The following is a 72,089-nucleotide window of genomic DNA, read 5'->3' as shown; positions in this document are numbered from 1 at the left end:
AGAATGATATATATTATTCAATGACATTATTATCCATGACCAACCTGACATATATATGCTTGCTCAGCACTCAAAAGCAAAAGTATTAGTTTGATATAAGTGGATTCACTTTTTGAAAATGCTGAAATTTAGCCAACTGTGAAACATAATTTAAAGTTTCAAGTTCATCTATGTTTTGCTTCAAGATATGCAGTATGAGACTTATAAGCAAATCCAAACAAGGGAGATTTAATAGTGAGAAATTCTTGTATAAGACAAGAAAGAAAAAAAATTACTTTGTTATCTCCTGTTGAAAGCACAACAGCCTTGTCATTACTATCCTTAACAATAAATGGAAAGTCATATGATGATGCTTAGGGTGAGCTCACTCTCCAACAGGTCCCTATGGAAATACAAGGTCCCAGCAGAAAACATCAAGAAATTCAGAAAGTCTCCCTGGTAACAAAGCCAAAAAAGCCCAAGATAGCAATTGTTATAAATAAGGGAGATTTAAAATGCTCTTGGCTTTTCCTGAAGTAATCAGAAAGGAAAAAAGGAGGATTCTGGGGGGAAAGGGAATTTTCCCACTTAGTATTTTATATTGTTTCCATAAAGGACTTTGCATTTCAAGGCTAGGAATCATGTTTTCTACACTGTTGAGATTATCATCATCCTCCTTTTCTTCTTTGGTCAGATCTGATTGACTACTCAGTTTTTATTACAACAACATGGACCCTCCTGAGTATTCCAGACTAGACCTGTGATTTCATTATGTTAAGGAATCCCCTACAAGGAAGTGCCCTTTGCTAACATCTGTTCTGAAACCTGAAATGAGAAATTTAAAGACTTTTGTTGAGTTTTGTTAACTCATAACCAATAAATAACAGAGGTAAGATTTGAACCAATATCTTGGTGTCTCTTGAGTTTAGTTTTCTAGACACTCTGCTATGTTGCTCTTAAGTCTTCATGGAATATTTTCCTCAAAATTTTACACTCAATATTTTATATAAAAATTATGATTAAAAAAGGAAAGGGAAACTAGGCATAGATGAAAAAAGAGAAAAATTATGAACTCAATGAGCTTAGAAAAATATGGATAGAATTGCATGTGAAGAGCAAATAAACAGAACCAAGAGAATGTTATATACAATAACAGCAATATTGTTTTCCCCTTTTATTCTCTCTTTTTTATTTTAATAGCTTTTTTCCCCAAATACATACAAAGATAGTTTTCAGTATTCACCTTTGCAAAACCTTGTGTTCCATTTTTTTCCTTCCTCCCTTTCACCCCCTCCCATTGACCACAAGCAATCCAAAATAGGTTGAACATGTGCAATACTTGCAAATTTTTCCATATTTGTCATGCTGCACACGAAAAATTAGAATAAAGGAGAGGAAAACACAAGAAAAAAAACAACCACACACACAAAAAAGATGAAAATGCTATATTGTTTGAATCCTTACAAAGTGCTAAATCAGTTGCCTAATTTAGCATGGTACTTAGCAGATTCTCTAGCTCACTAAAGTATTTAAGTAACTCATTGGAGTTCACACTTTTGGGAGATTCACAAGTCAGTATTCAGTATGAGATACACAAGTCAGAAACCCACAATCCCACTCTCCCGGAGGAGGAGTCAACCTTTTACACTGAGCATAAAAAGAGCTTTAGTGAATCAGTCAGAGTCAGTTCAGAAGAAGCCCACTCTCGGAGGTGGCACCAGATTCATTCACTTCATCTCACACTACCTTGGTGGCTGGCCTCCTGCATTTCCCCCACTGAGACCAAGGCTGGTCTGAAAGCTTTTCTCCAGAAAGCTGCCCAACCTCAGGCAAGGAGACAAGACTCAGAAAGAGAAAAGAAATATTTGGATTTTATCAGCTGGTTGTATTTGAGGTGATTATTACTCTGAACTGAAACCTAAGGTTGCCTCCAGAAAACCTCCCCGAGACACCTGCTCCCAAAGAGAACCATTATATTATATTAAAGAAGAGAATCCCACACTATACTTTGATCCACATTCACTCTCCATAGTTCTTTATCCGGATGTTGATGGCTCTTTTCCAAATCTATTGGAAATGCCTTGAATGACCTCATTGTTGAAAAGAACCAAGTCCATCACAATGGATCATCACATGATCATATTGCTATGTACAATATTCCCTTTGTTTTACTAACTTCACTTAGCATCAGTTCATGTAAGTCTTTTCAGGCTTTTCAGAAATCAGCCTGTTTGTCATTTCTTATGGAACAATAATATTATTCTATTACCTTCATATATTATAATGTATTCAACCATTTCCCAGTTGATGGGCAGCAGTTTCTACTGCCTTATCACTACAAAAAGGACTGCCACATTTTTGCACATGCAATTCTTTTTCCCTTTTTTCTTATTTCTGGGATATAGACCCAGAAGAGACACTACTGAATCAAAGGGTATGTATAGTTTGATAGCCCTTTGGGCATAGTTTCAAATTGCAATCTAGATTGGTTGGATCAGTTCACAAGTCAACCAACAATGCCAACTGTGTCCCAGTTTTCTCACATCCCCTCTGACATTTTTCCTGTCATCTTGGCCAATCTGAAAGGTGTGAAGTGGTACTTCAGAATTGTCTTAAAAGCAATATTATGTTAAGAATAATTTTTAGTAAATCTCTCATTTTGATTATTATAAATATCCAAATTAACTACAAAAGACAGATAATGGAAGATACTATCTGCATCCAAAGAAAGAACTGATAAAGTATATATACAATGTATGCATATCAGATATATGTATAGAATGATCTTACATATGTGTGTATTTACTTATATTTATATTTATATTTAATGGTAAGTATCTCTAGGGAAGAAAAAAAAAGAAAAAATGAAAGTCCACAATAACTTTATTATATTTTAAAGGAAAAACAAGTTGTACATATCAAATTTGCAGTTTTATGTGCAATAAAAAAAAAATCATACCATTATGGAAGTCCTCACTTTATTCCATAAATTAAAAATAAGATAAATAAAAATTTCAAAAAAAATTACTTCCTCTCAAGTGGTTAACAGAATGGATTAAAAGCCAGAATCCTACAATATGTTGCTTACAGGAAATATACCTGAAGCAGGGAGATACATACAGAGTAAAAGTAAAAGATTGGAGTAGAATCTACTATGCTTCAGGTGAACTCAAAAAAGCAGGGGTAGCCATCCTGATCTCAGATCAAGCAAAAGCAAAAATTAATCTAATTAAAAGAAATAAGGAAGGGCACTATATCTTGCTAAAGGGCAACATAGATAAAGAAGCAATATCAATATTAAACATATATGCACCAAGTGGTGTAGCATCTAAATTCTTAAAAAGAGAAATTAAGAGAGCTGCAAGAAGAAATAGACAGCAAAACTATAATAGTGGGAGATCTCAACCTTACACTCTCAGAATTAGAAATAAATAAGAAAGAAGTCAAAGAGGTAAATAGAATACTAGAAAAGTTAGATATGATAGATCTCTGGAGAAAACTAAATGGAGATAGAAAGGAGTACACTTTCTTTTCAGCAGTTCATGGAACCTATACAAAAATTGATCATATATTAGGACATAAAAACCTCAAACTCAAATGCAGTAAGGCAGAAATAGTAAATGTATCCTTTTCAGACCATGATTCAATGAAAATTACATTCAACAAAAAGCCAGGGGAAAATAGACTAAAAAATAATTGGAAACTAAATAATCTCATACTAAAGAATGATTGGGTGAAACAGCAAATCATAGACATAATTAATAACTTCACCCAAGAAAATGACAATAATGAGATGTCATACCAAAATGTGTGGGATGCAGCCAAAGCGGTAATAAGGGGAAACTTCATATCTCTAGAGGCCTACTTGCATAAAATAGAGAAAGAGAAGGTCAATGAATTGAGCTTGCAACTAAAAATGCTAGAAAAGGAACAAATTAAAAACCCCCAGTCAAACACTAAATTTGAAATTCTAAAAATAAAAGGAGAGATCAATAAAATTGAAAGTAAAAAAAACTATTGAATTAATTAATAAAACTAAGAGTTGGTTCTATGAAGAAACCAACATAATAAACAAACCCTTAGTAAATCTGATTAAAAAAAGGAAAGAGGAAAATCAAATTGTTAGTCTTAAAAATGAAAAGGTAGAACTCACCACTAATGAAGAGGAAATTAGAGCAATAATTAGGAGTAACTTTGCCCAACTTTATGCCAATAAATTTGACAACTTAAATGAAATGGAAGAATACCTTCAAAAATATAGCTTGTCCAGATTAACAGAGGAAGAAAAAGAAATAGAACAAGCTATTAACCAACTCCCTAAGAAAAAATCCCCAGGACCAGATGGATTTACATGTGAATTCTACCAACATTTAAAGAACAATTAACTCCAATGCTATATAAACTATTTGAAAAAATAGGGATTGAAAGAGTCCTACTAAACTCCTTTTACGACACAGACATGGTATTGATATCTAAACCAGGTAAGTTGAAAACAGAGAAAGAAAATTATAGACCACTCTCCCTAATGAATATTGATGCTAAAATCTTAAATAAAATATTAGCAAAAAGATTACAGAAAATCATCCCCAGGATGATACACTATGACCAAGTAGGATTTATACCAGGAAGCAGGTCTGGTTCAATATTAGGAAAACTATTAGCATAATTGACTATATCAATAACCAAACTAACAAAATAATATGATCATCTCAATAGATATAGAAAAAGCAGTTGATAAAATTCAACATCCATTCCTAATAAAAATACTCGAGAGTATAGAAATAAATGGACTTTTCCTTAAAATAGTCAGGAGCATATATTTAAAACCATCAGTAAGCATCATATGCAATGGGGAAAAACTGGAACCTTTCCCAGTAAGATCTGGACTGAAGGAAGGTTGCCCACTATCACCATTATTATTTAATATTGTATTAGAAATGCTAGCCTCGGCAATAAGAGTCGAGAAAGAGATGAAAGGAATTAAAGTAGGCAATGAGGAATCCAAACTATCACGCTTTGCAGATGATATGATGGTATACTTAGAGAACCCCAGAGATTCTACTAAAAAATTATTAGAAATAATTCATAACATTAGCAAAGTTGCAGGATACAAAATAAATCCCCATAAATCCTCAGCATTTTTATACATCATCAACAAAATCCAACAGCAAGAGATACAAAGAGAAATTCCATTCAAAATAACTGTCCACAGCATAAAATATTTAGGAATCTATCTACCAAAGGAAAGTCAGGAATTATATGAGCAAAATTACAAAAAACTTTCCACACAAATAAAGTCAGACTTAAATAAATGGAATAATATTAAGTGCTCTTGGATAGGCCGAGTGAATATAATAAAGATGACAATACTCCCTAAACTAATCTATTTATTTAGTGCTATACCAATCAGACTTCCAAGAAAATATTTTAATGATTTAGAAAAAATAACAACAAAATTTATATGGAAGAACAAAAGATCGAGAATCTCAAGGGAATTAATGGAAAAAAAAAATCAAATGAAGGTGGTCTAGCTATACCTGATCTAAAACTCTATTATAAAGCAGCAGTCACCAAAACCATTTGGTATTGGCTGAGAAATAGACTAGTTGATCAGTGGAATAGGTTAGGTTCACAAGACAAAATAGTCAACTATAGCAATCTAGTGTTTGACAAACTCAAAGATCCTAACTTTTGGGATAAGAATTCATTATTTGACAAAAGCTGCTGGGATAACTGGAAATTAGTATGGCAGAAATTAAGCATGGACCCACACCTAACACTGTATACCAAGATATGATCAAAATGGGTCCATGATTTAGGCATAAAGAACGAGATTATAAATAAATTAGAAAAACTCAGGATAGTTTATCTCTCAGACTTGTGGAGGAGGAAGAAATTTGTGACCAAAGATGAACTAGAGACCATTATTGATCACAAAAGAGAAAATTTTGATTACATCAAATTAAAAAGTCTTTGTACAAACAAAATCAATGCAAACAAGATTAGAAGGGAAGCAACAAACTGGGAAAACATCTTTACAGTTAAAGGTTCTGATAAAGGCCTCATTTCCAAAATATATAGAGAATAGACTCTAATTCATAAGAAATCAAGCCGTTCTCCAACTGATAAATGGTCAAAGGATATGAACAGACAATTTTCAGTTGATGAAATTGAAACTATTTCCACTCATATGAAAGAGTGTTCCAAATCACTATTGATCAGAGAAATGCAAATTAAGACAACTCTGAGATACCACTACACAGTTATCAAACTGTACATACCCTTTGATCCAGCAGTGCTACTACTGGGCTTATACCCCAAAGAGATACTAAAGAAAGGAAAGGGACCTGTATGTGCCAAAATGTTTGTGACAGCCCTGTTTGTAGTGGCTAGAAACTGGAAAATGAGTGGATGCCCATCAATTGGAGAACAGTTGGGTAAATTGTGGTATATGAATGTTATGGAATATTATTGTTCTGTAAGAAATGACCAGCAGGATGAATACAGAGAGGTTTGGAGAGACTTACATGAACTGATGTTAAGTGAAATGAGCAGAACCAGGAGATCATTATATACTTCAACAACGATACTGTATGAGGATGTATTCTGATGGAAGTGGATTTCTTCAACAAAGAGAAGATCTAACTCAGTTTCAATTGATCAATGATGGATAGAAGCAGCTACACCCAAAGAAAGAACACTGAGAAATGAATGTAAATTGCTTGCATTTTTGCTTTTCTTCCCGGGTTATTTCTACCTTCTATATCTAAGATATACTGTGACTTATTTAACATGTGTGCTTGTCATCTGGGGAAGGGGGTAGAGGGAGGGAGGGGAAAAATAGGAACAGAAGTGAGTGCAAGGGATAATGTTGTAAAAAATTACCCTGGCATGGGTTCTGTCAATAAAAAGTTATTTTAAAAAAATAAAAAATAAAATAAATTAAAAAAAAAACCTTCCTCTCCATCTCAAAATATCAAGGTTTTTTGTTTATGAAACACTGTAAATTTGACACTTCAAACACATGGGGCATCCTTACTCTTTAACTGATTTTCCCTTCCCAGGCAAGCACTTTTGATGAAAATTCCTCTCAGAGCAATTTGGAGCTATGCTAAAAGGACTTTAAACTGCACATATTCTTTGATCCAACATTAGGTCTACATCTCAAAGAAATAAAAAATGGAAAAGAAATTCATAATACCTCTTTTTGTAGTAATAAAGAATCAGAAATTGAGGGAATGCTCATCAGTTAAGGAATGACTGAAGAAAAGGTGGTATATGAATGTAATAGAATAATACCATTGTACTCTAGGTAATAATGAGCAGGCAAATTTCACAAAAACCTGGGAAGTTACCTAAACTGATGCTGAGTGAAGAGAGAAGAACCAGTAGAACATTATACAAGAAACAGCAACACTGAACAATGATCAGTTGTTATATTTTTTATATGTCCTCAGTAATGCAATGATAAAGACAATTTCAAAAGCCTGTACCTTAGTGATCCCTCATTGACTAGATTGGAGCTTCTCTCCTATTGTCTTCCAAGCTGGAAGCTCAGGCAGTGATTGAGCATGACAGGTTTTTTGTTGTTGTTATTTTTATTTTGTCTTGAAATGATGAAAATTAATAATAGTCCAAAACTGAGTGCTTACTTTGGAACTGTCATTGCATTGGATTCTTTTAATAATTTATTATTATAATGGAGTCATGATTTCATCCAAGTAAGTGCTCTCTCCAACCAGTACAATTCATAAATGTTTTTGTCCAAATATCTCCCTCCAAACCTTTTGTAAATGAATGAATATAAAAATCAACTAAATGCCAAGCGTTGGAGATGATTTTATAGATCAGCCCTTCTAATAAGGTGAAGGAATGACACATGTAGGAAGAACCAGCTGTAGAATGGATGGCATTGACTGGTCTAGAAAAGACAAAGAGTCAGGACAGATGTCAAAGCTTTTAGAGTGTTCCTTTTTTTTTTATTTAGAAGGGTACATAGCTTAGTCCCTCACTGTTGAAGAAGAAGCTGTAGGGCTCCTTTACTATGATATTCATCAGTTGCTCCAGTAAAAGAATTCTTGGAGATGGGATTCATAGTAAGGCTAGAAAATACACTTTAAAAAACAAAATTGGATCCTGAGAAAGAAGAATTGAATTCTAATGCTAACATTTATTACCTGTTTGACTTTGGATCCACTTAACCTCTCTCAGTTTCAGTTTCTGATTTTCAAATCTGTTTTTATAATTATAATAATAATATTTAGGCAGCTAAAAGATACAGGGGATAAAGCACTGAACCTGTAGTCAAGAAGAACTGAGTCCAAATATGACCTCAGATATTTACTGGCTATGTGACCCTGGGAATGAATGGGCAAGTCACTCAACTTTAGTCTGCCTCAGTTTCCTCAACTGTAAACTCCTCCCAAGGTTTTTGTGAAGTTCAAATGAGAAAATTATAAAAGCATTTAATTGCTAGTTATTTTTACTGCGATAAGTCAAAATATCTACAAATCTAGGGGCAAAAATCAGGGAGATCTTATGTACTGAATGTCAACAGATTGTCAAGCTATTTCAGTGTTTTTTACTAATACTAACTTTTTTTTTTTATACAGCACTTTTATGTTTGCAAAATCCTTCACAAAAATGGAGGTTGCCATTGAGTCTCAAATACTGTACCACTAGAATTTAAGACAAGGCAAGATGAAATGGATACAGAGCTGAAGATGGATTGTAGGTCTCTCATTTAAAGATTCATCTTCTTAAGGGAGGAAAAATTCACCAGAAGGCTGACTCTCAGATGATGATTTTTTTTTCAATAATAACTTATGAAAACCAACTACTCAATAATTTTTTTTGTTTTGATTGGGGAGTGATATGGAGGAATGCCAATTTATCTCAGCATATTAGTAAATAGAAAACCTACATTAACAAAATCATAGCTTTCCCCCTGTTTTGTAACTTGTATTACAGATTAAAGACATCCTCCTGACTTCCCTATTTCTATTAATAATACTATTCTCCCCTATGCTTTAGATTAGAAGTATTAGAATCTTCACTGACTCCTCTTTCTCTATAACTTTCTTCCCCCATTCATGGCAAGCAATCAATTGTTGTGTTGTATTAATTCTACCTCTGTGATAAACTCACCTTTTTATTTCCAGTGGCAATACCTTTGTTATCTCTCACCTGGATTACTGTAATACATTCCTAATTGATCTTCTAGACTCCAGTATTTCTACTGTTGCTCAGTCATTTTTCAATCTTATATGAATCTGTGACTCCATTTGGGGTTATCCTTTCTTTTTTATTGTTATAAGTTTATTTATTTTTACTACACATTGATTCATGAATCATCTTGAGAGAGAAAAATCAGAGCAAAAGGGGAAAACTATGACAGAGATTTAAAAAAAAAAACAGAAAAAAGAAGTGAATATAGCATGTGTTGATTTACATTCAGTCTCCTTAGTTCTTTTTCTGGATGCTTATGGCATTTTCTGTCCAAAATCTATTGGGATTATTTTGGATCACTGAACTACTGAGAAGAACTAAGCCTTTCATAGTTGACCATCATACATTCTTGCTGCTATTGTGTATAATAATACTTCTTTCACTCAGCATCAGTTCATGTAAATCTTTCTGCGCCTTTCTATAATCAACTTGTTTATCTTTTTTTAAAGAACAATATCATTCCATTACTTTCATGTACCACAACTTGTTCAGCCATTCCTCACTGTCCCGTGGGACAATATAGTACCTTGCAAACTTTAATGCTCTCCATAATGCCCAACCATTATTACTAAATAAAGTTCAACTTCCCTTTCTCTTGCATTCAAAGTTTTTCATAATTGGATCCCACCTATTTTTCCAGTTTATCTCCCATTACTTCTTATATTTCAAGCAAATTGGATTATATACTATTTGCTGAGCTTGCCCTGAGTTTTTCTATTACACTCCTATGCTATAGGTTACTTACTCTAGGCTCACTTTCTTTCACCTAGAATTCAGTTCAGTTCAAAATATCACCTTCTATGTAGGAGGTACATCACCAAAGTGTGGTCTTGATGTTATGTCATAGTTGAAGTTCATGTATATGCAAGGCCCTGGACACATGAAAATGAAGCAGCCAACAGTTCTTTAACTCAAAAAGCTTAACTTCTAATAGGACACAAGTTCAAATTAAAACCCACATGAAACTTTTCTTAGTCTCCTCATCTGTAAAATGAAGGTATTGGAAGAGATGGTCTATGAGGTTTCTTACAGTTTGAGAGCTTTGATCAGCTCTTTGACTTCTTCAAACAGCCTTCTTCAAGAAGTCTGTCTTGCACTGATGCACTGTTGGTGGTGTTGTGAACTGATCAAATCATTCTGGAGAGCACTTCAAAACCATGTCCAAAGGGCTATAAAACTGTGTATATCTTTTGATCCAGCAATGCCACAGCTGGGTCTATGTGCCAAAGACATCCCACAGAAAGAGGAAAGGGCCTATTTGTACAAAAACATTCATAGCAGCTCTTTTTGTGATGGTTAAGAATTGGAAATCAAAGGGATGGACATCAACTGGGGAATGACTAAACAAGCTGTAGTATAAAATTATGATGAAATATTATTTTGATGTAAGAAATGACAAGCAGAATGATTTCAGAAAAACCTGGAAAGATTTACATGAACTGATTGCAAAGTGAAGTGAATAGAACTAAGAAAGCATTGTATACATTGTATGATGAAGAACTGTGAATGACTTATTCTGAGCAATATAATGATCCAAGATAACTCCAAAGGATTAATGATGAAGCATACTATCTGCCTCCAGAGAAATAACTGATATTGCTTGATTATAGATTGAAGCATGGTATTTTTCATTTCCATTCCTAATTTTTTTTTACCTGAGTTTTCTTGTACAAAAAGTGACTACTACAGAAATGTTTTACATTACTGCACATGTATACCATCTCGGGGAAGGGAGAGGGGAGGGACAGAGAGAGGGAGTGATAGAATTTTGGAACTCAAAACTTTTTAGAAATATTAAAATTGTTTTAACATGTAATTAAGGAAAAATCAAAATATTATATATAATATGTGTATATACATACACACATATCTATTAGTACATGGCATATGGTAGGTATTTAACAAATGCTAATTGACTCATTTACTGACTAACCCTATGTTAGATCTCATAGTACTTTGTATCTCCTAACATACATTACTTTTGAACTTGTATATGTTTATTAATGCACATGATATCTTCCACAGAAAAGTTTACAAATTCCATAAGAAGAGTATTCCTTATATTCAAAACTCTTCACCACCAAAGAAAGGAAGAAGAAAGAGGGAAGAAAGGAAAGAACTTGGTTGTTGATGATGAAAACAATCTCCATTCACAAAATCCTAAAACACCTGTTCCATAAATCCTTTTCAAACCTCCTGTTGAGTATTCAGGATCTCTCACGAAGAACAGTCAGATCAGAGTTTAAAGCAGGTGTATAGCTCTGTTTACTCATGAAACATTAATAATATAAAGGTTAAGGACCAGTAGAAGAAAACAAAGCTCTTGTTCCTGAGACTCTCATCCAACTACTTACTTAAGTGAAATGGAATTGTCTTAGAACATGATTCTGGCTCTTTTGGTGAAATTCTTTCATATATAGTGGGCACATTATTACTCAAGCATACATAGCATTAGTATTTTTAAAGGCATATTTTAAAAGTCAAATCACTAGAGCATTTAGTTGTAAGAAAACATTTTTCTCCATTGTGAACATAATTTGTTAGGAATTATTGTTCATAGTCTTTCTAGATTCAGAGGGGCATCTCCATCTAAATGAAAGCTATTCTACCTAGTGTACTCTTTGATTTTCAAATTACTTGTTAAGCTTTTGAGGAGGGAAAGTTCTTGTACTTACTAAATGATTTACATGTTTTGTCTGTAAAAAAAAAAAATTAAATTCAACTCTAGACCTTCAAAATGACTATAAAAAACTCCTAATTTTTTTTTTTTTTTTTAGCTATGAGAACGTTTTTAATATTATGGGAAATGTTGATTTGTGAAGTGTGTTCCTAAATGAGGTCAAGCAAAAAACATTAATAGAGGAGAGAGGGAGGAAGAGGGAACGTGTTAATATCTGCTATAAAGTTTGAAATTCTCTGTGTCCTAGTGTCAAAAAGATGCACACTTCCAACGTTGTCTTGGCCTATTTGGGGTAAAAACTAGAAGTATTTTGTTATTGGTGTTTTAATCTGAGGATAATTTTGTTTGTTTTGAAGAAAATTCAACATTGTCAGTGTTTATGTTTGGTTACTCAGGGTAAAAATCACTCTTGCCAATTTTCAAGGAAGAGAAATGCTTTCTCAAGGCCTGGAGCTTCTGGATAAAAGGCTCAAAGCAAACAAGAAGACAATACAAATTTAAATAGCAAGTGCAAATACAAGAAAGTCAAAATTTCAAAAACGAACAAATGAAAACTCTTTTCCCTTGTCCCTCCTTGTCCCTTCCCTTTTCTTTTCTGCCTCCCCTAAAGAATATAGGAGGCGGAGGTGTTCATAAGCTGGAGGAGAAGAGGTCTGGAGAAAGTACGACCAAACTCTTAAGACTGAGGAAAGCATAGGAAAAGGAGGACTTTTAGCTCAGTTTGGTAGGCAAGACCAAATATCGTGTTTATTGAAAGATGCGGAAGGAAGGATGCCAGGGTAGATCCTGAAAAACTTGAGGGGTGGAGATTGCTGGGGAGGGTGGCAGAGAAGAGAGGGATATGAAAAAGGTTAAGTAACTCACGTTTCATGGCTACCGTCATCCTCTGATTCACTATCAGTCCCCCACTCCTCACCGATGTCCGGGAGGGTGAAAAAGAGAGGCTTAGGGCCGGGGCCAGACACTGTCCAACCACTGGAATCTCGCTCTCCTGGGCCAGGCTGGCGCGGAGAGCGAGCCGGACTCGCAGATAAGCCGCTGTTACTACCGCCGGTACCTGTAATGGGTTGCAGGACCACTCCAATTCCTCCCGAGCCCGGGGGCGGCCGCCACAGAGCCACGGGAAGAGAAAGAGCTGGAGAGTTGGACCCGCTGCTGTTGCTGTAGCTGCCGCCGCCACCACTGCCTCGCCGGGCCAGGGTCTGGACAGCAGAATGCAGAAGGGGAAGAGGCAGGGGCTGGGGTTGGAGCTGAGGGAGAAATTGCGGTTGAGGCTGAGACGCAAGCTGGAGCTGAGACTGGCTATGGGATAAGAGCTGAAATGGGGCTTCAGACTGGGATTGGGAAAGAGGCTGGTACTGGGATTGAGGAAGGGGCAGGAATTCGTGATGAGGTTGGGGAAGGGGAAGAGGGAGGGACCGGGATAGAAGATGAAGAGGAGATTGGGTGAGGGGCTGAAACTGGGGCTGTGGCTGGGATTGGGGCAAAGGCTGAAGATGAGACTGAGAAGGAAACTGGGGAAGGGCCTGCGGCTGGGCATGGGACAAAAGTTGAAGATGAGGTTGTGAAGGGGGATGTGAGAGGGGTTGAAGCTGAGGTTGGGACTGGGGCTGGGATGAAGGCTGGGATGGGGATGATAGTAAGGTCTGAGACTGAGACAGGGGATGAGGCAGGGGCAGGGGCAGGGGTTCAAACCTGTCTGTCCTGGGGCTACTGGGCAAGGAGTATGGGGTTCCCGCTATTTCTGTTACTTTTCTCACGGAGGAAACTTTGGGATAGGAGGCGGTAAGGAGAGGATGCAGAGTTTTCGGGGAAGGGAGCGGAACAGAGGGAACCCTAGGGGCAGCTGGGGATCTGGGAGCCACCGTGGGGAAGAGAGTGACGGTCTGAGCAGCATTGAGACCGGTGCTGGCGGTGCTGCCCGCGCTGCCCACGCTAGAGCCGGAGGGACCAGTCGCAGCCACAGCTGAGGCGCTGCAGGTGGAAGCAGAGGCTGCCGAGGAAGCAGAAGCTGCCGGGGAAGCGACCGCCTGTGGCTGCACTGATGCTTTGAAGATTTTGGCAAAGAGAGATCCCAGGTCCAACACTGCGATCTTCATATCTCAGCACTGGCAAACCGTGTTCCGAATAAGTCCAATTAAATCACGGGCACAGAGCCTACCCTTGGCAGTTGAGCTCGATCCACCACCGAAGCGGGGAGGGGATTCTGAGAGATCAGCGACAACCCTAGATAAAAAGGCTGAGTGGACTAGCGACGCCCCAGAGTCAGTGTGTGTTATTTCTCCCGCTCCGAACAAAGTGATGCGTCCTTCTGTGTTCATCAATTCTTCAGATCTTTGCAAAAAATGCCCCCAACTTCAGGACTGACCTACTCCCCAGCTCCTCTTTCTCCAAAAAAAGGAGAAAAGCACGAATGTGAGAAGACGGCTGCACAATCAGGTCCTAGACTCAGCGAAGGAATACTGGCTCGCAGTTAACTGCCTCTCCCTTGCCTCTCCCTTTCTCTCCACAGCAGCAAAGCCTTCCTGGGAGGTGAAAGCTCATAGCCAGAGCTGCAGGAAGTCCAGGCTGCGACGAGAAGGTGCCCAGAGGGACTGGCATTTGCAGTCGCCGGCGTCACCGTCGCTGTTGCCCCGTTCCCTTTGTGGGCCTCCACAGGTGTCACCCAGCAGAGGGAAAAGGAAGGCGGTTGCTAAGCTAAACAAAAACTGAACTCACCGCTAATTAGGCACCAGACCTGAAGTCCACTGTGGATGCAAAGGATTCCCAATTGGATTGGTGTAGTTTAAAAAATAGTAATCAACGTCCCCAGTGTTCTAACACTACTCTAGATAGGAGCCCGATTGGCTGGGTGGGGTGAAGCAGGGAGCTGTAGCTGTCACAGGGCCCAACGTGAAAGCAGAGCAGAGTTTCCGCACTAAGTATTGGATTACCCTGGAAGTATAATGCCAAAGAGGCTGTCTTCTTCCTTGATTCCCAGTTTGGAAAGACCAAACTGATGTGAACAGGTTGTTCTGCAATGAGGTCTTCATAGGGTCTCATCTCTTCTGGATGGGTTGATTCACTCAACTTCCTGGATTCCTTCCTCTTTGTTCAATTCTAGTTTTCTACAACCTCTAGCCTCAGGCGGGTGTTACTGTGCTCTCTTTAGTCGTAATGTTGCAGTACTCTTTCTGAAAGGTCAATAACCCTAAAAGAGTATTGACAGAAGCCTCTCTCAGGTGCTAAATTCTACCTACCGGTAGCAGATGTAAGGGAAAATGTTATTTCATATACAAAGAAGTGGAGGGTTGGGATGGAAGAAAACAATCATGTTCCAGGCACATGGCACAATAGTTCTTGGCTGATGAGTGATAAGTTAAATGAGAAAGGATTTTCAGGGTATAAAGACCATGAGCAAAGGCCCCCAAACTAGAAATTGTAAGGAGAATTTAAGAAACGATGTAGTTGATAAACCTTTGGTAAATCTGATTAGAAAAAGGAGAGAGGGCAATCAAATTAGCAGTCTTTAAAATGAAAAGGGGGAACTTTCCACCAACTAAGAGGAAATTAAAGAAATAATAAGAGGTTACTTTGCCCAACTTTATGCCAATAAATTTGATAACATAAGTGAAATGGATGACTACCTCCAAAAATATAGGCTTCCCAGATTATCAGAGGAGCAAGTAAATTGCTTAAATAGTCCCATTTCAGAAAAAGAAATCCACTCCATAAAAAAATATCCCTGGGACCAGATGGATTTACATGTGAATTCTACCAAACATTCAAGGAACAATTAGCCCCAATGCTTTATAAACTATTTGAAAAAATAGGGAATGAAGGAGTCCTACCAAATTCCTTTTATGACACAGACATGGTACTGATACCTAAACCAGATAGGTTGAAAACAGAGAAAGAAAATTGTAGACCAATCTCCCTAATGTATATTGATGCTAAAATCTTAAATAAGATATTAGCAAAAGGACTACAGAAAATCATCCCCAGGATAATACACCATGATCAAGTAGGATTTATACCAGGAATGCAGGGCTGGTTCAATATTAGGAAACTATTAGCATAATCGACTATATCAATAACCAACCAAACAAAAACCATATGATCATCTCAATAGATGCAGAAAAAGCATTTGATAAAATCCAACATCCATTCCTATTAAAAACTCTTGAGACTATAGGAATAAATGGATTTTTCCTTAAAATAATCAGTAGCATCTATTTAAAACCAGAAGTAAGCATCATATGTAACTGGGACAAACTGCAACCATTCCCAATAAGATCAGGAGTGAAACAAGATTGCCCACTATCACCATTACTATTTAATATTGTATTAGAAATGCTAGCTTTGGCAGTAAGAGTTGAGAAAGAGATTAAAGGAATAAGAATAGGTAATGAGGAAATCAAATTATCACTCTTTGCTGATGATATGATGGTATACTTAGAGAACCCCAGAGACTCTACTAAAAAGTTATTAGAAACAATCCACACCTTTAGCAAAGTAGCAGGATACAAAATAAACCCACATAAGTTATCAGCATTCTTATATATCACTAACAAAACCCAACAATTAGAGTTACTAAGAGAAATTCCATTTAAAGTAACTACTGATTGTATAAAATATTAGGAATCTATCTGTCAAGGGAAAATCAGAAACTTTATGAGCAAAACTACAAAACACTTGTCACACAAATTAAGTCTGATCTAACCAACTGGAAAAATATTAAATGCTCGTGGATTGGGCAAGCAAATATAATAAAGATGACCATACTACCTAAACTAATCTATTTATTTAATGCTATACTAATCAGACTTCCAAAAAACTATTTTGATGACCTAGAAAAAATAACAACAAAGTTCATATGGAAAAACAAAAGGTCAAGAATTCCAAGGGAATTCGTGAAAAAAAAAAATCAAATGAAGGCGGCCTAGCTGTACCAGATCTAAAATTATATTATAAAGCAGCAGTTACTAAAACCATCTGGTATTGGCTAAGAAATAGACTAGTTGATCAATGGAATAGGTTAGGTTCAAAGGACAAAACAGCCAATAACTTTAATAATCTAGTGTTTGACAAACCCAAAGACCCCAGTTTTGGGGATAAGAATGCATTATTTGACAAAAATTGCTGGGAAATTATGGCAGAAACTAGGTATTGACCCACACTTAACACCATACACCAAGATAAGGTCAAAATGGGTTCATGACCTAGGCATAAAGAATGAGATTATAAATAAATTGAAAGAGCATGGGATAGTTTACCTCTCAGACCTGTGGAAGAGGGAGGAATTTATGTCCAAAGAAGAACTAGAGATCACTATTGACCACAAAATAGAAAATTTTGATTATATCAAATTGAAAAGTTTTTGTACAAACAAAACAAATGCAGATAAGATTAGAAGGGAAACAATAAACGGGGAAAACATTTTTACAGCCAAAGGTTCTGATAAAGGCCTCATTTCCAAAATATATAGAGAATTGACTCTAATTTATAAGTTATCCAGCCATTCTCCAATTGATAAATGGTCAAAGAATATGAATGACAATTCTCAGACAAAGAAATTAAAACTATTTCTACCTATATGAAAATATGCTCCAAATCATTATTAATCAGAGAAATGCAAATTAAGACAATTCTGAGATACCACTACACACCTGTCAGATTGGCTAGAATGACAGGGAAAGATAATGTGGAATGTTGGAGGGGATGTGGGAAAACAGGAACACTGAATTGTTGGTGGAATTGTGAACACATCCAGCCATTCTGGAGAGCAATTTGGAACTATGGTCAAAAAGTTATCAAACTGTGCATACCCTTTGATCCAGCAGTGTTTCTACTGGGCTTATACCCCAAAGAGATACTAAAGAAGGGAAAGGGACTTGTATGTGCCAAAATGTTTGTGGCAGCCCTGTTTGTAGTGGCTAAGCATTCAGAAGTTCATACAAATTTGTTACCATTATAGCAGTCCCTGGGAATAGGAGAGGAAAAGAGAACAAGTACAGAAGTAGGTCACAGCAACTATATCAGTTAGAAATGGAATCAGATCAGGATATGATCGACAACATAAGATAGGAGAACTAACCTCCAGGAAACATAAAATCAAAAGTAGTAAAGTAAAAAATGCTCCCTCTTTCTCTCTGATCAATTTATGTATCCAGAGTTAGTTAGAATCAGTCTATCCTAGCTTACTTCTGAATTTTAGATTTCTCCTATATTTTTGGTCTAGTACATAATCACAAATTTGAAGGCATCTCTCATTTGTAACTTCTATTACTGGGAAGGGGATTATGTGCTCACAGTTATCTTGGAACTTTGGACCTGCAACCTTCTCTCTTTCATTAAGATGAGTGGTGCAAAAATATAATCAAAATTTCACAGCTTACACTTTTTGGAACAAAAACCTAACTTAGCAGCTGACAAAAACTAAAAGATGGTAACTATAAAAATATGTTCCCTGATGACTGTTTTCCATTCATGTAATGTCTGGGTTTTAGACACCAGTCATTTTATTAATTTCTATTTCTAACCAACTCTTGGAACTGAAGCATTTCATTTTATAGATTAAAAAAATGAATAACAGGGTAAGTCAGCTTCACAGCTGCTAGTAGAAAAGGTGCTGTGTACTTTCTCACTTAGCTAGGGAGCTTCTGGCAAAGCTTTTATGCTTTCCAATCTTAGGGTCTCATGTTCATAAGAAATTAAGAAAGTAACAATTTTACATCAGTGTCTTTTAGGCCCCAAACTAAGGAGTGTGTATATGGAAAGCTGCATAAACTTTTTCCTAATTAATGTTTCTCACGCCGGTAAAAAAAAATCCAGTACAAAATAGTTTTTAAAAATGACTTGCCTGGCTACCTTTTGTTGCCATATCCAACTCTTTATGGTCCCATTTAGGAATTTCTTGGCAAAGGTATTGAAATGATTTATTGTTTCTTTCTCTGGGTTATTTTTACCAATGAGGAAACTGAAGAAAATAGGGTTAATGACTAACTAGCCCAGGGCCACCAGGTTGAGTTTTGAATTTAAGATTTTCCTGACTCCAGGCCCAGCTCTCTAGCTATCATGTTACTCTCCTATCCCAGCTGCTTTATTTCTATATTTCCAAGGTTAAGCATTTAAAACTGCATGACTGATCAAGAAATTAGACAGGGACAATTTAATAAGCCCTATGTCTTTTTTCTTAACTAACCTTTTAAGTAAATGAATACTTTTCTAATTAATCATTCTTAGAAAGTTAACTTAAATATACTAATGACTGAGTTCTTCAGAGAATTAGCCATTTGGGTTCTGTCCTAAGAAACTCTGATTTGTTCAATAAATCTGAGGCTGTTCAAAAATAGTTTTGTCCCAATTGGCAAGAGTTGAAAAAGTCAAGTATAGTTGCCAAAAAACATAGCTTCAGAGGATTGTCATAGTATATAGAGAGAGATCTCAGGATAAACTGTTAAAAAATGTATTCTATATTTTTACATTATCATTGGCACACTTTAAAAAACTCTATAAGTTCAGTCATTTCAGTTGTATCTATGAGCCCATTTGGAGTTTACTTGGCAAAGCTATTAGAATGGCTTACATTTCTTTTTTTTCTTTTTTTTTTAATAATTTTTTATTGATAGAACACATGCCAGGGTAATTTTTTTACAGCATTATCCCTTGCATTCATTTCTGTTCTGATTTTTCCCCTCCCTCCCTCCACCCCTTCCCCCAAATGGCAAGAGTCCTTTACATGTTGAATGGGTTGCAGTATATCCTAGATACAATATATGTGTGCAGAACCAAACAGTTTTCTTGTTGCACAGGGAGAATTGAATTCAGAAGGTATAAATAACCTGGGAAGAAAAACAAAAATGCAAGCAGTTTATATTCATTTCCAGTGTTCTTTCTCTGGGTGTAGCTGCTTCTGTCCATCTTTGATCAATTAAGGCTTTCTTTATCAGAATACATCCTCAAACAGTATCGTTGTTGAGGTATATAATGATCTCCTGGTTCTGCTCATTTCACTCAGCATCAGTTCATGTAAGTCTCGCCAGTCCTCTCTGTATTCATCCTGCTGGTCGTTCCTTACAGAACAATAATATTCCATAACGTTCATATACCACAATTTACTCAACCATTCTCCAATTGATGGACATTTCTTTCTCCAGCTCCATTTTATACATGAGGAAACGGAATCAAACAGGTTAAATGAATTGCCCACAGTCACACAGCTAGTAAGTAAATCTGAATTCAAATTTTATTTTCTTTCTTTCTTTTTTTTTTTTTTAATAATTATAACTTTTTATTGACAGAACTCATGCCTGGGTAATTTTTTACAACATTATCCCTTGCACGCACTTCTGTTCCGACTTTTACCCTCCCTCCCTCCATCCCCTCCCCCAGATGGCAAGCAGTCCTAGACATGTTAAATAGGTCACAGTATATCCTAAATATAATATATGTGTACAGAACTGAACAGTTCTCTTGTTGCACAGGAAGAGTTGGATTCAGAAGATAAAAATAACCCTGGAAGCAAAATAAAAATGCAGACAGTTTACATTCATTTCCCAGCATTCTTTCTTTGGGTGTAGTTGCTTCTGTCCATCATTGATCAATTGAAACTGAGTTAGATCTTCTCTTTGTTGAAGAAATCCACTTCCATCAGAATACATCCTCATATAGTATCGTTGTTGAAGTATATAATGATCTCCTGGTTCTGCTCATTTCACTTCATGTAAGTCTCTCCAAACCTCTCTGTATTCATCCTGCTGGTCATTTCTTACAGAACAATAATATTCCATAACATTCATATATCACAATTTACCCCACCATTCTCCAATTGATGGGCATCCATTCAATTTCCAGTTTCTAGCCACTACAAAGAGGGCTGTCACAAACATTTTGGCATATACAGGTCCCTTTCCCTTCTTTAGTATTTCTTTGGGATATAAGCCCAGTAGTAGCACTGCTGGATCAAAGGGGCATAATTCCAGTTTGCTCTCCAGAATGGTTGGATTCGTTCACAACTCCAACAACAATGCATCAGTGTCCCAGTTTTCCCTCATCCCCTCCAACATTCATCATTATTTTTTCCTGTCATCTTAGCCAATCTGACAGGTGTGTAGAGGTATCTCAAAGTTGTCTTAATTTGCATTTCTCTGATCAATAGTGATTTGGAACACTCTTTCATATGAGTGGAAATAGTTTCAATTTCATCATCTGAAAATTGTCTGTTTGACCATTTATCAATTGGAGAATGGCTTGATTTCTTATAAATTAGAGTCAATTCTCTATCTATTTTGGAAATGAGGCCTTTATCAGAACCTTTAACTGTGAAGATGTTTTCCTAGTTTGTTGCTTCTCTTCTAATCTTGTTTGCATTAGTTTTGTTTGTACAAAGGCTTTTTAATTTGATATAATCAAAATTTTCTATTTTGTGATCAATAATGATCTCTGGTTCATCTTTGGTCACAAATTTCTTCCTCCTCCACAAGTCTGAGAGGTAAACTATCCTATGTTTCTCTAATTTATTTATAATCTCGTTCTTTATGCTTAAATCATGGACCCATTTTGATCTTATCTTGGTATACGGTGTTAAGTGTGGGTCCTTGCCTAATTTCTGCCATAATAATTTCCAGTTTTCCCAGCAGTTTTTATCAAATAATGAATTCTTATTCCAAAAGTTAGGCTCTTTGGGTTTGTCAAACACTAGATTGCGATAGTTGACTACTTTGCATTGTGAACCCAACCTATTTCACTGATCAACTACAAAGCAAAAATCTTAAAAATAAATGTAAAAGAAAATTTTTTGAATGTAACTTGGATAAAATATTAAATATATAAATGAAAATTTTTAAAAAATCATTCACTTTTGTACTTTGGAAGTTATAAAAGTAATTTTGCATTTTAATTAGTAAAATTCAACTGAATGAGAATGTGAGAAACCAGAATGCAGTGAGTTTAGAAGTGAGAGAAAAGGGAAGAATAAATGGAGGCCACAGTCAATAAAGATTTATTAATTATCTACTGTGGAGCAAGCTCCATAGTAAGCACTGGGAAGATACAAAGAGAGGCCCAAGCCAGGCCCTGGACTGGAGAAGTTCCCAGTCTAAAGGGGGTGACTCCATACAAACAACTTTTTACAAATAAGTAGTTTACCAGAAAAATTGAAAGTAATGAATATGTCTCTTGGGCTTCCTCCAACTATGCAATGAGGGAGAGCATATGCAAGAGCACATTAACAAGGGTCCAATTCTCTTGTGCAGCTTCAGTCTTCCCTACGACAATCTGTTTCCTGTTTCCTTGCCCTTTGCTGATATAGTCCCTTCTTCATTCACAGACTTGGTCCAGGAGCACCAGAAGAGCCTATATCAGAAGGCAGAATCACTTATAGTCAGAGGACCCCTACACTGTATTGCACTCAGGAGGGTATCATTCCTGTCAGGTCAACTGTAATGTTCTCTTGTTTCGATTCTGTTGGGTCTCTGGAAGCAGCCTTCATTTCAGTTCAGTAATCATCACATGAGTAGCCAGGGGTTAAAGTCCAAATTCTTTACTATCTCTTTCAAAGTCTTGTCTCTTTTCCTGCACCCCAGTTAGCTTTCTTAGAGGCCTATTTCTCTCCTTAGTTCTGACAGCTTGAGCTCCTGCCTCTAGTCCTTTGCCTTCTCTGCCTCTGCTACCTTCTGAATCTCCCCGAATCTACCTGGCTGAGGCTTCTAGCTTATATGCTCTACACTGAGTATAAACCAATTATTATATCACCAGGAAATCATTATTTGTTTAAGATTAAATCAATGCTAAATTTAACCACTGTTTCTATCAATTCCACTGACTTTGTACCTTGTAAGAATTCTTTGTTTCAATTTCAGAGCTCTGGCCTATAACATCTCCTGCTTTCTTTTGTTTTAGAACATAGGTGGTCATGACCTCCCTGACTTCTCAAGAAGGTGAGAACTCCCAAAAAGGAGATGATCACACCCTCACTGATGTTTTAGGAAGGGAGATGAAAACACCAAAGGAAATGGGAAATCAAATCAGATTAGCGGGTTTCTGAAGGTGCTCACTTGAAACAGGTATACATAAATCTATCAATATGGGAGGTATTACACATAATTGTATAAATTACATAAGCACATAGTAACACAGGCTAGTAGTGATGTAACAAATAACATGAATCAACATGAGGAATTATACATATCTATAAATCCTAGAAATATTCTAAAACAATCTATCATCCATTACTTCGTGTGTCAGGAATCCAATAATTCCTGCAAGTTTTGAAGTCCTGCAATAGTCTCATCTTGTGTTAAGGAATCCAATGATTCCTGAATATTTTAAAGTTCTGCATCAGTCTTATCATGTCTCAGAGAATCCAATGATTCCTGCTGATTCTCAAGTTCTTTAACAGTCTCATTATCAGCTATGTTCTCTCAGTGTCAGATGTTTTTTAGGTCTTCTCCTTTGTTTCGAGGTTTTTTTCTTTTTTCTGCCTCTCTTTGATGGACAAGGCAAATACGGCTCGTTGGCACCCATCTGATTCCTTCTCCATCTGTAGAAATACAAGCAAACCTTTTCTCCCAACTAGTTAACCTATCTAGTCCCTTCTATTTACCACTTTCTAAAGCTCTTCTCATCACCTGGCAATTACATTGGAGCTGCTCGCACTGGACGCTGCCCTTCTGTTGCATTAAAAAAGCCTGTATTCTCCCCAGTTGTCATTCCTTTCTGCCATTTGATTGCTTTTCTGCTGATTAATCATGTAATCCCTTTCTCCCATCTGATTGATTTTTGGCTGATTGATCATATCAGAGCCCTGAACTTCTAAAGGTGTAACCTCAGCTGCCATCATGCCCCACCTGTCTTTTGATTGAGATCTTGGAGGTGAACTCTGTCTCTCATTTCCCTGGGTCTGAGGCTCAGTGGAAGCCTCGGTTGCATTTTGGACACAGGGTTTTGGGTCTTCTCTCACTCTGTCTTCTTACTCTATCTCTATGCCTACAATGGGCTCTCAGATGCCCTGCTTTAAAACCACATTGAAAGCATTGGCGAGTCTCTCTAGAAGTCCTTGCCAAGAGGGACCCTGTCTTCCCATGTTCATCATAGTCTGGGTATAATAAGCATTTGTGCTCACTGTGGCACAGCATCTTATGATCTCTTCTAAAGGAGCATCTTTGTGTAGTCCCCATATAATTCTTCTGCAAACCTCATTAGCATTTTCCTTAGCCAGTTGTCTTATCATAATTCTTGTAGCTGCATTTTCCCCAATGGTTCTTATGACAGCTGTCTGCAAACATCCCACAAAATCATCAAAAGATTCATTGGGACCTTGCTCTATTTTTGTGAAGGCTTCCCTGTAAGGGTTAAAAAGCCTCTAGAAGCAAGGAATGTGACTCAAGCTTGTGGGAGGACCTGAGGGATGAAAGGTACCAAGGCACAGGTGAGTCCTATATGGAGGTGAGGCATAGTCCCAGGAGGCAGTGTCTGACCCCAGGTATCATGTATCCCTCCTTAGCACCCTCACAGCCTAGTATGTCTCCCTCCCTCTTCTCAGGCCAATCCTGTTATACCAGGTTTCTAGAGGACCTTCTCCTTTCCCCAGATCTTCAGGGGTGTATAAATATGTGCTATCTAAGAATAAAGTTCTCTTTCACTTCCCTTACCTCCAGGTGGTCTGTCTCTATATTATCCGGGTTGGTGCCTGAAGACAGGTAAGTATGGCCTTGCTGTGCTGTTGATGGACAAGCATTAAGAGTAGCTCAAAGGGGAGCTACAAGGTTAAAGTAGTCCAAAGCGGGGTGTAACAAGTGGTGCCCAAACAGGGACAATTTTGGCTAGGACCTCACCTCGTAGCAGGCCTAGAGGTGGGAAGAGAGACAGAACTCTGCTCTAGTGAGTGAGTAAAAATTAGGAAAATGGGACAAATTGTTGTGAGGGTCCCAGAACTGGAGGTGCCGGGGAAAGAAGCTTATAGAATAGTAAAGCAAGCAGGATTGCAAATGGATTTTAAAAAGTGCATAGTTAGTAGTTAGATGGCTTCATATGATAAGGAAACTCCAGGAGCCATCCCAGAAGGGCATCAAGTGATTGGGGGCACTTTAAGAGGTGCAAGCTGCAATCCATTAAAAGTAGATAATAAAGTACATATGGAGAGTCATAAAACAAATGAGAGTCATAAAACAAATGAGGGTCGTAAACCAGCACTCACAGGGATCAGGGACCAACCGTGCCCATAAAATGGAGCGGGTGGAAGTTAGCTGTGGGAAAGAATCAGGAAATAAACAGGAAGACAAAGGAGATGGATATGATGTGAAAGAAGGAAGAGGTAGTGAGGAAGAAGCAAGAAGTGAATACGATGGAATAAGAGGGGGCAGGGATAAGATGACTAATAAGAAAGTAAACAGAGAGACATATGACCTTGAGGAAAAGGACAGTGATAAGATGAGGGAGGAGAAAGCGAAGAGAGGGAAGGTCGCCTCCTTCTCCAAGGCATGGACTTCTTCATCCCCTGCTCTCCCTGAGCAGATATGTCTCTTGTCTATTCCCTCTGCACCCCTTTGTGAAGGCTTTGGAGATTCCCAGATAAGTCTAGGACAAATAATACAGAAAGCTGAAAAATATAAAAGAAATGAGGATCAAATGCAATATGATGCGACAGTATATGCAGCTGTGTCCCAAATGTGCCCAATTGAGTATTTAGCAAAATTCAAGCTTCTGGAAAGCAGAATGACTAAAATTCAACAGGGACCAGATGAACCTTTTCCTGATTTTGTGGCCTGCCTACAGGCAGCTGTTGAGAGGTCAGTAGGGAGAGGAGAAGCCTCCAGCCTCCTTATATAGAAATTAGCAGGGGAGAATGCTAATACTAACTACCAGAAGACCATGCTTACTGTAGATGGGGAGGCTGGGCTAGAAGAGATGATAAAGAGATGTGAAAATGTCAGCTCCAGTGCCTTTCAAATGGATGACTTTGCAGCTGCTATACCTAAAGGGATTGCAGCAGAAGACCTGCCCTGGCAGTTTGCAAACAAACAGGGGGTATTCCAACCCCTGGTGATCACAGGTGTCAGGTACAATCTATGGGGCAAGGACATATTGAAGGCTTGTGGGGCCTCAGTTATATACCACCTCCATAGGATTTTTAATTGGGGTCATTGGGGGTTTGGGCACCACTTTTCATATCATGTCTACACCATTAATATGGAAATCTAACACCCAGGTTTGGGTACCCTAGCCTTTCTCAGTTTTTAAATCCCAAACTTACATGAAATTATGCAACAACAGTTGAAGGCCAGACATCTAGAACCAATGTCCAGCCCATGGAATGGCATTGTATTTATTATAAAAAAAAATCTGGAAAATTCAGAATTCTAGTGGACCTTAGGGCTGTTAATGCTACTATTGAACATAAGGGATGGAACCCTATAGCCTGACATGCTATCTCCTAATGTAGTACCCATCGGCTGGCCAGTTATATTAATAGACATACAAGATAGTTTCTTCTCCATTCCTCTGGCTCCAGAGGAGAGGAAAAGATTTACTTTTATCATTCCCTCTATAAACAATGCAGGGCCTGATCTGTGCTACCAATGGAAAGTTCTCCCCCAAAGGATGTGTTGTAGTCCCACTTTATGTCAGGTGTATGTTGTGCAAGTGCTAGAACCAATTAGGAGTGCATGGCTTCATGCCATGATACTGTACTGTATGGATGCTATACTGTTATCAGTGAGCAACGAGAAAGATCTCTCTGCCCTGCTTAAAGAGACCATGAGCATTCTTGCTCCAAATGAACTGGTGGTAGCCCCAGAAAAGCTCCAACGTAAGTATCCCATCATTTACCTGGGACTCCGCTTGGGGACTTCTGCAGTTAATAATCAGATACCTAACTTACAATTAGACAAGGTAAATACTCTGAACCTATTTCAGAAACTAGTTGGACAAATTCAATAGTTAAGGGCTCATGCCCCTATTCCTTTGATGCATTCTTTATATGACATCTTAAAAGGATGTAAAAGATACCCAGAGCCCATTGACATCTTATCAGACAGCTTATATGCTGTCTGAGTGCTCAGAGGCATTGAAGATGCTGTCCTGCAGCCTCAGAATCCTTCAATTGCTGATCTTCTTGCTGACTTGCAGCTGATTTTACAGACTAGGAAACATTCCATTTATATCCTGCATGGATACTCTCACCAAGCTATGCAGGAGGCATATTTGCTGGCAATGAGGTGGTGGACTGTGCCTTACAATGCTCCTACAATGCTCATGGTTGCTACATCCCTGAACGTGCCCATGATTTTCTACACTTATCCGCTAATTCTCTACGTCACCTTTATGGCCTCACCTGGGAGCAAGCTCGACAGATAGGAAAGCAGTGTGTTCAGTTTGTTCAGTTTCTCCCTCCTCTACCCAGCAAAAGAGTTAATCCCCAGGGTTTAATCCCCAATGATTTGTGGCAAATGGATGTGACACATGTGGGCTGTGTGGCCATCCACATCTGTATTGACACCTTTTCTAGATTCCTTTAGGCCCCAGAGTCCTTCTGTGAGAACATTCCTTCAATCATTAAACATTTGTATAGTTGCTTCTCCTCTCACAGAGTTCCTAAGACTATAAAGACCCACAATGGTTCAGCTTATACCTCTAAGCAAATGGCCATTTTCCTCGCCACATTCGCCATTAAGCATATTACAGGGATTCCCTATCATCCACAGGATCAGACCCTAGTGGAATGGGCCCATTGTACTCAGAAGGTCATCTTTATTAAACAGAAAGGGGGAGGAATTAGACAGAATCCCTGATGGCCCACACAGGCAGACTTGGATAAGGCCTTATATACTTAGAATTTTTTGTGCCTGGAAGGGATACCAGCCTCTCTCCAGGAATGATACATTTGGCACAATCTTATAGACAGGACAGAAAACTAAGCTCCATAAAAACAGCACTTTAAGCACCAGAAAACAGTCAAAAGGTACTTTGGAAGGATGTGAAAGGACATTGGCAAGGTTAATTCTTAGTACTTTGGAGAGGGCCGGGATATTTATGTTTTGTAGATCCTGATGGGGAAAGCTGATGGATTCCAGAAAGAATAAAGAAAGTTGCCCCTATTAAAACAAGGGCTGAAAAGAAAGAGAAGGAGATGACCCAGGAGATGCCTGAAACAGTGCCATAGCAGAGAGATGACTATCCTTGCCAGATTGGCTTAGTGATTGGATCCAATATACTTCCTTTCCCATCCCTTTCAATTGTATCCCATGGGCTCTATGTAGTCATTTTTGTAATGTTGCTTCTTTTGCTTTTGCACACTTTGCTAGGATGCTTTATACATATTCTTCTTCTTCTTCTTCTTTTTTTTTTTAATAGCTTTTTATTTACAAGTTATATGTATGGGTAGTTTTACAGCATTGACAGTTGCCAAACCTTTTGTTCCAATTTTTCCCCCTACCCCTTCTCCTAAATGGCAGGATGACCAGTAGATGTTAAATATATTAAAGTATAAATTAGATACACAATAAGTATACATGACCAAACTGTTATTTTTCTGTACAAAAAGAATCGGACTCTGAAATATCGTACAATTAGCCTGTGAAGGAAATCCAAAATGCAGGCAGGCAAAAATATAGGGATAGGGAATTCAATGTAATGGTTCTTAGTCATCTCTCAGAGTTCTTTCGCTGGGTATAGCTGGTTCAGTTCATTACTGCTCCATTAGAACTGATTTGGTTCATCTCATTGCTGAAGATGGCCAGGTCCATCAGAATTGACCATCATATAGTATTGTTGTTGAAGTATATAATGATCTCCTAGCCCTGCTCGTTTTACTCAGCATCAGTTCGTGTAAGTCTCTCCAGGCCTATCTGAAATCATCCTATTGGTCATTTCTTACCGAACAATAATATTCCATAATATTCATATACTACAATTTATTCAGTTATTCTCCAATTGATGGGCATCTACTCAGTTTCCAGTTTCTGGACATTACAAAGAGGACTGTCACAAACATTCGTGCACATACAGATCTGAACCTTCTTTATGATCTCTTTGGGATATAAGCCCAGTAGTAACACTGCTGGATCAAAGGGTATGCACAGTTTGATAACTTTTTGAGCATAGTTCCAAATTGCTCTCCAGAATAGTTGGATGTATTCACAATTCCACCAACAATGTATCAGTGTCCCTCTTTTCCTACATCTCCTCCAACATTCCGCATTATCTTTCCTTGTCATTCTAGCCAGTCTATGTAGTAGTATCTCAGAGTTGTCTTAATCTGCATTTCTCTGATTAATAATGACTTGGAGCATCTTTTCATATGGCTAGAAAGTTTCAATTTCTTCATCTGAAAATTGTCTGTTCATATCCTTTGACCATTTATCAATTGGAGAATGGCTTGATTTCTTATAAATTAGAGTTGATTCTCTATATATTTTGGAAATAAGGCCTTTATCAGAACCTTTGACTGTAAAAATATTTTCTCAGTTTATTGCTTCCCTTCTAATCTTGTCTGCATTAATTTTGTTTATGCAAAAACTTTTCAGTTTGATATAATCAAAATTTTCTATTTTGTGATCAGTAATGATCTCTACTTCTTTGGTCATAAATTCCTTCCTCTTCCACAGGTCTGAGAGGTAAACTATCCTGTGTTCCTCTAATTTATTTATAATCTCATTCTTTATGTTTAGGTCATGAACCCATTTTGACCATATCTTGGTGTACGGTGTTAAGTGCGGGTCGATGCCTAGTTTTCTGCCATACTACTTTCCAATTTTCCCAGCAATTTTTGTCAAACAGTAAGTTCTTATCCCAAAAGCTGGGGTCTTTGGGTTTTATACATATTCTTAAAAAAAATTATTTAGAGGTGCTTATGGAAGAGCTTCTCATTCATAAACATGAGAACACTCAGTCTTATTAATAAAAGAGGGGGAAATGTAAGGGTTAAAAAGCCTCTAGAAGAAAGGAATGTGGCTCAAGGCATGTGGGAGCACCTGAGGGATGAGAGGTACCGAGGTACTAGTGAGTCCAAAGTGGAGGTGGGGCATAGCCCCAGGAGGCAGTGTCTGACCCCAGATACCATGACTCCCTCCTTCATGCCCTTAAAGCCTAGCATGCCTCCTTCCCTCTTCTCAGGCCAATCCCATTATGCCAGGTTCCTAGAGGACCTTTCCCTTCCCCCAGATCCCCAGGGAGATATAAATATGTGCTATCTAAGAATAAAGTTCTCTTTCACTTCACCCCTACCTCCTGGTCATCTGTCTTTATATTATCCAGATTGGTGCCTGAAGACATGTAAGTGTGGCCTAGCTGTGCCATTGACAGATGGGCATTAAGAGTAGCTCAAAGGGGAACTACAAGGTTAGGGTAGCTTTAAGGAGCTGCTATACTTCCCCTCTATCCTGTTTTCCTGGGAGGATGCCCCATGCTTTGATAGCAGCAGTAGCAATTTGCTCAAATGCCATCAAAGGGTAATTAATCTGTATGGAAGTGTTTGCATACTGACCTTTACCTGCCAGTTGGTCAAAGGTGACTTGTATATTGACTCCAGTTAGCCTATTGCATTGGGCTTGTATCCTACATAATTCACTATATTCAGAAAGCCACAACAAGTTTTGTCTAGGTTCTAAATATGTCCTTGCTATGGATTTCCAATCATCAGGGATTAAGATATCATAAGCCAAATTCTCTAGTAATATCTTAACATAAGATGGGGTATCCCCATAAAGAGTGCAACCCTTTTTTCAAATCCTTAATTTTTTCCAGATCAAAAGGAATGTATCTTCTCCTTTGTTGACATGAAGAGCCAAGCTCTTCAATTACAGGATATGCATCATATCAGATATATCCTGTCCTTCTTTTTTAGCCTTAACCAGTGTCTTTTGTAATCTTGTCATAGGCTGCCTCATAGATGGTGCTGATTGTGTCACTGCCTCTCCCCCTCCTTCTTCTCCCTCCACCCATGGAGGGTTAATTGAGAAGGGAGGGTCATGAAATGGGAAATGCCCTAATGGCTTCTGCTGTGAAGCACCACACTCAGAATTGTACTTAAACTCTTTTCTTCTCTAATTCTTCATCCTTTTCACCTAGTTTGTCTGGATCTTCCCTCTCCTGCTCTTTCTTCTTTTTCCTTATTCTAATACTTATATACTCTCTTAAAGTCAGTTGTATTAAGTTACATGTATAAAGTGTTTCTTTGGAAATTGAGTCAGGTCCATTGTCACTGTAGTATTCACATATTGCTCTCGTACTAATTTCCACTTGTCTGGATCCAATTCTTTTTCCTTAGAGCACCAAAGAGATGTGTATTGGTTCTAAAAGTTCAATGATCAGCTCCCAAATTACAATCAAACCTTGGTTTTTAATGAGCTCAACCAAGCTTTCGACAAATTTTCCTTTCAGTGGAGAAATCTCCTTTCTAAACATTTGTCCCATTTTAACTGGAATACTACTTTAGCCCTTTACAAACTTTCCTTTTTTTATTCACCCTAATTTCTTGGTCCCACATTCAGGTGCCAAAATGTAATGTTCTTTTGTTTTGATTTTCTTGAGGTCTCTGGAAGCAGCCTTCATTTCAGTTCAGTAATCACTACACGAGTTGCCAGGGGTTAAAGTCCAAATTCTTTATTATCTTTTTATAAGTCTTGTCTCCTTTCCTGGGGCCCAGTTAGCTTTCTTAGAGGCCTATCTCTTTCCCTGGTTCCAAGAGTTGAGCTCCTGCTGCCAGTCCTTTGCCTTCTCTGCCTCTGCCAGCTTCTGAATCTCCCCAAATCTACCTGGCTGAGGCTTCTAGCTTACATGTTCTACACTGAGTATAAACCAATCATTATATCACTAGGAAACCATTATTTGTTGTAAGATTAAATCAGTGCTAAACTAGATTTAACTATTGTCTCTATCAATTTCACTGACTTTTTATCTTGTAAGAATCCTTTGTTTTAATTCAGAATTCTGGCCCATAACAGTCAACAATGCAGGAAAAGGATGTTAGGGACCCAACATGGAAGAGAAGTTTGGCTTTTGCAGTTCTTTCTATGATCCTGGCAGTGACTAATACTGGTAGAATCATTCCCTCCTGTTTTCCCCAAGCATCATCAGAAAGCCACTCCAGCCTGTCATCAGAAGCACCCCAGCTGGTACTTCTTCAAAGAGGATCATTAAAATCCATCCTGTCCTGGCCATGGAATCCAAGACACCCACCAAAATTGTCCCTGAACCCTCCTCCAAAAGGCCCTAGGGAGAAGGTTCTTGACCCCAAGAAGCCACCCCATTTTTTTCTGTCAAAGCCAGTGTTCTTCCATAGAGGACCGCTAAAGTCCATCCTGCCTTGGCCCCCCAATCCAAAACTTCTCCCAAGATGTTCCTCAAGCATTCCTCGTAAAGGCCTCAGGGAGACAGTTCTGGACAGCAAGGTCCATATTGGGACTTTTGTAAAATATTCTGCTTTAGAGGACTCTAGGAAGATGGTTGAGAATAGACTATTAAAATTCCAGCTCTTCTGATTTTCCCCCACAAATTGAACACATTTGGGCCTCTGGCCAAATATAGACAGCAAAATGGAAGACTTAGGGTAGAACAGGATCCAGGAGGTACCAGGATAATGCTGTTTAAAGCACTTAGCAGGAGTCTGAGACCCAACTTTCACCACATCCCACTATCTGTCTTGGAAAACCCTGTCATCACAGACCTACAATTGTCAGAAACTTAATGTAAAGACTCCCCCACCCCAACTTACTATTTTTCCTTTCAAGCTAAGCTTTTTTTTTTTTTTTTTTTTGTATATGTGTACAAAATCTTTTAAATTTTATGTAATCAAAATTATCTATTGAATCTTTTGTGATCCTCTTGATTTCTTGACTGGTCATAAAATGCTCTTATGTTATTTTTTTTCCAGGTTCTGCTAATTAGTTTATAATCTGATCTTTTATATCTAGGCTATGTGCCCATTTTGAGCTTATCTTGATAGAAAATGTAAAGTGTTGGTCTAAATTCAACTTCTTCCATATAGCTATCCAATTTTTCCATCAGGTTTTATTATCTCATTGTTGTCAGTATTTTTAACGAAATCTATTTCCATTAATTTTTTTGACCAAACCATTTCTAAGAATTAAGTTTATTTAGTCGCTAATTTTTTTATTATGTTTCAGAGGTTCTTTATTTAATACAATTTTATTTCATTGTTTTCAGTTTTAATTTCAGTTTTAAAATCTGTATATTTGTGACTTTTCTGTATTTGTTTGTGAATTTTATAATATCCTAAAGTATAATCAATTTTAAGAGGTGCCATGCATAGCCAAGATATAGGATACTCTTTATTTCTATTCAATAATTTCCAAAAATTTATCATATCTAATTTTTCTAAAATTCTATTCAGGTCTTTAATTTATTTTTTGTTCGTTTGTTTATTAGATTTATCTAGAACTGATAGGAATAACTTGAGGCACTCTATCATTATAATATTATTATCTATTTCTCTTTATAATTCATTTAGTTTTTTCTTCAATTATTTTGAAGGTATGCTATGAGTACATATATATTAAGTATTAAAATTGATTCATTGTCCATATTACCCTTTGGCAAAAAGTACTTTCTATATTTTTTTCTTTTTGTTAAATTTATGCTCTGTTGTAGCCTTGTGTGAAATCATAATTGTTTCCCCTGTCTTGTGTGTGTATGTGTGTGTGTGTGTGTGTGTGTGTGTGTTTAGAACAGGTGTAATAGATTTTGCTCTAACTTTTTATTTTATCTAAATGTGAATCGTTATATTTCTTGCAAACGTATTGTTTGATTTTGCTTTCTGTTTTATGGATGAGTTCATTCCATTCACATTCAAAGTTATGTTAGTCCTCCTTTGATATACATGCTATTCACATCTACCACCAAGTCAAAATTCTACATGCCCCTTTATCTACATGCCCCTTCCTTCTTCAATGAATTTGGTAAATAGATCAGAATTTGTCTCCCCTTCCCAAGTCCTGCCCTAATATCAGGTTGCTTCAATATCCATATTGACTCTACTTCAAACATCAAAATACTTAATTCCTCTACCTACTTACTTCTCATAACCTACTCATCCACTGTATCTCAGCTACACAAAAAGATGGTTATACCTTTAATCTTGCTGTCATGAACAAATGCATCACCTCCAAATCCAAGGATTCCAAAATATCTTTACCTGACCATAATCTATTAGCTCACCTCATCTCTCTTTCTGCCAACTCTTATCAAACCCTACTATTGATTCAGTGTCATCCATTCCTTCAGTCCTTCAGTTCTCTCCCAGGCTATCTTCTTTTCACTAGCCACTCTATCCTCTTTTCTCCATTTCAATTGCTTGGTGAATGTGTTCAAAACTACACTAGCCTCTTTTCTTGAGTTCCTGCCTCCTTATTTTATTGACTGCATCTACCAAGTCTTAACCTGACATGATTTTTCGGCTTTTGCTCCTACTCATGTTCTCTAAATGTAGATAGAGAAAAACACATAACTGTCATATTTATTTGTTTGACCTCAATTCTCAAATCTATCAGTTTCATTCTAGTACCTCAGAAAATTTCTTCCTGTAGCTTTCAAAAGGGCAAGTCTTTCACTTTCACCTTTGCTTTCCTCCTGAGAGCTATCTGAAGTCTTTCACTTTCACTGGTGACAGCATCTAGAACATATTTTCAACTTGTCTAAGAGATGAGCTAAATCAGGTTGTTTAACAGTGGGATATAGCTAAACTAGATTGCTGCCTTCTACTATATCATTCTGGACATTCTGACTGAAGGTTTTATACTGCTGCTACACTTCGAAGTTTCATGACCTGAAACAGTTCAATAATTTTGCAAGTGTTTAACTTTTTTTAAAAATCAAGTGAGTAGCTTCCTAAAGCAAAGTTTCATACATATACGTAATCCATATGTTAAAGAATTAATTGCTATTATTATTATTATTTAATTACTTTTATTTATTATTAATCTATTAAGGTTCAAAACTGCCACAAGACTTTTGGGCACCATGTAAATGTATATGTATGTATACATGCATTATATATATTATATATATGAACTTTATATGTATGTTTTGTAATATGTATATAGCTTCTCTGTCTTAAAAAAAAAAAAAACTTGAACAAGATTGAACTAGGGGCTCAGAATAACCACAGAATGTTTCAGGAAACAGATGTTATCTTAAGGAAGCAGACTTAGTTTTACTTGTTTCTGTAGCTGAATTTCTATAAAAAGTCTGTAAACTATAAAAGAGAGAAATATTCAACTTTACTGTCTCCTTTACCATCATTCTAAAAGAGTTGTTATTAGTATATTTCCTTGTGCCTCCCAACAGTTATTTATGGAAAACAGTTAACCACAGGCTTAATAAAAGGTATCTGGAACATAACATGTCTAAACAGAATTCATTACCTCTTCCCCAAAACCACTTCTCTTACAAACCTCACTATTTTTGTTATGAGCCTCTTAGTTTATAGTCTTTCTCCACTTTTCATTCTCTTTTCACCCCTATATCCAATCATTTTCTACATTTCATAGGCACTACTTCCACCATATCATATATCTATTCCTTTCTCTCTCCTTATAGTTCCACTTCTTCAGACCATGATGTCTCTTGTGAACTGTAGAAGTAGACTTGTAATAGATTTTTCTCTTCTTCAGTCTATCTTCCTCATAACTACTAAATTGATATCCCTAAAGTAGACCCATTTAAATAACTCTCCAATTAAAAATGTTCTAGCACCTCCTTATTATTTCTAGAATAAAAAGCAAACTCTTCTTTTTTTGGCATTTAAAGCTTTCCATGATCTCACTCCAGGATAAAAACTTATACACTGTTTGCCTTCATATATTTTATATTTAGCCAAATTGAGCACATTGCTTAATTTCATCCCTCATACATGAAATGTAGTCTCAATTCTGACTTTTAAATTCCCTAGCTCAAATCAAAGTCCAGTTCCATTATCTTATTCATGATATATCTTTTCTGATCCCTATCTGCTACCTCCTTGTCCCAAATTACTTTGTATATGTTATATGGAAATTTTTATGAATTTTTTCTCTTTACATGATGTATTTTCTAGAGGTAAAGATGCCTTCATTTTCATACTTAGGACCTAGAATGTATCATCTGCTTAAAATATTTGTTGGTAGATTGATTGATCATATTATTTGAAGTCCCATTCTTTGGAAAATACTTTTTCTTCATTCCCCCATTTATAAGTCATAATACTCTACCTAAACTCCAGACTACTCCCTTTCCATTCCATCACTAATCTTTCCTTTTCTGAAGTTCAAACAATCCAATCTTTTCCTCTCTTCTTACTACAGACATCTTATATTCTCTAAGTCACTTACTAAACTCTCATTGGGAATAAGTCATGTTGTTCAGTACTTTCAGTTATACCTGATTCTTTGTGACTCCATTTGGGTTTTTCTTGGCAAAGATAATTGGCATGGCTTGTCATTTCCTTCTCCAACTCATTTTACAGATGATGACCATGAGGTTGGGTAAAGTGACTTGCCCAGATGTGTGAGAACAGATATGAACTCACAAGAATTAGTCTTCTTGATTCCAAGCCCAGTGAGGCATCCACTACACCATCTAGCTACTTTCCAAATTTGTTGTGAGGATCTACCAAAAAGCAAAATTGCTCCAGAATAACAGAAATTCCAAAATTAACATGTAATACTTCAACAGTGTTGCACCATGTTATATATCACATAAGTAGAGATTTAAAATTTTAACTATTCTTATCTTGGTAGCAAGACCTATTTTAGTAAACAAGCCTAGCTAAAGCATCAAAAGTATCCTGATAGAAAGGGAAAATAGTATGTGCCGAGCAAGTGAGGCAGCCACTATCACTTCAATGGAGACAATTCAGGACTCTGAACCAGAAAGCATGGGGGATGTTTATATTCTCAACTATAATTCTGGAAAGCAACCCCAGGGAAAATGTAGCCTGGCAACTGTTCCTGCACCTTCTCTTGATTCATTCAGCTTTATTAATTATCCAGTATTGGTGTGCCTGTTTTTTCCCCAAGATATCCAACAGTTATCATTTTCCTCTTTTTTGGGGGTGGTGGTGGTGGTGGTGTCATTTTTGCTAATTATAGGGTATGAAGGGAAATCTCAATATTGTTTTGATTAGCATTCCTCTAATTATTAGTGATTTAGACATTTTTCATATATTTGTTGATTCATCCTTCTCAATTATAATAAAGGCCTTCTTTAACTACTCTTTTCCCATATCCTACTCAAAAGTAATCTTGCCAACCTCCTCAAATATGCTAAATCCATGTACAAGAATACTGAAAATCCCTTATTTGACTATAAAATATTGATTTTCTACCTCTCCCTCTGCTTTCCCTTGCCATTCACTCAACCTTACTGATCTTCAATTGCTTGATCCCTCAATTCTCTCCTAAGCCATCTCACCTTTCCTAAACACTTCTTTGAGCCCTAGAGTTGAATCAATTCAACTCTACAGTGTACTCTTTTGAATCCATAACCACTTTGTTATTTTCTCAATTGTGCCCCTGCCAAGCCTCAGCTTTAGATCACAGAACTGAATTTGCTGCAACATTCAACACAACAGGTCAGTCTATTAATTACCATGTATAGTTTCTGTTCTTTCTCTTCCTTAGAACTTTCCAGTACAAGAACTGTACTTCTACATGTCCATAATGGCAGCATTCTACATTATACTACAAGGGAGATATTTGATTTTGCCTTAAGGCCAACTTGTTGAGGTCTAGATTTGGGGTACCTAAGTGAAATTAGGATTTAGTTGAGATCTAGTGGCAGGTTTGGGGTACAGAGAGTCAAGCAAAGCTCCCTTGCAACCCCCTTGGATTCAGCGCAAGGATACGGAGTTAAATGAGGTCTAGAAGCGGTGCAAGAGTTCCCTATAAAAGAATTTATTGGCCCGAGAACTAGATTGATAAAAGAGGTTTATTATTGGGTAAGCAAGGTTAAAGTATAGGGGAAGGTAGAGATAAGGAGGGCACTGGACAGAGGGTCCTCACATGGCTAGCATGTTTGGAATCTCTGCAAAGAGGGGGTCCCAGTGTCTCCCTTTTATAATGGGAGACTTAGCTCGAGGGGCTTTTGGGTGTAGCTCCAAAGTTGGCTCAGATGCAGGTGGGGCTGGGAACAGGTCAGATCTTCTAGAATTCAAAGGGACCAAGATTTTTGAGTTAAAGGGTAATTCACATTATTAACTAGGAGAAGATGGGAATCTAGAAAGGAATTTTTCCCACATCATTCCCCCCTCAAGCAGTTGGAACTTAAACATTTAAGGAGAAAGACATGGGGCAAAATTGAGACATAATTGAGGATTTTCCAAGTTTGGGGATCCCCTCTTCATCCCCCCCTCAAGCAATCACCTCCCAAGGCATATGGGAAAAGGGACACCGATCTCCTCTTAACTGCTTTGAGCTGGCAAGGGTCGTAGAGATTTGGGGTTCATGCCAGGTGGTGAGGCATGAGGTGTGGGGTTTGGGGATGGCAGCAGGGCATCCAAGGGGTGTGTGTCCCAGTCAGCCATTCCCAGTCAGTTGTCCCATGTTCTCCAGGCATCTCTAGAAGGTATCACAAAAGCCCTCCCAGAGGACCGTTTGCCAAAAGAAAAAAACAGGATTTCATCCTCACAGCGTCCTATGAGCGACGAATCCCCCTGAAGACTCCCAGAGTCTTCCAGCAAGCTCAGATTAGCCCGGGAATTTGAGCCGCCCCCTTTTAGAAGCATGATGTGGTGGGTTTGCCTCAGTGGAAACCTAAGAGGGCCACCAACACTGAGGGCAAGGTAGCAAAGGAGAGATGTGGTAGGAGTGGGTATGTTCTCCATTTCAATAGCTCCTCACTTAACTCTAGCCAGTATGCATATTCTATAGCCCTGGGCTCCTGAGCAGTAAGTCAGGGGCCTAGGACTGGGGTTCCAGAGATAGTCCTGCCTTCCATCAACACACAGTGTAAAAGGCTCTAGGCCTAAACCTTAGCCTAATCAGGGCCATGAGATTCCCAGCTTTCTCAAAAGGCAAGGTGGGAGTAGCCCTAAGTACTTGGGCAAAGTAAACCTTTAGATAAAGAAACTCTAGCCCAGGAAGTAAAAAAGGTTAAAAGATTAATAGCAGCAACCAAAGTCTGGCCACAAATTAAAATATCTACTTAAGGCAGTTTTATTTCTGGTCTATGCAGTCACACCTGAATTCAAAACTCCCGGCAAATATTAGCTGCAGTCCAAAGGATTTTATCTTCTACATCACTTATCTTTAATCAAGGGCTTCAGATGAAATCTAGTTCTCAAGACTCATAGTAAAGGGTTTACAGCTTATACAACTATCTTTCTTATCTAAGTAGACAGTTTTAAATTTAACATTACACAGATCTTTAAGTCAAAGAAAAAAAATTTTTTGACTTTAAACTTCAAGGTTCGCAAGTAACTGAACCAAACTTCATATGACTTATAATTGCCCAACAGAGATGACAAATTTTAAGGCATAACTCAGTTACAAATTACCCAATAGATCTAGAAAACACACCATCTAAGTAGGAAGGTAAACTACCAGCATTTTGTTTTAATAACCTATATTTTATATTCTCATCTTAGTCCCTCAATAACTTCTCAAAGAATGGAGGAGGGAAAACAGGGAACAAGTCTAGAGAACTTGAGAAAAGCACACAGGAAAGACAGACTTCTTTCCTAAAGGTATTCACCAAATTCTTAAATGGCTTCAGTTTCTCCCATTAACTCATTTCTTGCTGAAGTCAAGGAATGAGGGGAGAAAAGAAAAAAAAAAAAAAGCCATCTTCTAAAGAATTTAATTTGCCTTGACCTGAAATTTTATTCCCCAGCCATCATTCCAAAGGTCTTTCTTGAAGCTGCAACCTCACCAGGGTTGGAGCCCAGAAAAAAACCCTTTGTTGGCAGGGACATAGAATGCCAATCCAGAAAAGAATAGAACCGAGTGTGCTAAGAGTAAAAGGTCTTAGGACTAAAAATTAGGAACAAAAGAGTTCCCCACCTTTAGGGTTAGGTAGCAAAGTGAGTGAGAGAGACAGACCTAGCCTAGTTTACCTAGGTTATGTCTCCACAAGCAGCTAAGAAAAGATTTTAAGTAGTGCCTTGAGGCTAAGAAAAAAAAAAAAAACAAAAAACGAGAGCAGTATAAAATCCTGTCTTTGTAGACAGCCTTGTGAGCATGCAAAAGCGTAATTCTGAGGCTTCTACAGTTAATGCAGGATGATCAAATCAGGGAAACTGAGTCCCGTTTAAAATGTATGGGACGAGCACACTTCCTGAGGGCTGGAAGCTGCGGCTTTAAGAGCCAGGTAAAGGTCTGGAAGGGGCGCAGCTCACTTGTCCAAATTACTAGCAAAGTTCTGTTTTAAAAGTTGGTGACAACCTTTCCGGAGATTTGAGAAGATTAAGATTGAGTCCCCAATCTCCACACTGTACAGTAACCCCGAGAAGGGGGCAGGATAGGAGCATTTAAATGGCAGGTTACCAAGCCACATGGGAGAGGTCTGAAACAGGCCTCGAGTTCTACACTCCCCACTCCATGGAAGAAGGAAGAGGAAGGGCCAGAACGAGGGTGGGGGAGGAAGAGATGCCATCTTACCTGGCTCGGTGGGTCTTGAATGGAGAGGGCTCCTCTGGCGATTCCACACTGGAACTTGAAGGCGGGCAGCTCATCTAAGCCCCCAAATCTTGCTGGGAGAGCAAAACCTGAAGGGAAGACCGCTTACTCCTGTCCAGTTCTCTAGACTTGTTCCTTGTTTTCCCTCCTCCATTCTTTGAGAAGTTATTGAGGGACTAAGATGAGAATATAAAATATAGGTTATTAAAACAAAATGCTGGTAGTTTACCTTCCTACTTAGATGGTGTGTTTTCTAGATCTATTGGGTAATTTGTAACTGAGTTATGCCTTAAAATTTGTCATCTCTGTTGGGCAATTATAAGGGCCATGGGCAGAGACATTCTCTAAACTCAACCCCAATTCAGTGACTTTTCTCCTCGTGCCTACAGCCTGACCATTAGAAGCTCCATTGCATTTAATAGTGGTGTGGGAGAAGGGCTCAAACACAGCTCCTCTTAAGTTTCTCCAGTTTTCTCCCCAGAGCAGATCAAAGAGCGCTGGCCTGGGACCCCAAGAGGGAGGGGGTCCTCAGAACAGCTATGTGTCTCCTTGGTTTGGGGGGGGGTGTTAAAGAGACACTTCCTCTAGTGCCTGAAGAGTTCCTGTTGGAGCGCAGGGCTTTCTGGTGACAAAAAAAGATTAGAAATGCATTGAGATGCAAAGGAAGGGCCTTTATCTCTCCAAAGGATTTGGACAGAGGGAGTTTCCTCAAGCAAGGGAGTGTCTAGATTGTGGACAGGTAAAAACTTTTATATTTCCAAGTTCTTGCAGCCTCCTCGTATCTCTTAGAGACAGAGGGCCGACAAAAGAAGACCTTTTGTCAATCCGCAGCAATTCCTAAAGAATTGTGCCAGAGCTTAGAGCTCCCAACAACGACCCAAGCCCGACCCGAGGGCTTTGGGTGTCCACTGCAAGATAAGGACTGAGTAGACTGAATTCTACTCCTACTATCTGTAAGAAATAGAAGTCTTTTCACCTGAAATGCAAGTAGGGTGAGACAGAACGCAGATATTCTCCCCACTGTGTGGGTCAGAAACCATTAATAAAACAACTGGATAGATCTCTAGAAGCAAAGCAAAATTTATTTACATTCTCAAGAACGGGCGTCCCACCATCGAGCAGACAATCGAGGGGAGGAAGCACCGTAGGGGGCAGGCTCAACGCTCTTATCCCTAATGCAAATTTCCCCTCCCACCACTGACCCTCATCCTTATTGGCTGAGGATCTTACATTCTAAACGCGGGAACTATCCAAGAAATTGAACTTGACCAACAAGTACATAGTTACCCATATTTGGCTGAAATAGGGAGGATAGCAGGGAGGAGACTTTAAGTATGTCTTTAAGAAGATAGCAGGAAGGGGCTTTTGTCTTTAAGAAGATAGCAGGGAGGAGACACTAAGTATGCCCTTTTCTTAATGCTTAAAGTCCTTCAGGCCTACTCAAACTTTGAAATAGATGAAGCCTTACTCGATTTTCACAACTGTCTTAAAAGATCTCACTTTATCTCGTTCATCACTGACCAACACATTATCACTATTGTCTCAGGAGTTTAGTCTGTGGGACTAAACTGAGACCAGAAGCTCTCTGACTGTCAGCAAAGAATTGAGGGGTGTTCTATTCAGAATTAGATTGTTATTCTTAGGTTGGCTGTGGGAATTCCCTGAGGCAAACTCCAAAGCCAGAAGATTGGGAATCATTGATTTAAATAGAACAGAAGCTCCATAAGGTTATTGCTGTCTCCCCTAGAAGCTATAGTACATCTTCAAGAAGAGACAAAAGTTACAGAGAGAGGTGAAAAAAGGATTCATTCTAAAGCTTTGTGGAATACCTACAATTACCATGTATGTGTAATCAATGATTCAAAAATGGAAATTGAAGAGTGTTCAGATAGGTCAAGAACCAAGAAAGAGAAATGTTGTGAAAACTAGAAAGAAGGGTATCCAAAGTAAAAGAGTGATCAATAGTGTCAAGTATTGCAAAGTTCCAGAAGGAAGAGATTTGAGAAAAGACCATTATATTTAGCAATTGAAAAATCAGTTTCAATTGAATGATGAGGTTGGAAGCCAAAGTACAAAAGGCTAAGAAATGAATTTGATATAAACTGAGACCTTTTGGGGGGGGTGGGGACAGGTTGGAGAGGTCCTGGTGTGAACAGTGTCCCTTTTAATCCAAGGAGGAAAGATGATTGAGGTCTCAAACTCTCCTCTAAGAGAGACACAAAAATAAGTAATCTCTTTTCAAATGGAAATTTTGGCCTCGAACATTGTCAACATTGAGTGACTCAAACTCCCAGACTGGCTAATAAAAGACAACTCTGAGGCCTGAATCTTTGCAGAAGTCCTAATAGGATCTTGCCCACTGCTGAAGATATTTTCTTCTCCGTGTTATATTTCTAACAGGACCTTGCTCACTAAGAAGGCTGTCATCCTAGCAAGCTATTTTCTTAGTGTAAATAAATCCCATTCTTTGCCACAAATCTCATGCCTGTATTCATTGGGGTTTGCAATTTTTTTTTTGCAAAGCCTGCCACTGGCCAAGGGGACACATTGCTGTTAGGGGGATCTCTTATTTATTATTTATTATTTGCTAGACTAATTAATAAATTGATTATTAATTATTAAAAAGTCTGTCTCTTAGACTTTTGATTTATCTCAGTTGGGTCAAGTGAAAGTTTTTAAGGTTGAAGATAATTTGAAAGTGTAAGAAGGTTGATTATGGAACTGTTTGGGAGGAAGAGACCTATCCAAATAGACTACTCAGAGATCACTCATAAAAAGCCGAATTATTTATTAGAATCTCAAGAAGCAGACCCCATCCTGGTCTTAGAGTCAGATCTTGCAGCAGGAGAGAGCCACTCTCTTGACAATGCTCACAACTTTTATACATTTCAATTGACAAGGGGAGAAGTGGGAGCTTTTATGGGAAAGGACCCCACAAAGTGCGCTAAACTAATTATGTACATCAGTAAATTAATTGATGGGTATGGCTGTTATGCACCTTACCTATTCTCACATCATCCTTGGCTCTATTTACCCCACATATCTAATCTAATGTTAAGTCTTATTGTTTCTGTTTCTGCAGAAGTTCTCCTTTCCTAATCATCCTCCCATTTGAATTAGTAAAATAGCCTTCTGCTGGGTTTTCCTACTTCAACTCTCTCTGTAGTCTAATCCATACTCCACTCAGATATTAAATGATTTTCCCATGTCTGAATATGTAATTCTATTCTTCCTTCCTGCTCCTTCTGTGAGTGCTCCTTTACATAAGTAAAATTATGTAAAATCACAGAAACTATGTTGCCTTTGATCTATACCTCCAAATGGTCTCAGATCATGATAAGCTGTGCCATTCAAGAGCAGATCAAGCTCCTATTGATCTTGTCAGGGAGTCACAATCCCAGGCAAGATTTCATATTCAATTGAAAATTTATCAAAGTTCCCCTAGACTTACACATAAAATGGGTCTTCCAAAAATGATTATTTGCAGATCTATCTCCCCACTGAGAAAGATAAGCCTGCTAAGAGAATGTCTCTTTGCTGTTTTTTTTTGGTTTGTTTGTTTTTTGTTTTTTAATAAAGCTTCCTTTTGCTATAGCGTCTGGGAGTTAGCAAATTCTTTCTCTTTGGAACTGGTGAACTTGTGTCTCCAAGCAAAAGGTATCTCTCTCATTCATTCCCACCTCATCATCTGGTGGCCCATACAAAGATTCTCCAGCCGAGGTAAGCTCTTTTCCTCTAACCCTTTCTATAGTGAGAGCAGCTCACATTCCCCGGAAGCTGTGGGCTGTCTGGGGCCCCAGGCCCAAGCAGAGTCTTCTGTCCGAGGATGTTTAGTCAGAAAACTCCTGTGACATAACAAGAAGCTCCCTTACTGGGGAGAGCTTTTGTCATATCTTTTTCTGTAGGGATGCTATAGAGAATGACAGGCAATAGAATTGGGAAAGCTTGAGGCTTCTGGCAAATGGGACAGCTTCATTTCTCCATTCCTAAGGATTCTCCTCTTGTAATGCCAGAGAAACTGAGGCAGGAGAGAGATGAGAGAGTTTTTAATATTTTATTAATGGGAGAGTATAATTGACTGGACAGGACTCTTGTCTCAAATTATCCAGTCAGACAGAGATAAAGATATACTGGGACAAGGAATCCATGTAGGTCCCAGGGCTGGAGGAGACTGTCATCTCAAAGAATCCAGCGGACAGCATCCAGCAATGAATGAAGGAACCCCAGCTTCTTAAATACCTTTTCTCTAAACAAAGGAAGGGGTAAGAAGCATGGGAAAACTTCTGTCAGGATAGGGAAGGCCATAAATCCTAAAAACTCAGAGACAGGATGTCTGAATACACAGAAATAAAGATGTCAGTGAGGTATCTTGGAATATTTTAGAGGGATATTGTAAATTCTTGAGGACAGAAAAGAATCAAGAAGTCTACTCTCTTTTTTATCTTGCTAACAATTTATAACCTTAGAGCAAATGGTCCTTAGTCTTAATGGCCCAGAGGGGGAGTTACAACTTAGAGGATTGAGACAGAACAGTTAAGGAAACTGAGACAAGGGAAACTAGTACAGGGAAACTGAGTCAGGACAGTTAAAGAGAACTGTGGCATAACATTCTAAGCTGTCTCTTAAAATAGAGAGACAAATTCAGCTTCAAAGACCTAAAAACAAAAAAGCTCATTTATTTTTGCAACACTGTCTGACTTCAATATAAGTTAGAAACTGGGAGACTGAATCAATTTCAGTACCATCAAAGAGCTGGACTTATTTTTCAGGAGACAAAGTAGATGGACTGAAGTTCCCTATATTCAGGCTTTCATGGGTCTGTCTCTGGACCCTAAATTAAGATTAAATTGCAGAATGTTGCTTGTTATGCAGGGGAACTGGAGACAGAAACCTACTCTTTAAACAATCCTCTCTTTTCCACTCCTTTCACTGTATACAATGCCAATGCCTCAGACACTGCTCCCACTCCCCAGAGGAGATAAAAGCTGGGATTTGGGGAAAATGTTCTGTGGTACTTAAAGAAAGGCACTGAAATGCTAATTCCCTGAGTTGGATACTTAGAGAATGAAAGCTTTCTCTCCAACCTCACAGCCACAATCAACTAGCTCACCAATGAAACAGCACATTCTCTCAGGGAGATCCAAGAGTCCCTGGACTCTTTTGCTAACAGTCTTAGATAACTGAATGACTTTAGATTATCCCCTTGCCTCTAGTGGTCTGGTCAACACCTCTTGCTGCATATACATTAACAATTCAAAGAAGGTGGAGCTGCACACTGAGAGAATCTGAGGTAAGGCTGGCTGGATGAAAGACATCCATGAGCAATTTCTCACACCTCCTCAGTCTTCCTCTGGGTGGAATTCCTGGATATGGTTCCTATATATGACCCTATATTAACAGCAAATTTTCACTTTTCCTACAACCTGGGGATCATGGGACAACAATGAGGTCAGCAATGATGCGGGTGTGGTCTCTTTAACATTCCTTTCTTTCTGATTCCCAACCCCTCCCAGTTGATGCATTATCAATCCAGGACCTTTTGATTCACAAATTCTGGTCCCTTTGAATTCCAAAAGAAGATCCGGTCCTGTCCCAGCACCACCCGGATCTGAGCCAACTTGGGACTCCACTTAAAGGCCCCTGTAGCTAAATCTCTCATTATAAAAGAGCCAAGCTGGGATTCTCTCTTTGCAGAGGTTCCAAACATGCCAGCCTTATGCCTGGCATGCCAGGGATCTCTGCCCACTGGAATCCTGTTTCTGGTGCCCTCTTATCTCTACCTTCACCTATTTCCTTATACTTTAACCTTACTTCCAAACCCTATAATAAACCTCTTTTATCAATCTACCTTTTCGGGCCTATAAATTTTTTTACAGGGAACTCTTGCACCGCTTCTAGACCTCATTTAACTCCGTATCCTTGCACTGAACCAAAGGGGTTGGAGGGGTGCTCTATTTAACTCCTTGTACCCCAAACCTGCCACTTAGACCTCAATTAAACCCTAATTTCATTTAGGTACCCCAAATCTATACCCCATCAAGCACAATGGCTCTTTCAGTTCAGTAGTTAAGCTAATACCTGTCCTCTCCGACACTTTCTTTCAAAGTCTCCCAAACACTGAGCTAACTTTGGCAATGTATGCATCAACCTCATCATCTAGGTGAATATCCCTGGAAAGCACACTACCAAGCTAAGTGAACTTATCCTTGGTATTCAAAAGGTCTTCATTTGCTGTAACTGATGGTTCCACATATGGCTGGTGGAGAGGCTGGGTTTTCACAATGCAGAGATTTAATCCATACTTTGCTGCATTGAGTGCACAATAACCTATACACAAAAAATTAGGCACCAACACTTTTTTCCACTTTTGTTTTGGTTTGTTGGAGTAGAAGCAATCTGTCTCCATTGCAAGGAAAAGGGAAATCCTTGGCCTTTGTTTCAAAACCAATTATTGTGAGATCTGTTGAAAAGGATTCACAAAGGGGAGTGATCAGAATATTGCTCAAATGAGTTAAAATGAGAATATTGAATATTCAAGAGGTTCCTGACCAATCAACAAATAATTACTTGCTATCTTTTCATACATCCCCCTTCACTTGGGCATGATAGGAGTTCAAAACTTTCAAACCAACCACATCTTTAGGATTACTAAATTACCTTATATGGGAGTTTCAATGTCATAGTGGCCCCAACTTAGTCTCACAAAGAGATTAGAGACCTTTAGCTCTCCACCTTGGGCCTCCGGGTGGTTAAGGATCTGGGTTCTTGGCCTAGAGAGGCTGGCCCTCTGGATTTTTTTCCAGAGTCTCCCTGGAAAAAGAAGAATTTTCAGTTGCAGCCAAGCCCGATGGTGGACACCTCCATTTTGTCAGTGAAATGGGGGATGATCTATCTAACTGAATGAAGTGAATTGTGAAAGATGTCTCACAAGATGGAGACAGTGTTCTAAAGATTGAATGAAGGTTGGCTGTACTCTGCGGCCAGGTTTTTTTCTCCAGAGATCATGTGGTTTACCAAAACCACAGGTGTTCCTGCTCTCAGTGCTCTGACTCCGCCCCTGCCTCAGTCTACCTCCTGGTAGCTTGGAGCCATGTGTATATATACTTCATGGGAAGCACACATTAGCTGCTGGATGCTTTGGACATCAGCCCTGAGGGCAACATGCCCCCCAGTACAATCTCTCCCTCTCAAATAAATTATAGAGATTAAAAAATCTCTATTTTGCCTCAATTTCTCACTGGGAAGCCTACAAAATGTAATGCTGGAGAAACTGAGGCAAAATAGAGATTAGAGAGTTTTTACTAATTTATTTGAAAGGGAAAGATTGTGCTGGGGTATGTTGCCAGAAGGTCTTTATCCTTATCAAACATGCTGATGATTAAGAGGGAAGGGTGGTATTGCAACCTGGGGATCGAGGCAGAATAACTGAGGTAGGATAATTCAAAGGAGACTGTGGCATAACAATATTAGATTAAAAAAAAATTAAGGCCAAGAGAGGTTAATTTACAGCACGAATTGGAACAACATTCCTCATTACCAGATCCAACTTTCTTTCTATTCCATTGCCTAGAACTAGATAAAATGGATAATAATTTAATTTGTTCTCAAGTCAAAGAGGGCAAGCCTAACTTTATTAGTTTTCTTTTCAATGTTCCATTTTTTTTAAAATTTCATTTTAACATAGTAATTATCAACAAAATGCTAAGCCAGGTAGATGTAAAATAGCTAAAACTATGAGATTGGAAGAATAGTAAATTTTTATAAGATGGCAAGTCTTCATAATTTTTTTTTTGGGGGGGTTATTCTAGTCTATTATGCAAAGACAAATCTCATTAAATTTGAAAAGGCTTATTACCAGACTAATTTCCTGAGAGGCTACAACAATTCTTAAGGTATCTCTATCAAGTTACCAGGAAGACAGGATCTGTATTGGTAAAGAGAATACACTCTCTCTCTCTTTCTCTCTCTCTCTCTCTCTCACACACACACACACACACACACACTCACACACACACATACACTCACACACAGAGACAATTACTAGAAGTAATCAGTAACACAAGCCTTTATATTAAAACACAAATAATTCAAAAATAAAATCAAGCCCCAAACTTTGAATTATTTGTCATTTCTTTTTAAAGTATCCACTAAATTTAGAAAACTACTTCTTCAATTATCCAGTGGACCTGGAACCTTATTATTATGAGTATTTCATCCATTAATGGATAATACAACTTACCTAGAATAGTTTTAAAGTTGTTTTCTATTGGTAAAAGCCATAGACAGAAATAACTAGGCACTAAAGTCAGTTGTTTCTAAAGCACTGACATAGTACATATGTTAAATAGAGTATATATATGTTAAATCCTTGCAGCTCTCAAATTTTGACACCCTAGGGCAAAGTCATAACTACCTAACCCTAATTATGTCTCAGGATATATATACATATATATATATATACATACACACACACACATATACATATACATATCAATATAAATGAAATATAAAAGTATAAAGTCAAGAGTAACATTAGTGAGTCTCTTTTTTCCTTCTCCCTTCTCTCTTTCCAAAATGTTGAATTTTTTTTATCACTAGAAGACAGAGTTGTATTATTATTACAAATGGATGTGTATTAGAATTCAGATGTCAAAAGGTTTCCAATATTGCCTGAGTCTATTTATGATGATAGAGTTATGAAATAAATCTATCAGTATAATAATATATAAACATTGTCATTTTGATTCGCTTTCAAATAAATTTTAGTAACAACTCATATCCAGAATTGTGGTCAAAGAAGGGGAAGGGAAAATCATCACTACTCTATATTGTAAAATCCATGATAAGTTTTGATTTCCAAGAGATAAAAAGACTTTGGAAAATTAAATTCTCAAATAACACAATGATGAAAAACCATTCAAAGAAAGAATAAGAAAATCTTGATTTTGTCCCATTAATTAATTAATTTCTAATTAACTATGTGATCTTAACTGAGTCTCTTCTTTAAAATTAAGGACCTGTTGATTACTAAATTTCTTTTCAGCTCTAGAACTATGTTTCAAATTTTTATAGGAAAGCAGTTTTCTATTCTGCTATTATTATTTATTTTGCAGAGACTTTAAAAGGATTAGTCATTCTATTTTCAAAGGCAAAAATAAAAGCACTTCAATGTGGCAAAGGAGATTCACCCAGGATCACTCTGGAAGTCTGGAGCAAAGTGAAAGCTATCATTAAAATTTAAATCCTCTATTGGAGCGATCTTGGGCAAGTCATTTAAGAATCAAATTTCTCACTTTTAAATGAGGGGATTGAACCAAATGGTCTCTAAGGTCCCTATCAGATCTATCTCTATGATTCTCTGAGCCTAGGATAAATATATTACTTTTCCTAATAATCTTAAAATTTTTGCCAATATCACCATTGTGATAAGCATTGTCCAATATAAAATGCTCTTCTATTGAAGGCTATAAGCAATCTGCAAATTAAGAATATTGAAGCAGATCTCTATTTCACCCATAAACATTTGGGGTAAGATTGCATCTTCAGAAGCAATGACCATCCCTTACATTGAATAGGATATTTTACATGCAGAAAGGTAAATATCTTAAGTCCTTCTATAAATTGTCACTGTGTTTAAACAAGGCATATTTTTAAAGTCTTTCAAGTTACCAAGACATTATGTGTTTGGGTACCAAATGGCCTTAAACATCCTAAATATGACCTATCTATTTATTTATTCTGACCTAAACTAACAACACCAAGGTCCAAAACCAAGGAATACAAAGAATATATCACATAATGATCACAATAATGTAAAGGCAAACTTTGATTAATGCCAAGACTAAGTCTGCCTTCAAAGGACTGACTCCTTTATTTCAGAAGAGAGGTAATAGACCAAAAAAATATATGCTAGAATGTACTATATATTTTCTACTATTGCTGCTGCTAAGGATGAAAGCTAGTAATTATTTGGGGTTTTAAGGTTTGCAAAGAACTTTTCAGATTATTATTATCTTCTTTAATTAATTAATTATTTTTAATGATCTCATTTGATCCTCACAAAGTTGTGCTGTTATTAACTCCATATTATAGATGAAGAAACTGACATTGGCAAAAGTTAAATGACTTGCCCAATGTATATAGTAAGGTTCTATGGTTGGATTTGAACTTGGATATTACTGACTCCATATCTAGTATTCTATCTTCTACATCACTTAAACACTATTGGAAGATGATCGATGGTGTTTAAAATTAATAAAACATTTTTTTAAATGCAAGTATCGTTTAAGATTTTTTTAAAGTAAACAAGTTGAAGAAGAGAGTGCATTTATAGTATAATTCCCATTTATTCTGTAATTTATGAGGATAGGGAACACTTCAATTTAAGTATAACATCTTTAAGGTTAAGAAATTCACTATGCTCTATTTTTCATTCCAAGTGCTACTTCTAATTTCTGGTAAAATGCATGGACACGTTCTTTCTGAGCTGGCCAATGCAAAATACATTGAGACTTAAATATTCCTCTTCTTAAACAAAGGGCATGATTCAGTTTATAATCTGGAATGTCTTCAAGAAAGATCAGTATGATGGAATCTAGATTTTGTTCAATTGCTTGCTGGACTGCATGGTGTACCTTGAACCTGAAATTAAAAGGGAATAGTTAGCCTGAGTTTTCCTTCAATGCTTCAAAAGATTCTTTATTTAATTAGTATGGATTCTTCCTCTATTAACACATATCACAAACTATCATTATTATGATATTGTTACTACATATTATAAGTACCATGATTATTACTACTAGTATTAGTACTAGTACTATTACTACTACTACTACTAGTCCTACTACCACATGTGTTATCTCATCTCCTAGGTTTTATTGGTGATGTTCAGTCATTTCATTTGTGTTCAGCTCTTTCTCACCCAATTTGGGGTTTCTTGGCAAAGACCTGGAAGGGTTTGCTATTTCCTTTTCTAGTTCATTTTACAGATGAGGAACTGAAGCAAACACGGTTAAGTGACTTGCCCAGAATCACAACTAGTAGGTGTCTGAGATCAGATTTGAACTCAGATAGATGAATCTTCCTGACACCAGTTTCAGCATTCTATCCACTGCATCACCTAGTAAATTGTAATAAACTGAGTGACTTGCCCCAGATTACTCAGCCATATAGTCAATGTAAGTCGAGATAGAATTAGAATACAGAACTTCTTAACTGCATGGTTTGTACCCTGTTCACTATGCTTTTAGTTTTCTAATATGGAATATAATCTCTCAAATCAATGTTATTATAATGTGTTTTCTTAAAGGATCTTAAATATGGAGTATAAGAGAATTTTAGACGATATTTAATCTCTTACATTTTACACTTGAGGAAACTGAGAATCTGAGATTAATTGGTTAATTTAAGGTACCCGGCAGAGCTGGGATTTAAATCCAGGTCTGAAACCACATGACCTCTTTAACCTTTCCCAGTTCTCTCAGCAAACCATTCCTGCTCTAGATATAAAATCCCCCTGAAAAGAGTTGACACTTTTTATAACTAATTCAACTATAGAATCTTTGAATTTCATATCTCTTCATCTTTCTGCTATTCTTGCCCACCAATTCTCAATTGTGGGCTATCCTCCCCATTCCTCATCTGTATTTGTACTGCCCAAACTGTTGGAAACTGTTAGAATGAGTCACACAATCATGGAGATTAGGTTCACAACAAAGTGCTAGCATCTATTTTCAAATGAGCCCTCACTGCTGTATATCAATTATTTTATTCTTCCTTGGTTTAACTCTATCATCATCTCTCAAATACCTTTTCAAGTTCAAAATTCTAGTGACTATGTATTGCTCAGCAGAAGACCTTAATTCCTACTTTACTGAGAAATCCATTGCATGATTTTTCATTTTCCTAGAATCTCTCTATATTGTTGACCATTCCCCTCCTTTTGGGGGGTGATCCAGTGCCTGAAAAAATAGTGGTCCTTCTACCAGGTAAGATTAAATCTCCTCTAATTATGCTTCTAATCCCACCACTCCCTTCTGTGGCTCCTCTGTTGACTTGTTTTTTTCATCTCCAAACTTTTTCTACACAATTTTTCCTCACAGTCCACAGAAGGGATCATGTCCTCCCCATGAGTAAAATAGTCAAAAACTTCCTTGACTGATTTTTGGCATCCCTTCAAACTTTTGATCTATATCTCCCTTCCTTTTCACTGCCAAATTATCTGTAAGTCGCCTATACCAGCTCCCTCTGTGTGCTTACTCCCCACTCACTTTCAACCCCTTTGCTTCCAGTCCTACCACTCAAAATATCATCAATGACCTCTTTATCTTTAACACCCAATGGTTTTTCTCTTAGACCTTACCATGCTTAAGATTTTATCAGATTTTGACACTATATGTGATCCTTTAACCCTATTCTTTCCTCCCTTGGTTTCTTACTCTCTTCATTTCATGATATAAGGCTATTTTACCACCTTCCAGTTTCCTTTACTGTGTCATCCTCTATCTCCTACTTCCAAAGAGTAGACAACCCCAAAGCTCCTTGTTGAGCTTCCTTGCCTTGGAGATCTCTCTTAGATCTGTATATCATCTCTACAGAAATTGCTCATATATCTAGTCCAAATCTATCTCCTAAATTGTAATCTCACACCAACTACCTTTTGGACATCTTTGCCTGAAAGTCTCAAGTTCAACATATGTCAAAGAATTTCCCTTTCAGTTTTTTCTTAAAAAAAAAAAAAAAAGCTCTGAATTTCAGGAAATGTTATATATGCATATATGTATGTATATATGGGGGCAGCTAGTTGGTACAGTAGATAAAGGGCTGGACCTGGAATCATGATGACTTGACTTCAAATCCAGTCTCAGGCACTTGCTAGTTCAGTGATCCTGAGGAAGTTGGTTAAGTTTTGCCTGCCTCCGTTTTCTCATATATAAAATGTGGCTAATAATAGCACTTATCTCACAGAGTAATTGTGAAAGTATGAGATCATAATTGTAAAGCACTTGGTCCTTTATTACTATAATGGTATATAATTGTTAACTATTATTGTTATTATATTGTATATATGCACAAATATGTATGCATATATAATATATCTGCATGTATGTAGATATATAAATATATATTTAATATATGTATTATGTATAATTACACATATATAGGAGGAAGAAAAGAGGGGAAGGAAAAAACCCTTTTATTAAGTACCTTCTATGTGCAAGGCACTGGGTTAAGTGCTTTAAAAGTAGTATCATTTGCTCCTCACAATAACACTGGGAAGTAAATGCTGTTATCATCTCCATTTTGCAGATGAGGAAACTGAGGCAGACAGCTATCAAATGACTTCTCCAAGGCCAGCCAGCTAATAAGTGTCTTGAGGTCAAATTTGAACTTTGTTCTTCCTGGACTGCAGACCTAGTGCTCTTTGTACAATAATCCCACCTAATTGCTTTTATGGGGCAACTGGATAGAGTACCCAGTCAGCAGACTCCTCTTTTTGAGTTCAAATCCAGGCTGAAACACTTGATGGCTCTATAACACTGGGCAAATCACTTAATCCTATTTGCCTCAGTTTCCTCATTTGTAAAATGAATTAGAGAAGAAAATGGCAAACTACTCCAGTATCTTTGCCAAGAAATCTCAAATGGAATTACAAAGAGGCTGAAACAACTAAACAACATTGCCTTTATGAAAAGAGATCCCTAAATATGATATTAACTTACCTTTTACACAAGGGATCTTTCAAGAGATTTCGTGTTATAACAAAAATAATCTTCTTGCTCCTTTTTATGCTGTGTACAATTGCTTCAAGTTCAGGCATGCCAGCTTCAAAATCCCTTTCCTCCAGACAGAATCTGAGGGAATGGTCTTTTTCTTCAAGAGGAGAAAAATGCTTCCAGATCCATTGTGCATCTTCTCGGGCATGGACCACATAAGCTGCATAGTCAGGCTTCTCTGCCTGGTGATCAATTTCTTTGAAACCAAGGACTCGGTGTATGGTTACATTCCAGTAAAAGGCTATTCTCCAGCCTTGAAAGTGGACAAGCATGACAACAAAGATCAGAATGAATAGGAAACTGGTATTTATCATGAAGAGTATCTTAAAAGGGGCACTATCTTTGCAGGGAGCAGTATCAAAGGCCATCACTAAGGTAGCATGATATTGTGGTGGAGTGTTGCAGAGGTAATGATTAGGCTGATCCTTGATATTTGTGTGGGTTCCATTCAGCCAGTTAGCAAACCAAGCTATACTTTCACAAGTGCAATCAAATGGATTGAAACTCATATCTAAAACACTCAGATTCTGGAAAGCAGATCCAAAAACACTCTTCTCAACAGATGTTATAAGATTCTTTTGCAGGTTCAATGATTTCAGGAATGTCTGATCATCAAACAGAGAGTCTGGGAGTAAATTCAGATTGTTTAATCCTAAATTAATCATCTTTAAATGAGATAAACCCTTAAAGACATCTGCTGGAATTTCATCAAAGCCATTAGACTCTAAATTAAGTATGTGAAGTCGAAAAAGACCTTTCAGAAAAAGAACAGGCCCACCAGGATTAGCATGTTTCCAAAGTCGAGCCAAGTTATTGTGCTGCAGATCCAAAATTTCCAGTTGATTGAGTCCTTTTAACATTTCATCATTTATGTTTGCTATGTTGTTGTTGCTGAGGTCTAGGATGGTCAGATTCTGAAGAGGATGAAAAGGAGATGGAGAAATATCCAGCTGTTTGCAAGCTACTCTGCGGAGCATCAGTCTTTTGAGGCTTGGGACTGAAGTAAATGAGTCACTGGTCAATGTTAGATTTTTGTTATAGGAAAGATAAATCTCCGTGATGTTTTCCAGACCTTTCCACTCTTGACCTGTAAGTTCTTGACTAATTTCATTCAGGCCTAGGTCAAGGATTTCTAGATGGCCCAACCAAGAGAATGCTCCAGTCTCTATCCGAGAGATTTTGTTTCTAGTCAAGTTAAGAATAAGTAAGGGAGAATGAGCAAGGGATAAGAAGGTAGCATTGGTTAGAGTTTTTAAATATGCAAAGGAGCTGGATAAAATTATATGTCTCAGACTTGTTAATCCTGTGAACATATTAGTGGTAATGCCCAAAAGGTTATTATCCTCTATGCTAAGATATTCCAAACATTTTAACCACTGGAAGGAAAAGTCATCTATCTTAGGAAAGGAAAACATGGCATTTCTTGGTTTACTGAAAGTTCTTTTCAAGTTCAGGTATTTTACCTTAGAGAGTCCATAAAAGGAGCGAGAAGATAGGTAGCCTATATTATTATACTCCAACCCAAGCCATTCCATATGTGAAAGCCAAGCAAAGGAGTCATTAGCTATTGCTGACAAACCATTATGGGAAAGGTCAAGCATAGTGAGATTTGTCTGGTTCAGACCTCTGAAAGTCATGTTGGAAATGTTAGTAAGTTGTATGTTGCTCAGAGAAAGGATCCGAACACTTGTGCCTGATAATTCTAAACAAAGCTCTTCTGTAAGTACGGGCCCGAGCTGAACATTGTTCAGAGAAAGACCATATAATTTTCCAATTGACTGAAAGCATCCTGGAGAAAACTGGAAAAATAAAAAAATAAAAATTAGTGGTTATTTTATATCATGACATAGTTCTATAACCTTTCAAAAAAGTAGGAAGCCAGGTGGTACAATGGGTGGACTTTAGGGTCTAGAGTCAAGAAGATATGAGTTCAAATCCTCTGTCAGACACTTACTAGTTTTATGACCTTACGTAAGACATATAATCTTTATTTGCCTCAGTTTTCTCAATTGTAAAAATGGGGATAAAAATAGTACCTACCTCCTGGGGTTGTTATGAGAATCAAATGAGATAAAAATTGTGAAGTGTTTAGCATCATATCTGGCATGTGGTACGTGCTTTATAAATGCTAGCTATTTAGTACCTAAATTGGATATAGTTTTGCTTTTCTAGAAAGTTGATCTGCCTAAATTCCCAAGAAGTTATCTTGTGTGAAACTGAAAAGGAAGTGGAGAAGTGGACAGAGTATTATACTTGGGCTCAAACTCCATCTCTCTTCTAGCTATGTGACTGAGCAAATCCCTTAATGTACCTATGCATCATTTCCTTATTAGATAAAATTGATGTATTTTATTTATATTTCTTAATTGGAAGGCAGCATGGTACTGTGGATGGAGAACCAGCTTCAGAGATAAGAAGTACTTGGCTCAAGGTTCTAGCCTAAAATAGATTATCTTGTAGATTTGGGCAAATCACATAATCTCTCCACTCTTCAGATACTTACTAAATGTGTGACTCTGAAAAAAAAAATACAATTTAATCTTTCTGGGCTTCAGACTCTTCATCTACAAAAGGAGTTGGATTTAATGGTCTCTAAGGTCCCTTCCAGCTCCTAGAGAAGATCGTATAGATTGCAAGCAGGTAAGGATATGAATTGGAAGAGGAAGTTCCCTCCCTGGGAGGTCTCCACACTGATAAAATCACAGTTTGGGGATTAACATCATTCTTCCCCCAAAAAGATCACCCTATTTATCTTACAAAGCTTTTAGAAAAAAATAGTTTATAAAGCTTAAATAATGAAACAAAATTGAGTAATAAGAAATATCACTCTCCAAATAATCTGGGATTTTCTCTGAAAATCTAAAGAATATAAAAGATTTTGATTATTATATATTACACCCAAATACAGCATTGTTCATGTACTTGAAGAAGTTCTTTCCTTACTATGTGACCTTGAATAGATTACTTATAACTTCTCTGAGTTTCTGGTTCCTCAACTGTAAAATGGTAATGATATATTTCTACTTATCTTTCAGGACTGATGTGAGGAAAAGTTAATAAGAAACTACAGAGGCTAATATAAAATTTAGATTCTAAATTCTTAGGCAGTATTTTCTGGGGAGTCACTATGTACAATCCACTTTGATTAAGGTGTCTTGTCAGTGAAAGTAGAGAAGATGAAGGGCTGTGTTCATAGTGGGCTTGGAATGCTAGACAAAGGAGCTTGAATTTGATTCTATGGGCAATTGAGAGTTCTGAGAAGTGTCAAGAAGCAGTAATAATAATAAAAATAGCAATAACAAAAACATCACATATAGCTCTTACTATGTGACAGCACTGTGCTAAGTGCTTTTATAATTATCTCATTTCATCCTCACGACAACTCTGTGAGATATTATTTATATTATTATTATCACCCCCATTTTGCAGATGAGCAAACTGAGGAAACCAGAGGTTTAATGACTTGATCAGGGTCATATAGTTATTTAGTGTCTGAAGCAGAATTTCAACTTTGTTTTTCCTGACCACCTGTTGCTGCAATACCCCCATTTCTCAAAAATAAAAAAAATAATCAGAATGTTGGTGGCCAACATTTTATTGATGAGTCTCTTGACAATGTGTGTCCTTAAACAAAAGACACATGATAGTTTCTAGCTTGTTAAAACTCTCAAAACTTGAAATCCAGTTTTCAGGAAGTCAGGATCACCTCTATGCTAGGACAAGATATCAAAGTAGAACTCCAGTGAAATTTCTTTCTCTTGACCTGGGTCGGGGGACCCAAATTTCAAGGGATGCATGAACTTGGATGGAAAGCTAATTAGCTTTATTTTTCCTAACCTTTGGTTTTCTTTCTGATTTTATATATTTTGTATTAAAAAAAACATTAACCAGGGTGAGCCAAGATGGTGGAGAGGACACACATTTCTTTCTGACTTTCTTCTTCTTCTTTTTTTTTTTTAATTTTTATTTTTAAATAACTTTTTGTTGACAGAACCCATGCCAAGGTAATTTTTTACAACATTATCCCTTGCACTCACTTCTGTTCCGATTTTTCCCTTCCCTCCCTACACACCCTTCCCCAGATGGCAAGCAGTCTTTTACATGTTAAATAGATTATAGTATATTCTAGATACAATATATGTGTGCAGAACCAAACAGTTATCTTGTTACACAGGGAGAATTGAATTCAGAAGGTATAAATAACCCGGGAAGAAAAACAAAAATGTAAGCAGTTTATATTCATTTCCCAGTGTTCTTTCTTTGGGTGTAGCTGCTTCTGTCCATCTTTGATCAATTGAAACTGAGTTAGCTCTCTTTATCGAAGAGATCCACTTCCATCAGAATACCTCCTCAAACAGTATCGTTGTTGAGGTATATAATGATCTCCTGGTTCTGCTCATTTCACTTAGCATCAGTTCATGTAAGTCTCGCCAGTCCTCTCTGTATTCATCCTGCAGGTCATTCCTTACAGAACAATAATATTCCATAATATTCATATACCACAATTTACTCAACCATTCTCCAATTGATGGGCGTCCATTAATTTTCCAGCTTCTAGCCACTACAAACAGGGCTGCCACAACCATTTTGGCACATACAGGTCCCTTTCTCTTCTTTAGTATCTCTTTGGGGTATAAGCCCAGTAGAAACACTGCTGGATCAAAGGGTATGCACAGTTTGATAACTTTTTGAGCATAGTTCCAAATTGCTTTCCAGAATGGCTGGATGTGTTCACAATTCTACCAACAATGTATCAGTGTCCCTGTTTTCCCACACCCCCTCCAATATTCTGCATTATCTTTCCCTGTCATTCTAGCCAATCTGACAGGTGTAGAGTGGTATCTCAGAGTTGTCTTAATTTGCATTTCTCTGATTAATAATGATTTGGAGCATATTTTCATTTGTTTATAAATAGTTTTAATTTCTTCATCTGAGAATTGTCTGTTCATATCCTTTGACCATTTATCAATTGGAGAATGGCTTGATTTCTTATAAATTAGAATCTGACTTTCTTCTACTACCCTTATATTAATTTTGAAATCCAGCCTCTGAATTAATTCTCGACTGGTAGAATCCATGAATATTGGAAATGCAGTAAATTACCTGCAGAAGATAATTGCAAAGATTGCCAGAAAAGGTCTATTTCAGTCAGGCATAGGAGGAGGTGGGCAGGTGCAAAACGCGTATGCAGACTTGGGGCTATATGTGGTCTCTGTGAGGAGGTACAGACTCCATGTGGTGGGGAATCTATGGGGAGGCATCAGGCTATTGTTTCCAGGCCGCAAGTCAGTAGATCAGCAGAGAACTTAGAAAATATCCAGCACAAACACTGAAAGTAAATAGAAAACCCCTAAACTCCAGAGTCTCACAGGACTTAGTCATACTCAACAAGCACTGGGAGTGAGTCAGCACAGACCCAGCAGAGCTGTGATTGCTTTGCTGCCACCTATAGAGGAAGCTTGGAAAACCTCTTTTGTCCTAAAAGCAGATCCTAACTTAAAAAAAAAAAATGAGTAAAAAGGCAAAGAGCATTATAGTTAGTTTCTATGGTGAAAAAGAAGAACAGATTTCAAACTCTGAGGAGACTAAAAGCAGATTGTCTCCAGATGGAGCCCTAAATGGTGATATACCCTGATCCTCATCACACAAGGCTCTCCAAGAAGAAATTAAAAAGGATCTCAAAAGAAAGCTAGAAGAAAAATGGGGAAAGGAAAGGAAAACTTTGCAAGAGGGTTTGGAAAAGCATATAATTCATTAAAAGATAGATTTGACAAAATGAAAAAAGAAAACAACTCCCAGAAAAACAAAATATGTGAAATGAAAAAGGTAAATAACTCCCAGGAAAACAGAATTTGTGAAATGGAGAAAGAAAATAATTCCTTTAAAAAACAAAATTTGTGAAATGGAAAAAAATTCCATGGAACAAAACAACTTATTTAAAAACTCAATTGGACAATTAGAAAAAGTAAACAAAAATAAATGAAGACTAAAAATCAGAACAGAATAAATGGAAATGAAGGACTCGATAAGACATCAAGAATCAGTCAAGTAAAACCCCCCAAAAAAGAAAGAAAAAATGTAAGGGAAAACAACTGACCTGGAAAATAGATCTAGGAGAGACAATCTAAGGATTATTGGATTCCCTGAAAACCATGATGAAAAAAAGAGCCTAGACACTATTTTTCAGGAAATCATTGTAGAGAACTGCCTTGATGTAATAGAATCAAATGGTAAAACAGCTATTGAAAGAATTCACTGAACAACACCTGAAAGAGAGCCCAAAATTAAAACTCTAAGGAATACTATGGCTAAATTTCAGAACTAGTGGAACAAGAAAAAAAAAAATATTACAAGTAGCCAGAAAAAAAAAAAAAAAAACAACAATTCAAATATTGAGGAGCTACAATAAGGCTTGCTCAGGATCTAGCAGCCTCCACCTAAAGGATTGAAGGGTCTGGAATTTCAAAGGCAAAAGAACTTGGAATGAAGCCAAGAATAAACCACCCCCCTTATTTTCTTCCAGGGAAGGAGATGGACATTCAATGAAACAAGTGAATTCCATTTATTTCTGATGAAAAGACTGGAGCTAAACAAAAAATTTGACCTCCAAATATAGGACTCATGAGAAGCATAAAAAGATAAAAGGAACTCTTGAGAACTGTATTTTAATTATGGGTATACATAGAGAGTGCATGTATAATTTGATTTTACTGTTATAATATAAAAAAGGAACAAGAGGGGAACGTGGAGGTAAAATGAGGGAAATTGCATCTCAGGAAGAAGCAGAGGAAACATATTATATTCGTGGGAAAGTAGGGAGGGGTATGAACATTGTGTGAATCTTATTGTTATCAGATTTGGCTCAAAGAGAAAATATGATACATATTTGGTTTATAGAGAAACTTCTTTCACCTTATTGAAAAGTGGGAGGGGGAGGCAAAAAGGTAAGGGGTAGGGTAAATAGAAGGAAATACAGAAATAATAGGGGAAAGGTATAAGAAAAGGGGAGGAACTCTAAAGGGGGAGGGCTACTTGAGGCAAGGGGTGCTCACAAGCTAAATACTAGGGAGGGGGGAAGAGGAAAAGGAAAGAGAAAAGTATAATCTGGATATAATAAGATGGCAGGAAATACAGAATTAGTAGTTTTAATTAGTACAGTTAAAATTAGTAGTACAGTTAAAAACTGTAAATATGAATGGGGTGAACTCTCTCATACAGTGGAAACAGATAGCATACTGGATTAAAAGCCAGAATCCTACAATATGTTATTTACAAGAAACACATTTAAAGCAGAGTGATATATATGGAGTAAAGGTAAAAAGCTAGAACAGAATCTATTATGCTTCAGGTAAAGTAAAAAAAAAGCAGGGATAGCCATCCTGATCTCAGATCAGGCAAAAACAAAAAAAAAGAGATAAGGAAGGAAACTATATCTTGTTAAAGGGTACCATAGATAATGAAGCAAAATCAATACTAAATATATATGCACCCAGTGGTATAGCATGAAGATTCCTAAAGAAGAAGTTAAAAGAACTGCAAGAAGAAATAGACAGCAAAACTATAATAGTGGGAGATTTCAACTTTGCTTTCTCAGAACTAGATAAATCAAACCACAAAATAAATAAGAAAGAAGTTAAAGAGATAAATAGAATACTAGAAAAGTTAAGTATGATAGATATTTGGAGAAAACTGAATAGAGACAGAAAGGAGTACATTTTCTTCTCAGCAGTTCATGGAACCTATACAAAAATTGACCATATATTAGGACATAAAGACCTCATAATTAAATGCAGAAAGACAAAAATAGTAAATGCATTTTTTTCAGATCATAATGCAATAAAAATTCCATTCAATAAAAAGCCAGGGGAAAATAGACCAAATAGTGATCAGAAACTAAATAATCTCATCCTAAAGAAGGAATGGGTGAAAGAGCAAATCATAGACATAATTAATAATTTCATCCAAGGGAATGACAATAATGAGACAACATACCAAAATTTGTGGGATCCAGCCAAAGCAGTGATAAGAGGAAATTGTATATCTCTAGAGGCTTACTTGCATTAAATAGAAAAAGAGAAGATCAATGAATTAGGCTTGCAACTAAAAAAGCTGGAAAAAGAGCATATTAAAAACCTCCAATCAAATACCAAACTTGAAATTCTAAAAATAAAAGGAGAGATTAATAAAATTGAAAGTAAAATAAAAAATTTAATTAATAAATAAAACTAAGAGCTGGTTTTGTGAAAAAACCAACAAAATAGATAAATCTTTAGTAAATTTGATTGGAGAAAGGAAAGAGGAAAATCGAATTGTTAGTCTTAAAAATGAAAAGAGAGAACTTTCCACTAATGAAGAGGAAATTAGAGCAATAATTAGGAATTACTTTGCCCAACTTTATGCCAATAAATTTGATAACCTAAGTAAAATGGAGGAAAAATATAGGTTGCCCAGATTAAAAAAGGAGGAAATAAATTGCTTAAATAGTCCCATTTTAGGAAAAGAAATAGAACAAGCTATTAATCAACTGCCTAAGAAAAAAATCCCCAGGACCAGATAGATTTACATGTGAATTCTACCAAACATTTAAAGAACAATTTACTCCAATACTATGTAAACTTTTTGAAAAAAGGACTCTTACCAAATTCCTTTTATGATACAGACATGGTATTGATGCATAAACCAGGTAGGATGAAAACAGAGAAAGAAAATTATAGACCACTCTTCCTAATGAAATATTGATGCAAAAATCTTAAATAAAATATTAGCAAAGAAATTACAGAAAATCATCCTCTGGATAATACACCATGACCAAGTCAGATTTATACCAGGAATGCAGGGCTGGTTCAATATTAGGAAAACTAATAGCATAATTGACTATATCAATAACCAAATTAACAAAAAACCATATGATTATCTCAATAGATGCAGAAAAAGCATTTGAAAATATCCAAAACCCATTCCTATTAAAAAACACTAGACAGTATACGAATAAATGGACTTTTCTTTAAATTAGTAGCTAGCATCTATTTAAAACCATCACTAAGCATCATATGTAATAGGGATAAACTGGAACCATTCCCAATACAATCAGGAGTGAAAAAGGTTGCCCACTATCACTATTACTATTCAATATTATATTTAAAATGCTAGTTTTGACAATAAGAGATGAAAAAGAGAATAAAGGAATTAGAGTAGGTAATGAGGAAACCAAATTATCACTCTTTGCAGATGGTATACTTAGAGAACCCCAGAGAATCAACTAAAAAGCTATTAGAAATAATCTACAACTTTAGCAAAGTTGCAGGATACAAAATAAATCCACATAAATCATCAGCATTTTTATACATCACTAACAAAATCCAACAGCAAAAGATGCAAAAAGAAATTCCATTTAAAATAACTGTCAATAGTATAAGGAGTCTATCTGCCAAGGGAAAGTCAGAAACTATATGAGCAAAACTACAAAACACTTTCCACACAAATAAAATCGGATCTAAAACAATTGGAAAAATATCAAGTGCTCTTGGATAGGTCAAGCGAATATAATAAAGATAACAATGCTATATAAACTGATCAATTTATTTAGTGCTATATCAATCAAACTCCCAAGAAACCATTTTCCTGACCTAGAAAAAATAACAGCAAAATTAATCTGGAAGACCAAAAGGTCAAGAATTTCAAGGGAATTAATGAAAAAAAAATCAAATGAAAATGGTCTAGTTCTACCAGATATAAAACTATATTATAAAGCAGGGGTCATCAAAACCATTTGGTACTGGCTAAGAAATAGAATAGTTGATTAGTGGAATAGGTTAGGTTCACAGAACAAAATAGTCAATAACTATAGCAATCTAGTGTTTAACAAACCCAAAGATCCCAGGATTTTGGACAAGAATTCAGTATTTGACAAAAACTGCTGGGAAAATTGGAAACTAGTATGGCAGAAACCAGACATTGATCTACAATTAACACTGTATACCAAGATAAGGTCAACATGGGTTCATGATCTAGACATAAAAAATGATATTGTCAATAAATTAGAAGAACATAGGATAGTTTACCTCTCAGACCTGTGGAGGAGGAAGGAATTTATAGCCAAAGAAGAACTAGAAATCATTATTGGTCATAAAATAGACAATTTTGATTATTTAAGTTAAAAAGTTTTTGTACAAATAAAACTAATGCAGACAAGATTAGAAGGGAAGCAATAAATTGGAAAAGCATTTTTACACTCAAAGATTCTGTTAAAGGCCTCATTTCCAAATTATATAGAGCAGTGGTTCTCAAATTTTTGTTCTCAGTATCTTCATGCTGTCAAAAAACTATTGAGGATCTGTTCAAAGAGTTTTTGTTCACATGGGTTATATTTATAGCTATTTATTATATTAGAAATAAAAAAAATAATTTTGAATTCTTAGACCCTCTGAAAGGAGGGAAAATTTGAAACAGAACGTTTTTCAAGGATCAATGTTGAAAAATTACCCATGCATATGTTTTGTAAATAAAAAGCTAAAATAACAAAAGAAACAAAACAAAACAAAACAAAACAAACAACAACAAAAAACATTAAGCAGAGACAAGGTCAAGACTGCTAGAGAAATTCATGTTACAGAAAATGATTAAAAACCTGTGTGTGCTAGGACCACCATTTTTCTGATGCAAAGTCCTTCACCACCTCACCACACCCATCCCGATGGCCCCACAATTCTCTCACCACAACCAGATTGTTCCTAGCTTTTCTCATGCAGAGTCTTTGTCAAAGCACATAAAACATCCAGCTGTGTACAGTTGGGTCCTCAGAGTTGGTAAGTGCTTGAGACTAGCAAAGTCATCAAACTGTTACTAATCAGATGTGTTTCCAAATAGAGGTGAGAGGGTGGCCACCTCCAGAGAAACCAAGTTGCACAGTATCCTTATTAGACATTCTAGTCATGTTCGGACAAAATAAGTATTCTCCTTTGTTAAATGCTCAGTTACTTGCAGGTGTATCATTTCATTCCAACCTTGAGCCTTGTCTCAGAGAGACACGGACATGGGATCTAGAACTCATGTCCAACTAGACCCCTAAAATATTACTTCCTATTAAATTCTAGATTTCCAATTTTTCTAATATTCCAGCAATCTTCCCTGATCCAGTTTGTGTAATTGGATATTGAGATCATTGCCTTGGGGCTGATCTTTTTTCATCAGCTCCTCTCTCTTCCCTATCTTACCTTCAACATCTACACCCTTTCTTTAGTTCAGGGGCTGAGAATGAGGAGAAATGAGAGGAAAAAAATCAAGCCAAAAAGAGATTAAAAGATGAAGCCAGTCCCTAACAAAATGAGTACTCTGAGGAAAACTGCAAATATTCTTCACACAAGCAGATATCAGGTAGCAGCTTGCTTTTTTTTTTTTTTTTTGGCAGCCAATTAGCATGCAATAAGTATAATTGATGAAATCAGAAAAAAAAAAGTGAGTCATCTCTAAATCCTAGTTACTGAGTCTGGCTAATCTAAAGCATAATATTCAGAAATAAGAACCAATTCTCCTTAATCAAAAAAGATAGAAAGGCAGAGTGGTGTTCTAAGAAGAATGATATATTTGGAGAGAGAATCTGTCCTGTTGAGTGAACTTGGGCAAATCATTAACCTCTTTACACTGTTTCCTCATTTACACAAGTGACTTCTGCAGCAGAGGTTCTTAACCTCCTTGTTTTTTAATCTGACATTTATATTTCAGCATCAGTCTTCCATTATAATACTATGTATTTTATTTTGTGCATTTAAAACATTCTGAGTAGGGATTCCTAGCTTATCTATTAATAAATAAGCATTTATTAGTCTTTCCCAAAGGAATCCATGACAACAAAAAAAGATTAAGAAATGCTGGTTTCAAGATCTTTGTCTAAGATCCCCTGCTAAATTAAAATCCTATTTCAATTGGAAATTTGTCTGCAAAATAATGAACACAATGGGACAATATTTCTTTATGAAAAGCAAGGAACAGAACAAAAGTTAGTTACCTCAAAGGAGAAAAGGCAGAAGGAAATTCTGAAAATGATCTAATAGGTTTATAACTCTGACCTATGGAAGAGACTTCAGGATCATCTCATTTAACTCCATGAGTTCAACAGGCCAAGGTTTCCTCAATTTCCCTTTAAAGATGAGGCAATTTGGAACCACAGAAATAAAATCTGTGGTCTAAGATATATCACTGTTAATAAGTAGGTAAAACATGAACCTAGATTACCTTACCTCTCTTTCTAAGGTGGTATGTATGCAGATATGGTGAGCTCTCTCTTGGGTGTAACATATCAGAAAACATAGCATTTTGAACAATCATAATGGAGATTCTGACCTTCTTTATTAGGTATTTCCAGGTGTATCATTTCATTCCAACCTTGAGCCTTGTCTCAGAGAGACACGGACATGGGATCTAGAACTCGTGTCCAACTAGACCCCTAAAATATTACTTCCTATTAAATTCTAGATTTCCAATTTTTCTAATATTCCAGCAATCTTCCCTGATCCAGTCTGTGTAATTGGATATTGAGATCATTGCCTGGGGGCTGATCTTTTTTCATCAGCTCCTCTCTCTTCCCTATCTTACCTTCAACATCTACACCCTTTCTTTAGTTCAGGGGCTGAGAATGAGGAGAAATGAGAGGAAAAAAATCAAGCCAAAAAGAGATTAAAAGATGAAGCCAGTCCCTAACAAAATGAGTACTCTGAGGAAAACTGCAAATATTCTTCACACAAGCAGATATCAGGTAGCAGCTTGCTTTTTTTTTTTTTTTTTTTTTTGGCAGCCAATTAGCATGCAATAAGTATGATTGATGAAATCAGAAAAAAAAAAGTGAGTCATCTCTAAATCCTAGTTACTGAGTCTGGCTAATCTAAAGCATAATATTCAGAAATAAGAACCAATTCTCCTTAATCAAAAAAGATAGAAAGGCAGAGTGGTGTTCTAAGAAGAATGATATATTTGGAGAGAGAATCTGTCTTGTTGAGTGAACTTGGGCAAATCATTAACCTCTTTACACTGTTTTTTCATTTACACAAGTGACTTCTGCAGCAGAGGTCCTTAACCTCCTTGTTTTTTAATCTGACATTTATATTTCAGCATCAGTCTTCCTTTATAATACTATGTATTTTATTTTGTGCATTTAAAACATTCTGAGAAGGGATTCCTAGCTTATCTATTAATAAATAAGCATTTATTAGTCTTTCCCAAAGGAATCCATGACAACAAAAAAAGATTTAGAAATGCTGGTTTCAAGATCTTTGTCTAAGATCCCCTGCTAAATTAAAATCCTATTTCAATTGGAAATTTGTCTGCAAAATAATGAACACAATGGGACAATATTTCTTTATGAAAAGCAAGGAACAGAACAAAAGTTAGTTACCTCAAAGGAGAAAAGGCAGAAGGAAATTCTGAAAATGATCTAATAGGTTTATAACTCTGACCTATGGAAGAGACTTCAGGATCATCTCATTTAACTCCATGAGTTCAACAGGCCAAGGTTTCCTCAATTTCCCTTTAAAGATGAGGCAATTTGGAACCACAGAAATAAAATCTGTGGTCTAAGATATATCACTGTTAATAAGTAGGTAAAACATGAACCTAGATTACCTTACCTCTCTTTCTAAGGTGGTATGTATGCAGATATGGTGAGCTCTCTCTTGGGTGTAACATATCAGAAAACATAGCATTTTGAACAATCATAATGGAGATTCTGACCTTCTTTATTAGGTATTTCCAGATTTTCATCAATTGGATTCCTTTATACAGAGCTCAACTTTAAGTCAATGATATCATTTCTTACCTCTTTCAATTGGTTTGAAGACAAATCAAGTTTCCTCAAGGATGAATTACTAAGATAATCAAAGTTTTCCTTTTGTAATGTGTGAATTTTGTTGTTAGCTAATAGAAGTTCCTGGAGATTTTCTAGTTGTACCTGAGTTCCTAATTTAGTAGATGATAAGCCACTGTGAGATAGATCTAATATGTGTAAATTCTGCAGGGGAGAAATTAAAAATAAAAACATATTAGTTTTCCAATTAAAAACAACCTTAAATACATCTCATAATTATCTCTAAAGCCAAAATACCACCTATAATTATTACTTGAATTCTTATGATCATTATCAGTTTGGGTGCTCCCTCTAACAATATACAATGATATATAGATGATCATGTTCAGGACATCATAGATTTAAAACTGGAGAAGTCAAAAGCTAAATTCATTGCCTTCATTTTACAGATGAGGAAACTGAGGCATAGAGAGGTCAAATAGCTCAGGTTCACATAGCAAAAAAATATATGAGGTGGGGCTTGAATCCTCATCTTCTTGATCCTAATTCCAACTTTCTATATACTCCTCTCATGTTTCTCTCTGAAGGTTGAGATGACTAGAAAAGTCATTACCATTTTGCCAACCATTAGATCTTAAGCTTTTCTATATTTAGCTAAGCCTGTTGTTGGATGAGAGGCACAACATATCTTTTAGAGGGTGCATTTCAATAGTATAACCTTCAACATGATCATGACCTTTATTAATACTATTAATAAGGAACTGAGAAAGACTTTAGTGAAACATTCTATTAAAATGTGGGAAAAGCTATGCTAGAGGTTTTTTTTTTTTTTTTTTTTTTTTAATAGTAACTAATGTTTAATTGGACTAAGTTGAATTAAACTTCTGGCTGACAAAAGTACAAAATCTTTTGGCCTATTAAAAATACCATTTTTAAGGGCTTAATTTCATAATATTAGTAGAATTAATTTTATTTCTTTTCCCAAAAAGAAAAAAATAAACTTAATAATTATTGTAAACTCTCTCATTATGTATGAATAATCACTTAGAATATGAAACACTTTAAAAAATGACATGTTGATAAAACTAAATAATGATTTCATTTATTTATTCATTTGATCATTCCACTCCAGCACTCTGATTCAAATTAAGAAGAAACATTAGAGCTATGGAAGCATACTATTTAAATGTGAACCACTAAAAGGATATTTTGAAGTGTCAGTTTTGCCTTACTGTGTTTCCCCCTTTATTCCTATTTGATGACAATGGTCAGGAATTGTTACGACTCTCCCTAAAAATCTCATCATTCATCATCTCACAGAGAGAATCAATAACACTAAAGTTTCCTTTCAATGTCCTATAAGATAAGAGTTGGTCAACATCTATTCTCCCTTCCTGGTCTTACAACACATGTTCTAAATAGTTGCTATCAGCTCTAACTTATAAAATTATTATTACAAAAGGAAGCAATAAAAGCTGGGTTTTTTATTTGGGATTTGGACCCGTGAGTTCATTGACTCCTGCCTTATTTTTGTTCAGATACAGAGGAAAGACCAGAGAGATACTAGATACTCATAGTCATCTGTTTCAGTTAAAGAAGCCAAGAAACAAGCAGTTTTGTGGAATGGTTGGATAGAGCATCAGACCTAGAGTCAGGAAAATTTCAGTTCAAATCTAGTCTAAGACACTTAGTAGTTGTGTGACTCTGGTTGAGTAATTTAATCCTTATTTGCCTCAGGTCCTCTTCTGTAAAATAGGGACACATTAAAAAAGAAAATAGCAAATCACTCCAGTACCTTTGTCAAGAAAATCCTGTAAACTCTGTGAGGTCCTGTGAAGTCAGACACAACTAAACAACTGAATAGCAACAAGCATTTATGTAGGATTTTAAGGTCAACAAAGACTTGCACATATATTATCTCATTGGATCTTGGATTTGAAAGGAAGACCTGGGTTTGAATACTACCTAAAACATTTACTAGCTGTAGGGCTCTGGGCAAGTCATTTTCTTACTCTTACATATAGCCAGAGTTGTGTCAACTATAAAAAAATAATAATAATAACATCTATATCATAGGGTTATTATAAGAATCAAAAAAGATAATCTATGTAACACATTTGCAAATCCTCAAACTTTATATACATGTTAGGTGTTGTTGTTGTTGTTACCATTCACGTTATCTCTGGGAAAAAAATAAGTTTATATTACCTTTAAATTTATAAAAGGATTGTTACTGATTTTTTTAAAAGAATTGAACTTTAAATGAAGTTCCATAAGACTTATGCAGGAGGCAAACATGGCATCAGAAATCTGGGAGAGCTCATTGTGTTGAAGGTTCAAAACTTTCAACTGAGGCAGCCTCTGACACAATTCCGGCTCCAACTTTGAGATGCTATTGAATCCTCCATCCAAAATGACAAGTTGGTTATATCTTGTAAGATTTGCAGCTGGCAATCTTTTCAGTTGATTATGGGTGAGGTTCAAGGTTGTGATGTTGGTTGGAAGATCAGCAGGAATTTGGGTCAATTTCAAGTGGCTGCAATCAGCCACTTCTTGTCTGACAACACAATTTTTTACAGATTGTGTGCACACTATCTGAAGGGGCAATAGCCCAAGAAGGAAGTAGCTCCAATAGGACAAACATCTTTCCATGCTTCTGTTCTGCAAAAGAATCCAAAGCATGTACATTATTAATAACGCATGATTTTCTAAATAATTTGTCCAGATTGCTTGTTATGTATACAACCAAAATAGTCATGCCTATTTTGATAATGTAATAAGAGTTGCATTATGGATACAGAAGGATCTTTAGAATCAGGAGAGATCTGTGTTCTTCTCACTTCTGACAAATATTGGCTATATGATTATAGGTAAATCAATTAATATCTGAGAATCTCATTAATGACTCAGCCTGCAAGATACATAACAAGTATCAATTTGCATTGATAAAGTAAGTTTCTACCCTCTATCAATGAAATCACAGCTCCAATTCTTGCACCCATTTCCCCCCCAAAAAAATTACCAAATCAATGGATTTCAAGAACTGTGTTGTATAATGAATATATAGGTGCACCACTCCCATCCCCCAACACTTCTCTTCCTTACACTTTAGCAATGTTCCTCCTTTGTACTTTGCATCTCCCATATCTGAACATTTTCATTGACTGTACTCTAGCCTGGAGCATTCTTTCTTCTGGCCTCTCTATACCCTAGCTACCTTAAAACTAAAATTTAAAAACATCAAACTCCAAATTCAAGTTAACTGGTAATTCTTGAGTTACAAAGCTTTGCTGATCTTTTCCAATTTTGATCATCAAATCAATATCAATAATATATGGTAAACATACATGTGTTAATTGAAGGATACAAATTCAATTCAACAAATGCTTTTAAACATGTATCATGGACAAAGCTTGAAAAGTGTAATTGACATATCTGGCCTTAGAATTAGAAAGACTATAATGTAGATTGGCTCATTCAACCTCTTGATATGTTCAGATGATTCTCGATGATGGTGCTTCCCAACCTGAGTTACAGATACTACATACAAGATAAGACACTTTTTGAAAGTGTAAGGAAAATATTTGGCAATTGAAACATTTTAAAAGTAGGAATATTAGTGAGAAAAATGTATCAATCAAAGAGAAAATAGCAAGAAAGTAGGGAAGTAGTGAGAAAAGAAATGTTATAGTGTACCAAAAAAAAAAAAAATGTGAAGGATACTGCTACAACAATAATTCCTATTGACCAAAACAAAATGAATGAGTTTTACATATGAAATCCTTTTTATTTTAACTAGGACAAATAGTAACAATGACTTAATGAATAGAAGAGGAATTAATTGATTTCTTTGATAAGCCAAAACTCCAAAATCATTTCCAATTGATGAGGTAACAAAATATCTGGCATACCATTGAAGAAGTATCCCCCTTTTTATTAGTTAAGGTCATGAAGTTTTAATTCTGCTCACAACTTATCCCTGTGAATCAGTACTCTCAATAAATTCTGTTCTCAGTCAAATCCAAAGCAAGAAATAATTTTGA

General features: G+C 36.8%; 1 protein-coding gene across 1 annotated transcript; it reads right to left on the bottom strand.

Annotated features, from left to right (window-relative positions):
- Positions 1–50,798: 50,798 nt before the first annotated feature.
- On the bottom strand, positions 50,799–71,435 carry TLR3 (toll like receptor 3). The gene is made up of 4 exons (XM_051965059.1): positions 70,255–71,435; positions 68,059–68,250; positions 54,198–56,050; positions 50,799–51,117 (listed from the first exon to the last, which is right to left on the bottom strand). Exons 1-4 carry the CDS (start codon positions 70,732–70,734, stop codon positions 50,892–50,894), a joined length of 2,751 nt encoding a protein of 916 aa, XP_051821019.1. The 5' UTR covers positions 70,735–71,435; the 3' UTR covers positions 50,799–50,891.
- Between the last annotated feature and the right edge of the window lie 654 nt (positions 71,436–72,089).

This window comes from Antechinus flavipes, chromosome 6, assembly GCF_016432865.1.
Source record: "Antechinus flavipes isolate AdamAnt ecotype Samford, QLD, Australia chromosome 6, AdamAnt_v2, whole genome shotgun sequence".
Classification (NCBI taxonomy): domain Eukaryota; kingdom Metazoa; phylum Chordata; class Mammalia; order Dasyuromorphia; family Dasyuridae; genus Antechinus; species Antechinus flavipes.
The sequence above is the reverse complement of the archived record's forward strand: the minus strand, read 5'-3'. Positions and strand labels throughout refer to the sequence as shown.

Bases quoted from the DNA above. Each gene is read 5' to 3' on its own strand.
- TLR3 (XM_051965059.1), bottom strand. From the start codon at position 70,734: ATGTACATGCTTTGGATTCTTTTGCAGAACAGAAGCATGGAAAGATGT. The intron at 68,251-70,254 runs GTAATATAAACT...TCTCCCCTGCAG, and splicing joins ATCCTTTTATAAATTTAAAG to AATTTACACATATTAGATCT. The intron at 56,051-68,058 runs GTAAGAAATGAT...TTATTTTTCCAG, and splicing joins CTTCAAACCAATTGAAAGAG to TTTTCTCCAGGATGCTTTCA.